The sequence below is a fragment of the Phlebotomus papatasi genome, chromosome 1 (genome assembly GCF_024763615.1).
Source record: "Phlebotomus papatasi isolate M1 chromosome 1, Ppap_2.1, whole genome shotgun sequence".
Classification (NCBI taxonomy): domain Eukaryota; kingdom Metazoa; phylum Arthropoda; class Insecta; order Diptera; family Psychodidae; genus Phlebotomus; species Phlebotomus papatasi.
This window is the reverse complement of record NC_077222.1, coordinates 9,404,198-9,476,286: the sequence shown is the minus strand read 5'-3', so window position 1 is coordinate 9,476,286 and position 72,089 is coordinate 9,404,198. Positions and strand designations below refer to the sequence as shown.

General features: G+C 32.9%; 3 protein-coding genes and 1 non-coding gene across 4 annotated transcripts; 2 read left to right on the top strand and 2 right to left on the bottom strand.

Moving 5' to 3' along the window:
• Nucleotides 1-26,816: 26,816 nt before the first annotated feature.
• Nucleotides 26,817-27,697, top strand: LOC129798715 (iron-sulfur protein NUBPL). The gene has a single exon (XM_055842009.1). The coding sequence runs from the start codon at nucleotides 26,817-26,819 to the stop codon at nucleotides 27,681-27,683; it is 867 nt and encodes a 288-aa protein (XP_055697984.1). The 3' UTR covers nucleotides 27,684-27,697.
• LOC129798720 (deoxynucleotidyltransferase terminal-interacting protein 2) lies at nucleotides 27,670-28,899 on the bottom strand. Its single transcript, XM_055842015.1, has 3 exons — nucleotides 28,758-28,899; nucleotides 28,466-28,701; nucleotides 27,670-28,074 (listed from the first exon to the last, which is right to left on the bottom strand). The coding sequence occupies exons 1-3, from the start codon at nucleotides 28,807-28,809 to the stop codon at nucleotides 27,688-27,690; spliced, it is 675 nt and encodes a 224-aa protein (XP_055697990.1). The 5' UTR covers nucleotides 28,810-28,899; the 3' UTR covers nucleotides 27,670-27,687.
• LOC129800134 (small nucleolar RNA U85) lies at nucleotides 28,143-28,415 on the bottom strand. The gene has a single exon (XR_008751606.1). It is a non-coding gene; the product is annotated as a small nucleolar RNA U85 (small nucleolar RNA).
• A 4,559-nt stretch (nucleotides 28,900-33,458) lies between the features above and the next one.
• On the top strand, nucleotides 33,459-63,855 carry LOC129798710 (serine/threonine-protein kinase GL21140). The gene is made up of 8 exons (XM_055842003.1): nucleotides 33,459-33,664; nucleotides 42,626-43,147; nucleotides 47,833-47,962; nucleotides 51,658-52,167; nucleotides 53,602-53,722; nucleotides 53,816-53,961; nucleotides 58,436-58,585; nucleotides 58,660-63,855. Exons 2-8 carry the CDS (start codon nucleotides 42,627-42,629, stop codon nucleotides 58,918-58,920), a joined length of 1,839 nt encoding a protein of 612 aa, XP_055697978.1. The 5' UTR covers nucleotides 33,459-33,664; nucleotide 42,626; the 3' UTR covers nucleotides 58,921-63,855.
• Nucleotides 63,856-72,089: the final 8,234 nt, after the last annotated feature.

Below are 72,089 nucleotides of genomic sequence, written 5' to 3'. Positions count from 1 at the left end.
GAGAGTGTGCATATAGAGAGACAGAACTGTACGTCTTTTTAATTTATAAATCATCTAAGGCTTTGTTTAAATATTTTGGATCAATTTTTAAGTGAACTTCTTGTCAATTTGCAATATGTACTTTACTGTCTCTGACTGAAAGCCTTCCCCTAAAATTAAAATCGTTGGATGTAGTTTTAACCGGTGGCAGCCAAAATCCCGAAAGCCAAAATCCCGAAAAGGACAAAATCCCGAAAGCCAAAATCCCGAATGTTCAAAATCGTGAAAAGGATGAAATTATATGGAAGAAAATTTATAGAAAAATTTCCCAAGACACAGAAGATTTCCCTTTGCCTCCAGCTAGCACGGGTGCAATCGTGAGAGTAGCTATGACACTTTTAAGAATTCGGGATTTTGGTTTTCAGGATTTTGGCCCATTCGGAATTTTGGCTTTCGGGATTTTGACCGGGACCCGCTTTAACTTCGAATTCCTTTTATCCCAGATGATTTCTTACAGCTCGAAGGGGATTTGAACAGATTGAAATGCTAATTTCTAACCAAAAATCTGTATGCCTTAGTACTCTATTAAATCCAATGGAATTAATATAAAAATTTCCAAAATTTCTCATTCTTTGAAACTTTTCCTGATAGTCTATACCCTTAGCGATATCCAAAGTGTCGGATCGCAACCAGAGGTGTTATACGAGTGTCGAGAAGGAGAACATAATGCGTGTATTAATATTCATTATGTTAATAAAATAAACTAAAGCGCATAATATCGAAGAGCATCAGCCAACAATATCGAACAACGATCGCAGCCGAAAAGGCTGAAGTGAAGAAAAAAAAAAGATGAAAAGCAACAAGAAATAAATATTCCAATAGAAGAAAAGGTGTGATGACTTTGAGGTACAAATTTTCACTGCAGGGTGCCTAAAGTTGCGGTGTCTTTGATACCCGTCCTCTGGTTCTCTCTGGGCAAAGGCAAGAGGAAACACAAAATCGAAAAATCTCCTTCCAACATATTAGAACATTTATGTCCAACAAGCCATTCTGTATACGCATGCTAATGTATTTATGTTATTATGTAATGGAGATGATTAATATGCTATGGAGTGGTGTGGGGGTTGATTCAAGGAGTGCGAAACATTTCCCGACACTTATTGAATTTATTTGATTGTAAATTCTTTCTCTCACCTTTTTGCCATTTATTTCATCTTCCCTTTTTTTTTGCTTTATCAATATTATGTATTTACTTTGATGTTTGCTTTGCGGAAATTCGGTGTTGAGCAAGAGATCTTGGGAGTGTACATTGCTGAAAAAAAAATCGGAGCTTTTGTTGTGGTCAGAACCACAACGAATGCTGTCCATTCCACTTTCCACGGAGAATTATGGTGAATAAAAGTTAAAAGGTGCAGCTGAGATACAAAAAGAATCCCCCCAAAAAAATATAACCCTGCATTTTGAGAAGAATTAAGAAAAATCCTTCTTCCACATGCAATCCCATAAGATCGGAGAGAAACACACAATCGCCGCATTAAAATCAACCAGTATTTATTTATTTTATTAAATATGTTAGTTTACTCTTTATTGCTGTTAAATTCACGTTTCAGGGGTATAATCAAAAAATTCTCTCCAATAAATTACCCCCCTCAAAAGAACGAAGAAAAAAAACAACGACACCAAATGGACAAAAAAGTACCCACTAAAGCCTCCCAAAAACAATCAGATTTGTTTGTGCTCGGAGAGATTTCTTGGGAAGCTGCGCACGTCGCGGTCAGAGAGAGGTAGATAATCGTCATCAATTTATTTTATTAGCCTCATATGAAACTCATATAATTAGAAATAATTGTTGGATCGTCTTCGGCAGAAGGAGGAGAGATTGGGGCACAAAAAGCCCAAAAGAGTTTCATGAAAAGAGTGTTTGGAAAAGGAGGGCGCATAATAACAAAGTATAGACATACCGGCATAGAAATCAAATATTAATGGCTCACGGTTGTTTTCAAACGCGAAAATATGCTCCAAATGGGTCCCAGGGTTGGGAGAAACAATGACCGGGACTATTGAGCCTGGAACATATTAGGAGAGAATCTTGAGAATCCCACAAATTGTACCCTTCAAATTATTTCATATTTCCCGATTGAGATTAAACTTTAGCAAAGTGTATCAAAAATGCTTAAAATGACCAAAAACTAGGGGGCTATTGGGGGTAATTGTCAGAAATGAATGTTCGAAAGGCAAAATAAAAGACCTTATTTTTAGAACATATTAGGGTCGAAGGAACACTTCTTCGACAGGGAACCCCCTATTGGCACTCTTGTCAAAATCTTGAAATTTATTTAAAGTATAGTAGACTCTCGCTAATTCGGCTCTTTTAAGATCGGGCTACTTTTTAATTCTGGCAGCGGTTACATTTGAAAAAAGTTTGTTGTCATTTTTCAAGTTTGATTATGATTATCAAATGAATCAAATATGCTCAAATTTGGCATGGTTTGTCTTAGTTTTGATGTGATTTTGCATTATTGAGGGATTTTCATGCAATTTACGATATATATCAGTGTGCAAACTTAATATGTATATGCACATGAATAAAAACTCGTTGCATTTCAAAAAGTTTGACGTCCGAATTTCTGTCTAATTCGGCTGACATTTCGGTCCCATATGCCCGAATTTGAGAGAGTCTACTGTATCTAATAAAATGTAAATAATATGGCAGTTTTCCTTAATCTGCGTTTTCTGATAAGGATAGGCGTTCAAATTTCGTATTCTAAATGGTACAGAGTAGGGTATCAATAAGTTCTGACACGACTTCTTAAAGTGTCAATAGGCGTTACTTTCACCCTAATTTAGAAAAACCAACCATAGAGGCGCTAGTATCAGTTCAATGCTAAGCTCCCCCTATGAACAATTTGAAGTCACACCTCTTTAGAAGTTATAGCAAGTCCTAAGTCCAGATGTATGGTACACATTGTACAGAATTTTACTAAATGTCAGTAAAAATTCTAATTTAGCACCATTTAGGATGGTCTTTACCGATCGGATAGGGTAAATCGAATCGGTGAAGATCATACTTAAGAGCTAGAACTGAAGAAAATCTTACGAACGGAAGGAAGGCAAACTCACCCCGGAAACCAAAGTCACGCACATCTACAGTAGGGCAAGATAGGGTAATTTGGAATCATGACTAATTTGGAACTTTGAGATTTCCTAACAGTTTTAGATGGCAAAAGACAAAAACAACAAAAAGTACTCTTCTATGTAAAGCGGTGTACTTCTTTGTGGCTGTCTTTTTCTCTTTGACGATATCAAACCGTGAGAAAACCTCAAAATTCCAAAATAGACATGATTCCGAATTATCCAATCCTACCCTGAGTTAAATAATTTTAATAAAATCATAACTTTTTTTCGTTTCCCCCCTTTAGTCTCGGTAAGGTTTTAGGCGACAAGCCTATTTTGACCGCCTGCCCAATAAAAATAAGTAAATAATTAAATAAATAAATAAAAAAATAAATAAAGAAATAAATAAATAAAACATTCTTCGTACACATAAACACTTCTTTGAGTAAATAAAGCTGATTACCTATGAATTTAAACATTAATTCCGTTTCTCTTTACGAATTTGGTCATTATTTTCAGTGGTCCAACTAGCTTGCGGTCTATACTCAATGCTAATATGTCCCTAACCTGAAAGTTAGGGAATAAAGTATTGCGCGAGCTAACAAGATCCTCTCTACCATCCCTGAAACGAGGAAATCTGAAGAGGACATGATCAATGTACTCATATTCGCCACAAACCTCACAGAGTAGGTTTAGATAATATCTATTCTACATAAATGGGCTTTAAGTTTGTTATGGTTTGAGATCAATCTACTTATAGTGACAATGGTCTCCCTATTTAAATCTCCAATCATTTTAAACCAAGATTGTCTATTACAATCGGGTAAAATTGAATGGCAGTATCTTCCTAGGACTTTCTACAATAGGACTGTAAGGCCGCGGTAGAAGGAAGCGATGAACGTCTCCACCCATGTACAAATCTACAATCTACAATCTTCCTAGGACGTTCACGTTCCAAGCCATCCTAAACTGACACGGACACTCCGAACTGGCCACAGCGAACCAATCTTCCATTCTTGTTACTACTTCTTGGACAACTAACGAACGCGCTCCCTACCTCGCTGCTACTTCCGCCATATCATTGCCGACGACTCCTAATTATAACCTTTTAAATCAAGAAAATATGAACCATTTTGGAAATTCAGGTATTTTAAAGCGATGTATAATCAGAAACGTTCAAGAGTTCAAACAAATGGACAATTGAATTAAATTGAATTGTAATATTGCTTAAATTATTTGCTTTTTCAAGATTTTACTTAATGAAAACTTTGTTCTGTCCCTTCAATAGATTTTTTTTTTCAAGAAAAACATTTAACTTTAAATGGATAGCAACTGAATTTGAAATATTCACGGTTTTAACATTTAACAGCTGATACTGTGCTAAGCTTGAGATAAGTCCCTACCACCATTTCAACCTTGTGAAAAATAGGCCACGCCCCCTTCAACCCTTTAACACTAAACCCACCGTCCGTTTTTGCTCGTTTTTCCCAGCGCGCTCGGTCAAATCATAGACCACGGTAGACTCAACAAATTTTTCTTGGAAAAAGAAAAAATTAAAATTTAAACACTGAAAAATATATTACATGCATTTTTTAAAAAAAATATAATTTATGGTGAAATTGTACCGTTTAATGTGTTAATTTTAAAAAGTTTTTAAACCGGTCAACTTGACCGGTCTTGGTAGGTTTAGTGTTAATGACGTGTGGGACATTGATGTTCCTAAACCAAAAAGAAGTGTTCTGTCAATTTTGATTTTCTGTATGTTAGATAGATTCATATTGGGGGCAGCAAGTGGCGTCCTTATATACTTCATCAGCTTCTCTTCCGGCCCTAGCTTTAGTTTCAGCCGCTACAATCACCTCCGTTAGAGTATTTAATTTTGTCTATTAAGCCAGCTGGTCTTTCAGATAAATACCATTAGACAGGCCGACTTAAATTTTTAGAGGTCATTCAAGTCTAGAATCACTTCACCGAGTAGCGTTCATCTGGAGTTGTCATCTCCACTCTGAGCCTTCCCATGACACACTGACTCCACGACACATGGTGCCAGGCCGCCAGGGTGTCATACCACTCACTCTGAAGCAGGTCAGGGAGGCAACCTTGAGATTACAATAAGGGAGGGTTGCCAACAGCGAGGAGAGTAACGACAATCTTCTACACTACGTTAAGACTATATTATAATTACTTTTTATCTTTTAATTAAATAGTGGTCACGAGAATCCAAGTAAGAATATTTTGGTCTTAATCCTTTATTTTTTAAAAAAAGTACATTATTATGTTTTATTGCTAATAGCTGTTAAATGGGCGTGGCCTAAAATATTTCTAATTGGAGCCTATATGTGGTCTCCACATTACCGTCTGAATAAAGAAAAGAAATGTCTATGATGCATTATTAATGATTAAATTTTGAAATTTTGTCTATTTAATTCAGGATCTTGTGTGGGAGCGCCTCGGGATCGAACCCGAACATCTTCCTGAAGTGGCGGAGGATCGACAAGCCCAATAGGGATAAGTGGTTGAAAATAATTGAATGAATGAATTTTGTCTATTTTGTAGTTTAAGTTTAAAATTAAATAAAAATCCCATGTTTAACTTTGAAAGATATTGACGTTGAAAATTCAGGAACGACTGTTTACAACAACTAACCTTTAGCATCAGCCCCAAAGTGAATTACCACGCATTTTGCTTTGGCCCGTATCAACAATCCCACGTACAATAAGCCACTCTTGGCTTATCATTGACTTTTTTTCCTTTCGAACAGGCCTCCAAATAGATCTCCGCGGGCTAAGTAAACATTTATTCTTGTCTTTTTTTCTCTGCACCAGTAATAACCCACCTTCGCATTCTCCCAGTGCTCAAGAAAAGGCATTCTTCTCCATGCCCAGACACACATTAGCGCAGGAAGGTCGTGCCATTGCTGCTTCAACCGCAAAGTCCACAAATAAACGCGCCAAAACCACTTCCTCGGCCCAAGAGGCCAACGAGGCGATCGCTGAAGATGCTGAGGTGTTGCTGGGCACTACTCAAGCCAGAAACTAAATGAGCCCCGTCTAATTGTGGGTTTCACTCTTTTTCGCATTCAACTGCTCAGGTATTTGAATTTCGGACCATCTCTGGCGTGATTCATCAACTTTTGCCAATTCTCTTGATCCCATCCCCTGCGATTCATCTTCAAGCCATTTCTCCAGCTCAGGGATCTTTTAATTGATTAGACAGATAAAATCGCAAAACATCCGAAGATGCACCTGTTGCGAAATCATCAAGCTAATCTATCGATTCTTAATTATGATCTGCAAAAGTGCTAAACGTTTTGAAATTTACCGTTTGCGGCTGGAAGAAAGTTAGATTATCAGTTGGAGATTTGCATGAATTAAAAACGGGATACGTAAGTAAATTTTATGTAAATAATTGAAGACACTCCAAATTTGATATAATACAGGCTTCAGATTGAAGGTTTAATCCAATTCATATCATTTTCTTTTAAGAGCAAAATTTAGATTAAAATTATTTAAGTTAAAAAATCATTTGAAAAAATAAAACTCATTGAATATTTAACGACGGGCTAAAACCCAAGAAAATCATATAGCTTACAATTCCTAAAGAAAAATAAAAAGAGTTAAATGCTGCGATAGATATGCATTTTCTTAATATTCTTTCTCTCAAATAAAATCAAGCTTGACTTAAAGCTTAAACCGAACAAGTCTTATGGCTGTTGCCGGACCTGAGACTTGAATAGGGTTTAACTTCAAATATTTTATTACTAACAATGATATCGAAGAATGAAGACTCTGAAGATAGATTTAGGACAGTTGTACTTAACGTGAGGTTCAGGATTAGACATCTGAAGAGACTGAAAGTATTAATTAGATAAATTAGATTAGACTTTATTCATATTAAAGGGATCTTGTGTCCCTTATCAGGAACGATTTAAGGTTTGAAAGGTTTATAGTCGCTAATTATAATAGATTCCATTAAATAAAAAGTCTAATAAATAAAGATTAATAGATCTATAAAAATTAGAAGTAAAAAATTAATTTTGGTCATCAAAAAATTAAATTTGAGGAATATTATTTTTTAAAACTATTTTTTATTATTATTAAATCTTTAAACTTTCTTAACTAAAATCTCGATCGCCCAATTCCTAATAGCCAAAAATTGCTAAAATCTAAAATCCCCAAAAGCAAAAGTTCGGAAAGCCAAAATGCCGAAAGCCAAAATCCCGAATGGTTTAAAATCTCGAAAAGCCAAAATCACGAAAGTCAAAATACCGAAATTCAAAATTCCGTACGTGAAAAACCCAAAAAGACAAAATCTCGAATGGGTCGATATTCTGAACGATTTCAAATCCGAAAAGGTCGAAGTCCTGAATGATTCAAAATCCGGAAAAGCCAAAATCCCGATTGGTTTTAAATCTCGAAAAGTCAAAATCCCGAATGGTTCGAAGTCCTGAATGGTTCAAAATCCGAAAAAGCCAAAATCCCGAATGGTTTTAAATCTCAAAAGTCAAAAACCCGAAAGCTAAAATAGCGAACGCCAAAATGCCGATCGCAAGAACCCTGAAAAGCCAAAATCCGGAATAAGTAAAAGTTTTGAATGGTTCAAAATCCCGAAAAGGCAAAATTCCGAATGGTTTAAAATCTCGAAAAGTCAAAATTCCGGACAGGTCGAAGTCCTGAATGGTTCAAAATCTCGAAAAGCCAATATCTCGAAAGTCAAAATCCCGAATGTGTCAAAATCCTGGAGTTTTCGATCTTTTGACCCGAACTGAAATTATCATAAGGATTTTAGTAAAGGCTATGCTAAAGAATTTTTTATTCTGTCTGCAACAGTATTAAATATTAATTTATTTAAATCAGGCCCTTTTTACGAAGTTTTAGTAAAACTTTTTTTTAGTAAACTTTTTTTTAGTAAAGCTTTTTTTTAATGCTCATTTGATTTTAGCCAAATTTTATAAAAATTCAATTAATACCAGTAGATGAATTCTGAGCATCTCATCGCCAAGTTAGAAAGATAAATTAATGCTGCAAAGAGGCTGAATTGTAGCTAATGAGCTTGATCACAAGTAGATTTTGATTCTCCAATAGTGTCTTGGATGAAAGGTAAATGAAACTCTATTTGCACAAAAAGTCGTTGAAGTTCGAAGAATTCAAATTCAATTTCGAATTTTCATACTAAATTTTCGAACAAGTTGGGGAAAATTTATCAAATATCACACTAAAAAGCTCGCAAACGAGTTACTCAGTGATTATGGAGTGATTAAATACTGGGGCGAAAAGAGTAAACGTCATTGTTCAGTTTTTTTCCTCACAACAATGTGAAGACCGTCACATTTTGACACTTGAGCACTTCGAAATTCGAACAGGATGTAACTTCCTCCACCTTGCGAAAGAATTAAGAAGTAAGAAAGTCTCTTTTTTGGAACTTCAAATAGATTTTCGAATTTTTCAAGATCTACTTCTGTACGGCAAGAATACGGGTTTCAGGCTAAAGGTTTAGCCAGGTTCTTGAAAACCCATAATTCTAACTAACAAAGAGTTTTATTACTTTTCCAGGATCTTGTAAATCATTTGCCTTTACCATCCAATCTTAATCCAGAAATTTCCCAAAGATTTTGTCTGGAAATGAATTAGAAAAGTTAATTCATATGCTTGAACCTTAAGTCGGAAGCCTTTATAAGTTACCAGAGCTTTTGTAAGTTTAATAAGACTGATAAATTGTTAAAAAGACTGCTTATGTGCATTTACGAAGGCAAATAAATTGTTTCAATACATCCTAATGAAAATTTTTTAATTAAAATTAATTAAATTTAGAACAAGTCTATATAGATCTACTCCACACTGTAGTTTTCCTGTCTTGTTTCTATATTACCGAATGAATTCTTTTTAAAGATCTTTTAAATAGTTTTTTTTTTTATTTTTCGTAGGTTATTCTTTTTTAATAGTTCTTTTTTTATAACTCTTTCATTTGGCTTAAGCTTTTGAAAAAATGTGCTGTATTAAATTACCCCATCTCCCACAATCTACGTAGAAAAAGGCTTTCAGTCTTCGAACATAATCGCCTTAACCGAATTTGCTGACTGGGTATTTTACCTTGTATCCGCCACGGGAGAAATCGTATTTCTTTTTAAATGAGACGTATTCTACGATTGTTGTTTTAATTGAAAATTTCCAATCTTCTTTGGAAAATAAGAAAAAATCCATAGAAATCTGTAATGTACTATGGCTTATCTATCGCGGAATTAAGAATGATTCTGTGATTTGATTCCAGTGATTCTTGAAGGAATTGTACTTCAGATACTATTAGAATCTTACGAGTGATTCAGTGGATTCCATAGATTCGAACGATAAAATGTGTCGGTATTCCAAGTTTGAGTAACCCCTTGACATAATCTGGCTTTAAACTTAATTACTCAAACTTCTTTCAGATTCATTAAAGGAATATAGGAAAAATATGAAGTGTCCAAAGCCAGAGTGTGTACGATGCCTGAAAGTCTTCCTCTACCTTTTCAAAAAAAAAACTGGACCCCATTTCTGACACCAGTGTTACATAAAGTTTGTATTTCAAGTTCAAAATAATTATCAGTTGATATTAAACGTTACTTTGAACAACTGTTCTCCAGTGAAACAAGTTAACGGATAAAGGTGACGCTCTACAGACAACAAATTTGCATAACACCTTCATGTGCAGATTAAACATGATTATTGGGGCACAATTTCCCGGATTAACGTCTGTGCGTGCCTCTTGAGAAACAAAGTATCAAATTTTAATTGAACATAATAGCACTGAGGTATGTTTTTACCCTCAACTTGGTAGATTATTTTATTCTGTGAAGTGTTAGAGGAGCTTCTTGAAAGCAAAAACGATCCATTGTAACAAAAAGGTATCATGTAGATAAATATGGGTTTGTTTGCATTTTGCGTATCATTACAAGATGTTATTTACGCACTCTGCGTTACCTCAAAGTGTTGGGGTTCTTGCGGTGAGGAGATTGTTCCTTCCGATATAGTGCTGAGAGAAGAATATCGCGAAAAAGCATCTATTTTCTTGGGTTTATTGTCGTAAGGAATTGTAGTGCAGAAAAAAAAGAGGTGCAGATGAGAAAAGAGGTATCAACGGATGAGATTGCTCATTTTCACACATCCACTCTCTTGGGTATCATAAAGGAGCGTCTATAAAATTATTTACCAATCACCTCAATATTGAAGTGCATGAGATGTTGAGGACTTGGACGAAAGGAAGAAGGTGAAATAATTCCTCCCCGACCCAAGAGAACATTCTTAAGCATCATTCTCTTTTGGTCTGCATAAATTGTACAATAAAATGAATTAGACTTGGCGAAGCCGGCTGATGGAGGCATTACACTGCCCTGAGATGATGGAGGAGAAGAAATATGACCACGGAGATCGCTGTATTTGTACATAAACATCCCAGGCGCAATTTCTTGGTGCTTCAGCGCTTGAAAACGACCGATCAACCCAGACAGGCAGGAACCATATTATACGAACGCGAAGAGGTGGAGATCGACCCAGGGAAAAAAAAGTTAAATACCTAACAACAAGAATCGTGAATAATTTTCGAGGTTGATGAAAAATAAATGTCTAAGTTTCTCGTGGCTTCCACCTTTCATCTCCGGCCCGGTAGAAAGTCCAATCATGCGATCGTGCATTGATGCTGTGGCCAGGATGTCTGGGATCCTTCTACATGAAATCTCTCATTTTCATCGATGTTGAATTTACCTAATTAATTTTTCAATTTTCTCCCCCCAATTATTGCCCTGATTGATTTATTGATGAGTCGCGATTGAGCTGCATTCTGATAAAATCGCAATATGGACATGGACTTGATCACAAACCACCAGACTCTCAGCATGATCACTCAACCTTGTCACAATACCTCAGACATGCTTCAAAAGTAAATGCTTTATAAAGCTTCTTTGATAGAACGATACATAAGGTAACAATGTGAGCTCAAGTGACTAAATAGATAAAGTTATACACTCGAAAGAAAGCCTAGATTATTCAATTTGCAATAGAAATTACTAATTTGCGAAAATTTAGAAGAATTTGAGGAAAAGCATCGGGGAAGTTTTATGTCCAACGCACAATAAGTTTTGTTTAGTAAACATGTTTTTGACATTTCAATGAGAGTGAATGAGATCTAGATCTAGTCGTCTCGCTCACTCTCACAGGAAATTTTAAAAACATATTTACAAACAAAAGTTATTGTGCGCTGGGCATTATGCTTCCCACACACTCTGCCTTTGAATACTTCAAATGTGTGCTATCATATTCCTTTTCTTAAGAATAGCAATTAAAATATGTCATAGATAGATCATATTTATTAAAGATTTATGGGAAAATTTAAAGTGTTCAGTTCGAAGCCAGAGTGTGTGTGAAGCCTGAAAGCCTTCCACTAATATTAAAAATCTAAAAATAATCTAGAAGAAGAATTTCCTTATTACTTTTTTATTTTTTGTTTTCTATAACCTTTCCTAAGTGAGATTTTTCGCTATTATAGAGAAAAGAGCGCTGTCTTCGGACGACTCATTTTTTTCTATTTTCTTTCTAATTTCTAATTAATAATTAATTAATAATTTTTCTTTCAAATTTTTTTATAAAATAATATTATAATGGGTGAAATTCTTTTATATAACATTGAAAAAGCTAATTGTGCGAAGCTTCAGTCGTCCGAATGTAGTATACGTTTTCTCATCTTTACTTATTGATACGATTGTGGGAGAAGGATCAAACCTTCTTATATAGATAGATAGATAAATTTATTCATCAACAATGCTTTCAAAGTACAGTATCGTTTTACTGAGATCCCGTGCAGTTTTCAGCGTCCACCGCCGTCTTAGCGTTGGTGACCAACCTCCACAGTAAAATGGTGGAAAAGCTCTTTCTCAGGTTGTATATGCCAGTCATGTAAAAACATCTTTGAACTCTTTTTAAATACACAAAATCCCAATAAAAAAAGAGAAAAGAAAAACAAAACAGAAGATTTTGCTCTGTTGAAACTGCACTGCTTGCAGCACTCTGAGAGGTAAAAATGGCGAGCTCTTACTGAGGTGTAAGCCATATTCCCTCGTAACCGCCCTCAATTGACTTACGACCAAAGCGTATGCGTGATGGACTCCTAGGTCCAGAAAAAACATCATAATACCTCTTGTAGACTTTTATTTATTTTGCTAGACATTTTACTGTCTAAGGGCCGGATGGGTCACATCATGAACAAGATTTTAATTCCTAATGGCCGGATGCGCCCTTGGGATAAGGGGTTTTTCTCCTACGAAATCACCCTTAGATGAAGCGGAGTATCTCCAAACGAAACGCACAAAACTAACGAGTGATATAATCTGCAATTTTATACGCGTTGCTCGCAAGAATTATAGCCTAAAGGGAAAAATTGTTTTGTTGTGGAAAATGACCTATAAACTCGCCACGATATTTTAAATGTAAATAAATATATAATGATTTGTAGCAAGTTTCCTGTCCTGATAATATCCTAGGGACCAAAATAATAAAATTCTTTCGAAACCGAAATCTACGGTACTAAAGTCATAGAAAAAAGTATTAGAAATAAAACAAAAATTCAAAATTCCGTAAAAATAGTTTAAAGGCAATTGGTAAAACTTTGAAAAAGTTATAAACTGGTTTTTAAACAAATTTTTATTGGTTTAAAAGATTTTTAAATCCAAATAGACTCTTGAATATAAAACAAACAGTAATCAAAACATGTTTCAAAATAATTTAAAAATAATACTGTTTAATTTGCTTAGTAGATTTTACAAAACTCTAAAAAAATTTAAAAATTTTTCAAAAATTATTATTTATAAGAATTAGATTGACATAGCCCACACAAAGAATAAAATAAAATTTAAATTCTAAATAATTGTAAAATTTCATATATTTACAATATACAAATGAATACATTTGTTAAAATTTAGTTTGTCTCAAACATACTTTGACCAAACTAAAGTAAAGAATGTTGAGAAATCAAAAATTATGTATTTTATTAATTTTAAAATATTGTTAAACTTATCAGAAATTTAAAAAAAAAAAACAAAACATTCATAATCTATCCCGAATCAAGATTTTGATTATTTAAACTTTCAATTTTGGATAAATGCTTTTACAAAGAATTAAACTTGGAATTAAAGCATGAAAAACATGATATTTTTAAATTAAAAAAAAAAACAAGCATATACAATGCACAATATTTAAAATCAAAACAGGAGAATATTATTAATATTTTTTAAACAAATCCAATTTATTCTCCAAAACAATTCTAAAATAATATACATATTAACTTTTACCATTCTAAAAAGGTTACGGAAGCATAATATTTATAAAAAACTTTAAAAAGCTTTTTTTGATCACTATCACTTTTTTCAGACACTCAAAAGAAGCTAAAAATGGCTAAAAATTAGTTGTAATCTATTTTTAAAAGTCTCATAAATAATTTCAAAAATATCAGATTTATTATAGTATAGTCAGCACAGTATAAATCAGTTGTAAAACCTTAACACTAAACCTACCAAGACTATCGCTACAAGCTTAATGAATTTTTTAACATATGCATGTAATATATTTTTCAGTGTTTGGATTTTAATTTTTCCTCCTTTTCAAGAAAAATTTGTTAAGTTTCATTTGACCGAGTGTCATAAAAAAAGCCGCCAAAAACGATCAGTAGGTTTAGTGTTAAATTTGGTCAGCAAAAATCTAATTTGATCATTATTCAATTTAAAACTTCAAAAATATTTAAATTTTCACAAAGTTTAATGTAATAAAGAAATGTTCATTTTAGGGGGAGGTAGAGCTATTTTGAGCTCTAGAACTAGATTGTTATACGACTTTTTCTCCTATTTTTAAATTAATGTGGTCCTTACAATTATTTTGTCTATCCAAATTACATCAAGTTAAAATCCAGTTTCTAATAGAAATATGCGAAAAAAAATCGTATAACAGTAGCCTCAAAGCTCAAAGTAGCCCTACCTCCCCCTACCTAGAAAACATTTTATTGGTTAAATAAAAATTAACTTATTTTCGTAAAGATTTTATTCTTATCCTAAAAACAATATAGCTGTCTTATATAACCTAACCTTGATAAGTCTTTTAATACACCTTTAAAAGGATCATACTGGGTTTCTTTTGTTTAAATTAGGGTAAAGTGATACAAGTTGGACATAGTGTTACAAGTTGGACAATTCGCTGGTACAAGGTGGACAAGGCTTTTTTCTTGATAAATACAGTACAAAATTTGTTTTTAAGCACAAGGAACCAAATTATAAAACTAAAGTATTAAAAATATACAAATAAAAATGAAGTACTAAATTTATCAAGAAAAAAAATGGAAAAAAAGACCTGTCCAATTTGTACCATTCATTGTCCAACTTGTACCACTTTACCCTATACTGCATAAAAAAATATTTGTAAAATTTTGTTCGTAAAAGCTTGTGAACCCCCACTGGGGATTTCAGAAATGCTCGTAAACCGTATAACCCACTAAAAGACTCGTAAAAGTTTGTACATCTTTCATAAACATTGTTCATAACACAATCGCTTGACGAGCATTTTTTTTGTACTTTGTTTGTAACTGTTCGTAAAATATAAATAAATTTTGCCATTTATTTGTAAACTTTTGTCAGAAAAGCGAAAATTAACGAAAAAATATTTGTATAGAACAAAAAATACCTATAAAGTGATCATGTTACGAACAGTGTTTGTGAAAAAGTACAAACTTTTAAGATTTTTTTTGTGGGTTAGGGGAGACCGGGGTAGAATTAGCCAGCAAATGAAATTTTTCATTGTGTATAATTTCGTAGAAAAAATGTGTGAATCAGGCTGATAAATATTTCATTTAATAGAAAGGAATGTATTTTCTTCAAATAAATAATGGTTTCCTCAATATTTCTTCTGAGGCAAACTATAACATGCCATACTGTCTAATTTTATCCATGCCTAATTCTGCCCCGGTTTCCCCTATACGATTTACAAGCATTTCATAAGTCCCCAGTAGGAATTAACAAATAATTTTATAAAATATTTTTCACTGTGTGTAGAAGCACTTAAGCCCCTTAAGAGTGCGTCACTTTTAGTAGTCTTAGCAAGGGAACAAAAAGCCCTATAAGCAGATTATAAGAATTTTGGTTCTATAATGCCTTACTTAGAGAATTGTACAAGACAATAAAGAGAATAAAATGCTTTTCAAGGTGTTTACACATTGTGAGCAATTTTAGTCAAAAATTGCTTTTTTAAAGAAATTGTCTACAATACTGTACGTTAAAACGTCATAATTCTGTCAAAAATGCAAATATCTGCCAATGTGTAGGAGCCCTTAAGTATTGACCAAATTTTATTTTTTTGCTCATTTATTTTTCGTTATTATCTTTATTTAAAGTGACAAGAGAATTATAGTAAGTAAGGGGTAAATGGGGTAGTATCACACAGTTTCTGTTTTCAAGAGCTTTTGGGTTAATAAATATAACCTGTATTCTGAATTCTCATATTTTGATTATTTTCCTAAGAAGCTTCATAAAAAAAACGATTTTAAAGTCGTGCGCATATTTGAAATTGCCTCATCCTCCCTTACATCATTAAAATATGTAGATTTCTGAGAATATCATCTAAAACAAATTTAGCAAACACTTTTAATACTGGTTTTTTTAACAACCCATTGAAATAATTTATTATAACCCTAAACATACCAAAACCATTTTACAAGGGTTATTATTACTAAAATTAAAGTAAAATAGAGATTTTGAAAACAATGTAGATGTTCTGTTTAAACCTAAGGCCATAAGATCATTAGCAACATCATTCTACCATAATCTAAATTCACACTTTAATTCCTTTAATTAGTATTATAAAAATCGACATATTACTTGATGCTCAATGGCCTGGGCGAGACAAGAGGCAAATTATAGGACAGGTTGGTGTATTTTTATGTTCCCAGATCGACTATTTGGTTTCTGTGGCAGAGGTATTTTGGGCAAGAAGAGTGGTCAGAATGCATGAAAACCGCATAGGAAGATGAATGCAATTGTTGGTGCTCCTTTGCAAAATACCGCCTAATTTCCTACGTGCCAAATTTCATTATAAGATTGGGCTCTGGGCAATTTACCGGGTGTCCCAGACAATATCCTCAACTCTGATGGCCCTGATCTAGGCTTCCAAAAAACGCAAAAGAGGGACTGATGTACCCTGTGAGCGGTGTTTGGTGCAGAATCTTGGAATCTCGGTTTCAGGACCTGTCTTCAAAAGACCCAAGAGCCACGCCTCTTTCACACCTGGACCATTTTCGAGATTGATATCTCGGGCGAAGAGTGCAAGAAGAAGGGCCCGTGAATTGGTCTCTGTGTGCATCCCAGGAGAATCGATAGCGTGTTCAATACGACCGAAGAGATTCTGCAGTTGGAAGGTGAGGATGGTTCGTGTGTTTGAGACTCAATTCGCCCCTGGCTGGATGGTCATCAGCCGAACAGAGAAGTCCATCATGGGCGACCCGGAGAGGTGGAGGATGCCAGGGTGAAGGCACGAAGGAGAGAGAAAACCGTGGCGTTGATGAGATGACGAGGAATGCGAGTCTCTGGATCATTTTTCTCCTCGTTTCATCGATTCTCTGTTTACAGAGTGCCCCCTGATCCCCACTAAACCTATCCACAAATTCACAAGAGACCGCGCGAAAAAAGAGATGGAACTGAAAAGGGGTTCTTCATGATGAAAATATATAGTTATTATTATTATTGAGAATTTAATAACCTGACAAATTATTCTCAAAACATCTACATACGGTTTTATAGTCTAATTTACATTTATAAAGAAGTTGTAAAAGAATGAATCCAATCCTATTTAAGATCTTTTGAACATAAAAAGTTCATAAAATTACCGCTAGTTGCGCTATTGTATTTATTTGGTTAAAATTTTTGCATATTCGCAAATAGAATAATCACAAGTTTATGAAGTTATGATTCATTTGAATTGAAGATTTATACTTCAATTTATAAATTTTCTCTTGATTGAAAGAATTCCCATTCCCATTGCGTCCATCCTGGTATATAGACGTTAATATTCAACTTCCGGAGGATAACGACAGCCACTAAATTGCTACTATGATATTTTTCGTGTTTCAGATTAAAATAACTTTGGTTTAATATGTCTTAACCAGAAATATGTTGATGATTAATTTAAATTCATAAAATACAGATCGGAAATAGACTTGTAAAGTAAATAAAAAATTAAGGAGAATATATCTTTTATTACTGTAACATTCATAAAATGCTAGGCTACCGTATATGCGAGTAACTTTCTATCCCAGCTTTTTGTAAGCTTTTCTTCATTCTATAATAATTTATTAAGGATAGTCTAAAGACCATAAAAGTACTTACGGCTGGTCTAACTATCCTTAAATGCTAGGATATAAAAAGGCCTACGAAAGCAGGGGCGCAAAATCCCCCACATCAACGGGATCTACGATATCCAAATAACCAAAACATTATGACAATTCAACAAAACCTTTAAGACCGAACCAGTAGATCAAATTAATAAGACCGAAAAACAGTTTTATGAAATTAATAATTTAAAAATAGAAACATTAACGCATTTTAAATAAAAATTCTCAAAATCTGAAGAAGATAGTTAGAGAAACCTTATGCAACAACAATAAATACAACCCCTAAATTTAATATCTTTTCAAAGTTTTAGAATTTCGGCATTGCATTGCAAAATCGAACTGTTATCGAACTATTGAAAAATATAGTATACCTTATTCTAGGTGGCATCAAATTTAGTTCCGGGAGTCAAAATCCCGTAAGATAAAAATCCTAAAGTTCGGGATTTTGGCTTTTGCGGGATTTTGGTGTTTGGGATTTCGACCGGAACCCGGATCATCTACACAGTAAAAAAAATTACCACTATTATAGTGTGTAATCTTTCACACCACTATTATAGTGTTAAATTTGGAAAAAATGTTTAATTTAAAATTGTTTAATTTAAAGTTGTTGAATTTTAAGTTGTTGAATTTAGAGTTGGTGAATTTAAAAATTGTTGAATTTTTGTGTGTAAACTCAAAAATTGTTGAATTCTACATATATGTTGAATTTTTGCTTTTTTAGACATATGGAATGTTTTTTGCTGTCTCAGGATCCCCCCTAATGTGAGATGCTTACATCTGATGCTCGAATCTTTACGATATATTTATTATACTTATAAATATTTGATGTTCTATATGACCTTTGCCCATCGAAATGCATCTCGACTGAAGTATAAGTCTTAAATGGAAATTCAACAATTTTTACATAACTTTTGTTTAAAAATTCAACAACTTTTGTTTAAATATTCAACAACTTTGGTTGTAATACACACGGCTTCACACTATAATAGTGTGAAAAATTATACTATAATAGTGTTAATTTTTGATCATGTGACAAAAAATACCATAAAGTTGTGTATTTTTTCACACTATAATAGTGGTAATTTTTAGAATTTTTCAACACTTTTACTGCACAAAAAACATTGTTGAAAATTTTTTTTACCACTATTATAGTAGTAAAATGTCAAAAATTACCACTATAATGGTGTCAAATTTTCAACATTTTCGAATTAAACAATATTGTTGAAAATTTGGAACTATAATAGTGGTAATTTTCAATCACGTGACAAAAAATTACCAAAATGTTGTGTATTTTTTAAACATTTTTAATTTAAACAACTAAAATCGTCGATTTTGCACTATTATAGTAGTAAAATTTTACACATTTTTTTACTGTGTACCCTATTACTCGCTGAAAACTTTTTAGTTCATTCGAATTGAATTCAACCTTATTTAGTTACCTGTTTGGTTCAAGAATTTAAATTAAAACTAATTTTAATATTAAGGGGTTATGTGGATAACGAAAACCAAAAAATAGCAAATTTTCTCTTTTTTTTTAATAATAATAGAAAAGTATATTCAACTCAAGCTCTTAAGTATATAGAATTACATAATTTTCAAAATTGTCTTTCAGGAATTTCAAATACTCAACCATTGTGATTTGATTTTTAGAGACCTTTTTGAAGAAAAAAATCCGGTAGAGGATTGCTCATCAGAGTTGGTTCATCTTAAATTAACTAAAGCGAAACATGGTGTACAATACGTTTAAAATGTTTTTTTAATATATTTTCAAGAATAATTATTTAATCTTTATATAATTTTCATTTAAGTTTATTAAGGGATTACGTGGGTTGCGCAATCTAGAAAAAAACAGTAAGTATATTTCCTTGACATCTTTTTTTCAATGTAGTAAAAAAAATTAATTCGAGCTCTTAAGCATATAAAAGTATAACATTTTAACTATATTTTCGGAAACTTCATTTTAAAATTTTAAAAATTCAGCCTTTGGGACCTCATTTTTGGAGACGTTTTTATTTCATTTATTTATTTATTTTTTTTGAAAAACATACTTTTCGGTGAACAATTTTTCTCAGATTATATTCGTCTGACGTCAAAAAACTAATTTCTGTTAGCTGATGAGTTAAACTTGTACTGGAACGGTAGATTTTTTTTTATCTTGATCACAACTTATTCTACAAGACAAAACGTGGTGTAAAATACGCGGAAAATTGTATTTTTTGTTTTGTATAAAATTCGGCCAAAAATCCAAATTTAATTTAAAAAAAAAAATAAAAAAATCTACCGTTCAAGTACAAGTTTCACTCATCAGCTATAAAAGGCAATAATATTTGGTTTTTTGATTTCTGATGAAAACACTCTAGAAAATCTTGTCCGAAAATCAGGTCCCAACGGCTGAATTTTAAAGATTTTTAAATAAAAATTTCGTAAAATATAGTTTAAATGTTGTTTTTATTTGCGTTAGAACTTAAATGAAAATAAAAATTTTTTATGTTCAAAAAAAAAAATAGAGAAAATGTGGTGTTTTCCAGTCTTTTTTACCCACGTAACCCCTTAATATAGGATGAAGTCATCACGTATGGACGTTTTACGCTCATGAACAGCTTGCAGAAATCTTAAATATTTTATCTAAAAAAGATTTCGAAAAAACATTACATCAGAGTTTTAGGATTTGATTAACAATTTTATGATTTTTCGAAATCGGTTTTAGGTAAAATTTTAAGATTACTGCAAACTATCCATAAATGTATAACGCCATAAATTATGACTCCACCCTAACCGCTATTGAAATAGTGCTCTTGAAAGCATATTTCAGAGATTTCATATTTGTAATATAATAACGGCCACCGCCGTCTTAGCATTGGTGATCAATCTTCAGAGTGTAACAGATGAAAAACTCTTTCTCTGGTAGAGTTTCCCTTTCACTTGCATCAACAGTTTACATAAAAAAGAAAAAAAAGAAATAAGAGAATATAAAGCAGCGTATGATGCTAGAAAGCTTAGGGTAAACTTTAGTTTCCGCTCTATAAGGACTCAAGTAAGATAAAGAGGGAGCAGTGCAGAACACGGTTCTGCGATCCCAATAGAACTGGACCCGGACTTAATCTTATTAAATGGACATATAGCTGAAGAAATTCCGTCAGATTACACTCTGAAAGAAAAGGTTTGCTAAGCGGACAAAGATTTCAAAATGTTATCCAAAGGATGTTCTGTTCCAATATGACAAAACTTTGAGAAAACTTTTCCATATTCAGTGTAGAAGAAGATCTTTTTGACAACCTTTTAGCAAAATTCAATTAACTGCCGATTTGACAAAACTTTTCCGTATACTGCACGGAAATACATACTACTGACAAACTTTTGACAAAACGCAATTGGCCGCAGATTTCACAAAACTTTTTCATATTTTGTAAGGAAAAACATCCTTTTGATAAACTTTTACCAAAATTTAGTTGGCAAACCATGGCAAACGATGTGGCAAAACTTTTCATTATTCTGTATGGAAGAACATTTTTTTGACAAACTTTTCTTGTTAATTTGACAAAACTTTTTTCTGAATAGGTTGGCGGGTCAAAATGATGTATTTTTATTATGCTTAACTACTTAACAGCTTGAATTAAATAAATTTTATCATGTTGCAAAAAATTAGGTAAAATCGACCACTCAGAATATAAGTCGAACAATTCGATTTTTTACCAAATTCGTTTTATTCGTTCTTTGAATACTTCTTTATTCCATTTACCTTCCCTGTGAATATGACACGTAACAGATAATTATTTTTATTGTAGTCCGTTTCTGTTATTTATTGATTTTGTTTTAAGTTATTGACAGTTTGATCCTTTTTAGGTTTTTTAGTGGACAGGATATCGGTCAAAATAGGCCTAAGGCCTAAGACATGAGCAAAGGGATTTAAGGGGTGGAACAAAAAAAAGATAATTATTTTCAAAGTTATTGAGATTTTAAATCTTAACAATCCTATTTATTCTCTGAATGTAAAATCTAAGCTTCAAATCGTTCTCCTGTAAAATTTGCCTACTGCGAGTTATTCGTTTTTTATTATGAGTGGTCGAAATATTCTGTTTTTCTAGACTTCATGACCCCGTAACCCATTAAAATATCATTCAATTAAAGTAGAAATTATTGAAATATTCACACAGAATAATATTCCGTTCACTGAACTTGTATTTCTCGGATGAATACCCTCTGATCCTATTGAAAAAAAATCTCCATCAGGAGGGATAAGTAATGAGAGCCTCGTTGCACATCTTCAGTTCAATGCGTGAAAGAATAAGAATTTGTGGAGACACGAGTATCCCCAGAGCATCAGAAATCTCTTTCAGAGTGTAAGTTCTTCATTTTAGAACAAATGTAAACCGTTCAACTTGTTGACGAAAATGTTGGAGAAAAATTCTGTCACCTGCAGAAAATCCTTCAAAGTTATTCGAAAATAACCCGTCAGCGGAATCCAATTACCAATTAAGTAATTCATGTGGCAATTGATTTATTTCTCTGAGTTGATGGAAGGGAATGGAAGAGGCATCGAAACGGCAGGAAAATTGGTAATTTAATGGAGTAATTTCATTGATTTGTAGCAACTACAAAACCATTATGGGTTTTTACGAGTGTGTCCAATTGGACAACAATTGCACATCTATGAACAGGAGTGAGTTTCACTTTAGAATCAATAAAATGTACTGCATAAGAATTCTAAATAGATTGGAAGTATTTGTGCTGACTCAGAGATTTTCTTCAACTTTTGATTGTAATGCAATCTTTCTTGTCCTCAATTTATTTTTTTTTCTTGCAAAATCAAGTGAAATATTAATCGCCAAAAAGAAGACAAAGAGGAAATGACTCCATTTTGTATTGATTCCTCTTCCATTTTTCCGCATTTCCCTGGTAAAATAAATATCCGGGAAAATGGTTTTCTCGGGATTGTAGCATTGTAGGGGTTGTACCTTTTGTAATTAGTAACTAGCGAGAAATACTGCGTTTGATGGCCTTTTTCATGTTGATGTCTAATAAATTCTTCACTGGAAATTGCACGTTTGTGTCGTCGCGACAACAGAATTATTAATTCAGGAATGACATGATATTCCGCTGTATTACTCTATTTGCATGTCCTAAGAATATAATTGAGAGGAACATACTGTTCCTGTATAAAACGGATAAGGTTCAAAACATGGAGAAAAAAATAAAAATAAATTGATTAAAGACTCAAGAACTTACACAGCAATGATTGTAATTTTTTTTTCTTCAAAACCAGGCCAACCAGGCTGTCTTTTATCTCAATTTCAAATTGTTTAAATTAACATGTTCGTAAGAAAATACATTAAAGAAAGACAATCAAAGTCGTTATAAATTTTATCTTTTCCCATTCTGAAATAAGATTGCGAATAAACCTTATTCAAAGATCTTAATCACACTTTAAGTCACTTGATAATCTCACGATAAGGTGATTTAGGTTCATTATAACTCTTTACAATCTTAAATGATATAAAAATGATTAATTTTCTTGTGAAAATCTGTGGAAAAACAGTAAGATTCTTTAAGTAGGGAAAATCACACTACCTTCGGATGACTCAAACTTCGGACAACTCAAGTTTTGCTATGTTCCTAATGAATTTTACGGGGAGGTATTAGGGTCGGAAGTGGTGTACAGCTGAAAATGAAGTGCATGGAAATCTTTGGAACTGGGAGTGTCCGAAAATAAAGTATTCTCTGTTAAATTCCAAATTTTGCAGACTGTATACTACGTTTAGCTTAGATTTCGAATTCGAGTGGCAGTATAATTCGAAAAAGTTTGTTGACATTTTACAAGTTCGGTTATATTAATAAAACGGAATAAATAACGCCTAACACAGAATAAATTTTGTTTTGTAAATATGTTTTTGACTTTTAAATGAGAGTGAATGAAATCTAGAGCATAGTGGTGCATGTGATTTTGACATTAATGCTCAACGCACAATAACTTTTGTTTGTAAACATGTTTTCAAAATTTCCTATGAGAGTGAGCGAGATGACTAGATCAAGATCTCACTCACTCTCAATGAAATGTCAAAAACATGTTTACAAAACAAAAGTTATTGTGCGTTGGGCATAACCTTAAAAACATCTCACTGAGCTATCCTGTCGCTTTATCTATTTTTCAAAGTAACTTAAGTAACTTTTCAAATGTGACAAGGAACTTTTGACCGATAAAAAATTATCAACTTGGAAAAAATTATTTTTGATATGATATTTTTTTTTGAAATACATAAATAATACTTATGGATTAAAGGCAGCTTATTTGCAAAAAGAACAATTTTAAAAAGTATTTTTTTTATCATTGAACCCACCTAATTTCTCGAATATATTTTTGTCAAAAAATTTTTGGCCTATACTGTACTTCTCAAGAGAGAGTCTATTCTATACTAATATCAGGTATAAAAACTACAGTAGGTGTCAAAAGTTTGTTTCCTCATGTATTTTGGGAAACCAGAGTAACCGAATTTTACAATATCAAATATGAGAATGAGATTTTCAAATGTGAGAATCCTATTCTGAAACTCACACTTCACATTGATTTGAGAACGTTTTGTTCGAAAAATCACATGCAACTTGCACAATAAGATGCTCAATCATATTGCATTGCAATACTCATAAAAAATAGTATCATTTTAGATGTTTTTGAACATGATTGTTTTTAGTAAATGTGAAAGATGAAAATGTTGAGTTTATGAATTATCAATTATCGGCCCCCTAAGTCCAAACCCTAGGTCTGCCAGTAGCGTTTTTCAGATGTGGTTGTGCCTTATAACCATATATTTTGAAGATTTTATATATATTCTGTAGAGATTTTCCATAAAATTAAACAATAATTGACGACGAAGATTCATTCCGGCAGTATATCTGGACCTGGTTTTTTTGCACCTGGTTTCCCGAACACACATGAGGCAACAAACTTTTGACACCTACTGTAATTCAGACTTTAAATTATGCTTACCATACATCATATTACTTTTCAATTATTTTCTAATAAAGAATAAATTTTGATTTGGATTTTGGAAACTAAAATCGCTGAGTAAAAGACAATTCATTTTGAAGACTCTTAAAATTTAGGATCCTGCTTATTATATAAAATTAAAGACCTTTGAGAATGATGATAAATCTTTTGATTAATTAATATTTTATAATTTTAAATTTTAACAATGTTATAATTTTAAAATACATTTTAAAAAATTAAAAAGAGCACAGCAGAACAGGTATAATAAACGAAAACATAATTCGACTAATTTCGAATTTTAGCTTCCTTTCGGGTAAGTTCGGTAAGGTAGTCAGCCAATATTTCTTTTTTTTTTTTTCAAAGAAAAATCTATGGTTCACGAGTAATTTTTTTTTGTTATCCATGACATGTACTTAACTTAATTAACTTAACTTAATAAGGCTTAACTAGATAATTTAACATAGGACTGGATTATTAAAGATAAATAACCTTAGGCTCTCAAAGAGCAGTGAAATTGCTCTCTCTTTAGGATCTTGAGATTGGGACTTTCGGGAACTGGGTTAAACCTCTAGTCTGAAAACCGCATAATATAAATTTACAGTAGACGTAGACTCTCGCTAATTCGGCTCCTTTAACGTCGGGCTATTCTTTAATTTCGGGCAGTAGTTAAATTTGAAAAAAGTTTGTTGGCATTTTTCGAGTTCGATGATTATCGAATGAAGCAAATAGGCTCAAATTTGCCATGCTTTATCCCACTTGTAATGTTATTTTGCATTATTAAGGGGCTTTCATGAAATTTACAATTAACTCATTCAGTCAATGTACCAGAAATACTAAATTGGAGGATTTGTTCATTAATAATTAATTAATTATGAATTCATTAATCTTGAAGACATGTGGCTTTAGCAGGATAGTGTGACATGTCATATAGCCTATGAAATGATGCAATTTCTTCGTAAGACATTTCCTGATTATGATTTTCTCTTTTGGTGATCAGAATTGGTCCGTTAGACCATGTAATTTATTAAGACCATTACTTTTTTTATTCGGTTATTCGAAGTCACAAACCTAAAGAAAACATGCCTACATCCACCTCTGTACATTAAAAGTTGAGTTTTAACACTAATTTATCGAAATTTAGCCACATTTGTCCAAAAACTTAATGAAAACCTTCGACGAAAGGATTCATGTGCCAGCAAAGCTATGGACGTTAATTACTAAATTCGATATTTAATACATAAACCCTATTTTAGTTACTTTATTTTTCAATTTATAAAAAAATATAATTGAGAAAAAAATGTGTTTTTTTATTTAATTTAAATCTTGCGTAATTTATGGGACACCCTATATAATATGAGGCAGAAAAAATAAAATTAAGAAAATTAAAAATGAGAAAAATAGTTACCAAGAAAATAATTCAAAACGATTTCTTATACGAAGCATGCAGTTTGTCCAGATTGAATTAATGTGTTATTTTCATTCTATCAAAGTTTTTGACACACAATCGTGCTACAAAATGAAACATAAACACACCACAAAGAAAATTCTGTTGTTTTTCGACAGAAAACAAATTCCCACAGCAGAAAATATAAAAAAACGTTGACCAGATTCAAAAAACCAAAATGTCATTTTGTCCCCACGTCAGCCGGATAACCCTCTAAAGTTATTTTTTTCTTATGTCTGTTCATAATTGTAAAGTAGAAGGTTGAAGGAATCTAGAATATTTTTTGCAAGTCTCTAGCTAGTTGCTATGTAGTAAATATTTAAACTCAAAAATGGCGAATTTTTAAATTCTCAAATTCAAATTTGATTTTATTTATTTTTTATACTTCCAATTTTTTTTAAGCAAACCCCTTTTGGTAATAACAAGTACAATACTCATACGTAATATTTTTCATTAAAGCGAAAAATATTATTCATTGGTATTGTCAGAAAAATTACTTGAATTTTTGGGCTATTTTTGTCCCTATCGTTCATAGAAGCACAAAATACACCAAATCAGACTCTGTTGGACTTTCCAAGGTTAGATGTAAGACTTATCATTGATTATGTTTCTCAGTTTAATTTTTATTGTTGATTATTGTTGATTTGACGTCCGTAAAAAGTGTCTCGTCGTTAAAGGGATAACGAAGAGTCCAGTGTATTTTATTGTTTTGAAATTTTCACCTTTTTAAAAGATTTAATTTATTTCTTTTCACCGCTAATATTAAAAAAATTAATAAATGGATCGGATGAGATTATTTTTTGGATTTTCAATAATCTCAATCTCAAGGAAAGTTGTTGACCCCTCGGCAACAGCCGCATCAGCTGTTAAATTGAGGTTATGTTACTGTAAAGTGTAAACATAAACATGGGATCAGTTCGAGCGTTAAAAGGGATAAACGTGTTCCAGAGATTCTTCTCCGGCAAAATCACTGGCCGTCAGGCTGATTTGATGGCCAGGAGTCTGCCGAAGAAGAAACCTCTGCCGGGAGTGAAAGACATCATTTTGGTAGCGTCCGGAAAGGGAGGAGTTGGCAAATCCACGACTTCCGTGAACTTGGCAGTGAGTCTGGCGCAGAATGGTCAGAGAGTTGGTCTCCTGGATGCTGATCTCTTTGGTCCCTCAATTCCGCTCATGATGAACTTGCAGGAGACGCCTCTTGTGGATGATGACAATCGGATAATCCCTCCTGTGAACTACAATGTCAAGTGTTTGTCCCTGGGGCTTCTGACAGAGATGAAACCGGCAATCTGGAGGGGTCCTCTGGTGATGTCAGCCACTGAGCGTCTGCTAAAGGGGACGGTATGGGAGCCTCTGGATGTTTTGGTTGTGGACACTCCTCCAGGCACTGGAGACATTCATTTGTCTCTCATGCAGAATGTTCCCATTAGCGGAGTTTTGCTGGTCTCTACCCCTCAGCTAGCTGCCCTGAGAGTTACCCAGAGAGGTGCTGAAATGTTCCGGATCCTCAATGTCCCGATTTTGGGCATTGTGGAGAACATGTCTTCAGTCAAGTGCAAAAATTGCGGGGAAGAAATCTCGATTTTCGGGCAGGAAACTGACAAAGTAGCTGAAGAAATGGGAGTGGAAATCCTGGAGAGGATTCAAATAGACCCAAATGTCATGACAGGAAGCGATACTGGGATCCCCGTGACGATAGAGGACCCGGAATCTGACTATGCAAAATGTTTTGGGAGACTGGCAAAGAGATTATTGAAAAAACTGGAAAAATAAATCTTTATTTCTTCTTTTTCTTCTCCTTCCTGAACTTTTTGCTCTCCCCGGACTTCTTGTTCCTGTAGAAGGGCTTCTCTTTGGCTGCAATCTCTTTGTATTTCCGCTTGATCCTCTTCTGGAATTCTGCATCTTTGAGCAGATCATCGACGATGCTCCTCTTCTTGCTCTTCTTCACGTGCTTCTCCTGATGATAGTCCAGCGGAGAGTCCAGATACTGGCCAACTTGGAAGTACTTGGGCAGGACTTTGAGGTCATTCTTCTTGTAGAAATGTTTGGGATCGAGAACTGATCGCATTTGCAGGACTTTCAGATCATTCTTGATCTCATCAGTTACTTCCGTTGCTGGCAAATTAAACCATTCCTTGCCCTTCTGCTTCTCCCTCATTTCCTGCAAAAATATCCCCCTTCAATTCTCCCAAATAAATCCCCCTCAAAAAAAAAATTCCCAATTCCCGGATTCATCAGATTACTAAAGGAGTCCTCATTTCTCGAGTCAGATCCTCTATCCCCAAGTACCATCATTAAATTTTGCATGTCCCTCCCTGTCCGGAAAATCGCTTCTGTCCTTCAGTTCAAGACAGGGAGGAGCTTCCTGTCCGGCCGACTTTACAACGCGACTCTTGGAATCTAAAAAGTCGCGCTAAGATTTCGACTGGCGATGGTTTTTCCTCGGGGAATGAGTCAAGAGAGGATCCAAGCGATAGGCTGTCAAATATCTCATCATTTGATTCCCCATTCCCTTTCTCCCCAATCCCAAAAATCCCTGAAAAATCACAAACCTTGTTCAGCTTCTTCTTTTGGCTCCGGGAGTGTCTCTGCAGAATTTCCTGATTTCCCGTCTTCAGCAGCTCCTTTTCTACATCAATCTTCAGCAGATCTCGACTCTGAGTGTCCACGGGACTCTTGGTGGAACACAGGGCACTCTCGATGCCCATAAAGGCGCAGAAGTCATCGAGTTCATCCTTCTTCGGGGTTTGTTTTGATTTCTTGGGAAGGTCATCAGAGAAGAGTTTGCCTGGAAAACAGAATAAATTACCACTTTGTCTACGAAATTCCTTAAAGGAGGCTTACCTGTGAGTCCTAGAGACTCAATTGAGATACCAGGAGTCAAACCAAGGGACATTTTCACCTAGAAATTGCAGATTTCCTCAAAAATTGAAAAAAAAATCACAAGCGCGTGGCAAACATTTTTGACAATTGAGTCCAACGCCATCTAGTGCAGAAAATTCTGGAACCCAGTGGGCAACCCAGTTGCATTTTGAATTGCATAGTCACCACGAACATATATTACATGTGAAATGTATATCAAAAATTTATGTTTAAAAAATTTCAATTAATTTAGACATTTAGAGATTCGGCTGATTTGTTTAGCTGATTAAAAAATAAATGTGCGTAGCTATTCACAAATTCAGAGTTAACTTTAAAAAAAAGCTCCTAACCGTGCAAACAGACGAAATTCCCACGAAATAGGGTAAGTGTGCCAAATTCCGGCCAGCTTGCAATTTCGGCCACCTATTTTGTTCCTCGAATTTCCATGAACTTTTAGATTTTACGTACTCTAGAGATTATACAATGCAAAAGAATAACAAAAAATGTAGCTTTGACAAACGAGATGAAGTGAAAAAGACATTGGAAGAATTCCCGAAGGGCAAGGAACTATGAGAGTGAAGGTGGCCGAAATAGGGCACCAAAGCTATGTCTAAATTTTTATTCATTTTAAAATGTATTAAAAGTGATTTTAAAGTAAATAAAGACGATAAACTGTCTACAATGTTCTAAGCAACACTCCTAAAGTAGAAGGAATGAAAAAAAATCAATTTCTATTAAATATATTTTATTTCAAACTTGAGACTTTGGCGCTTGCATGCAAATATGCCGAAATTTGGCACACTTACCCTATTTAATTCCGGATGGAAATTCCCATATTGAACTGTAAAATTTTTACCATCTGCTCTATCGCTCTATGCGCCTTTGGTGGACTTCAAGCGCAACACAAAAATGCTCCGAAGTTTTGAAATTCAAATTGTGTTTTTTTTCCGAATATAAATAACGGAATGCGTATTTAGAAGATATTTCACATACTTTATTTTATTAAAGTGGCTTTCTTATACCACAAGGATATTATTAATCTTATTAATATTATCTATTAATACATTTCATGGAAAATGATTTTAAAAAAATCTAGGGAAATGATTACAAACGTTGTTATACTGAAAATATCTCGTCAAAGACCTGCTAAAGTGGATAAATCAACGACTGGTCATGGATATCTTTGCTGATAGGACCTATTGATTAATTGCAGTTTATATTTTTGCATCAAATAATAAGAGTCACTTAGAATATGGAGATTAAATAACTTAATATGAAACTCATGCGTATTTAAAATTTTCTGCTTCAAATATTTTATCTCACGACTTAGGTGTTGTCTTTTATACTCAGTTATTATCGTGACAAAGTCTTTAAAATAATATATTTAATAAATAGATTATACGGTTCTGGTTATACCTCTAATCACTAAACTTCGACAGGTCTTACTATTTTTTTGTATTTCTTAATTTAAATTATTTTGTCCTTTACAGTTTTTTTTTTAAATTATGGGACTTATTGAAAAAAATGGTTTGAATCTGGTTTTCCAATAATTTAAACCTCCTCTGAAATGTTATGATGAATATTTTATTCAATCCAGAAACTCTTAAAAAAATTCCACACTTTACAAAATTTATTGTAATATCATTATTCGTTTTCAAATTTGCTCTTAAAATCAATTTTTCAATCACTATAGTAGATCTTACAACTTTTTTTCATATATTATTTGCTCAAAAACACTCCAAACAAAATTTTCAGAATTTTCCAGAAGCAAAAATCTATCTCGAGGAAGATAGCTTTTTGCCTCGATGGCCATTATTGCAGTTGAATTTCAATGAAGTTCAATCAAATTACGTATTACGATACAAAATGTTTATTTTTTAAATTATTTTTGTTAAGTTTTCAATATTTTACCTCAACATTAATTAAATTTTAGAAGAATACGTCAAAATAAGTCCCTCCAGCGCATAGAATCAATTTTTTTTAAAAGAATTTCGCAATATTAAGCAGTAATCTTATGTATATCGACGGCTCCATTCCATACTATTCTAAGGCGACTTGGAATTATATTACTCCGACAGATATGTTATTCCTGGGCCCGAGATCTACAAATGGTGAAAATTTGGTGGTCAGCCGGTGTTCGGGTAACGAGATATTCAATTTTTTCGAAAAAAAAATTACACGGGCGGCATAGGAAATCGCCAACTTCAAATGACTCTCCTGAAATGTTGGCATTCTGAGATAGAATAGTATGAAATGGAACCGTTGCGTTGATATAAAAGGTAGAGATTGATACATAAAGCAGAAAAATATAAATTGGCGTATTTGGTGATTCCTTATATAAAATAATTGTGATATTAGTCTCAATTACTGTTTCTGAATTGCAATTTTGGATGTTACTTGTTTTTGACGAGATATTTTCAATATTATTCACATTTTCTGACAATCTTGCTGAATATTTTGTCTCAAAGTAAAGTAGCTAGGATATAAATCCTACAAAAAATATTCTTGATGGAGAATTCTGTGATTCTCGATGATTTAGAAATGCAAAACCATTTCATAAAATTGAACACTTCACCCTCCAACGGAAAATCATCATTTGAAATTCAAAATATTTGAACGCGTTCGGGCAGTTTCTTGCACTTTTCCGTCTCTGTGCACGGTAACCGTAGTTGTAAGTGGTAAGGATTTTATTTCCTGGGAGATATGTTATTCTAGTTTGTATATTTCAATTGGTAAATGTGAAAAAACTAAAAGTATGAGTTTAAGAAGAAAAAAAAAGGAAGATCGCCTGTGGGCGGTCTTATCGGTTCAGACTTTAGACGTAAAATTTTCAAAAATTACCGAACCTTTTATTTAATTGTTTTGCTTGTTCTGGTAAAAGATATTATTGTTTTGCAATATATCGTCAGTTTAATCAGCATTTGTCGTAACTTCTTTTGCTCGTTTGCGTGGCTTGTAATTTGCAGCAAAAATGTAATATTTCTCACTAAAATGTTCACAAACTCTTCCAAATATCCAAAGACAGTGCGAATAATGCAACATTGAATCATTTTAATTCAATATTTGTGAGAAAAAAAAGTAAGAAAAAATCCTGCCCATCTGTCATTAATTCAAAACAAAAGAAGCGACACAGCGCGCAAAATTTATCCAATAAAACTTATGAAATAAAAGCTTTTTGGGGTAGGGATAACAATATAATTTCCTAATTTAGTCAAATGAAGGCGCTCTTTATCACAAGAATAATTTAAATTGATATAAATGCATTTTTAAAAATTGTCGTAACTTTTAAGATCTCCATACATTGGAAGTTATGGCTTTATAAACGATGTAAGTTACGATAAAATCTTATTATGTTTCTTCTAACATATATCTCAATATCTCAGCTTTTAAATCATTTTATTAAGATTTTCTCGAGTTAACTTACAGTTTATTAGTGCCACTTTTATTATTTTGACTCAAAAGTATCGCATTCGGGGCTCATTTTTAAGAAAAATAATGCTGAACTGAAAATTTCGTCTCCTGAAAAGTTGTTAAAAGGAAGTTACGACAAATGTTGATTTAACTGACGAATTTTAATCATGGAAAACAATTGAGATTACACGAAGACTGTCCAGAATGAGTAAAATGTTCGATTTTTGCGAATTGAGCGAAATTGATAAAGAAACAGACTTCAACAGTGAAGCTGAATTCTCTAATTCGTCCTTTAATGCCCCAGTTCGTGAAATAAAACCAGAAGATGAGCAATGTATTTCAAAGGACCTTCAAATTATACAAGAAGGTGACGTTTTTATAGCTGACCTGTTACCTATTCGGTAAAAATCAGTCTTATTGCCATACCTTGAGCTTCATTAACGTCTAATTCTAAACATTCTAAATATTTTTTTCCTAAAAATTATCATTTTTTAGATAATCATACATAATTCATCCACAAAAAACGTTTAAAATTAATTTATTTTACTATTTGTTCCCTATTTTTCAATAAAAATATTTCAGTCTTTTAATGCCATAAACAGAAATGACCGCCTCCATGCGGTCTTTACCTTTTCTCACCTGGTGCTATAGATGGCAAATTTCATGAAATTTCACTGTAGTCTCCATCTACAATAGGCGGAAAAACGTGAAATTTCGCCCAAAAAACATGATAATGAAAACGGATGGTTTTTTTGAGTTTTGGACCATTAATTACTCTAGATAAAATTATTTTACTACTTTTTTGCATATTAAAGAAAACACTGTTACAGGGTTAAAATTGGAGTAAAATGTCATTTTGAGTTTTAAAATGTTAATTTGCTATTCTACTTCATTTTTTGTTTCGGATTTCGTAGTGTTAAAATTGGTAAAATTAAACTGATATGTAATGCCTCTATGTAAAATATGTAAGGTATCTGTGATCAGTCAGACATGTATGCATTTCCCACCGGGAGATGAGCGGGAGATTTAAATCAAACGGTAAAACGTGTACTCTATTTTTCAGTCTTCCATAAATTGAAGAAAATAATATAAAAACCACATGTTATCTTTCTTTGAATAATTATCAAAAAAAAATCTATAAATTTTAATAATCATTCGCTGGCTAAATAGAAAAATTTGCACGATGAGGAATTCTAAACGACTGCTCCATGGACATTTCGTTTAGAATTCCTAGCAGTGTTTGCCATCCCCGCCACCCTGTGGCGCTGGGTGCGGCAGCCGTGTCAATTTGTTGTCAGAGTTGTGTCCGGATCGTGAGAAACTGCTTCGCGTGTATTTTCCTCCCTTGATTTTTGGTTGTTCCACTGTATTCCTGTGAAAACTCTGCAATGTCTCGTGTACTCTAACTCTATCTCTAGCTCTTTGATTAGTTGTTTAAATTGTGCGAGTACCGCCGAGGCTGAATCCGTCAAAAAGAGGTGAGTGCAGACGTGGAAAAATGTCTGGAATCCCAAGTCGCGTTTTCTCCAGACCAAACTCTCCTCTTGCTCTCTCTTTCGCTTGGAAACTCAAGTGGATGATTAATCGTGTGTCTCGTGAATGTTTTGTTGTGAGTCTGGTGGCAGTTTCTGGCTGGAAAAGGCCTGGGAAGGGTCCAGCTGATTGCGCGGAACCTTTCTCATTTTTGTGGAAAGAGAGAGAGCGAGAGAGAGGAAAACACACCCTCGCTTTGGTCGCCGGAAAAAGGGGATGGGTATTCCGGCCGGGAAATTTTGACCCCCCACGCGTCCCAATCAGGAAAGATGATCACAGTTGGCGCAGCTGAGAATCATTGCAATTTTTGTTTCTGGGTTGGTTATCGAAGGAAGTGCCTGGGGCGATTCTTATCGCGAACGAGAACGGCAAAATGGGCAAAATGGGTGGGTGGATAAGAGAGCAAATAAACGAAATTGAATTATTGAGGGGAAGAAAGGCCAGATACCAAAAGAGAGACGTTATGTAACTCCTGCAATTTCTTTGGAAGCCCCAGTGAATAGTTCTCATCTCAATCTGGATGCAAGTACCGCGCCTGGAGGCCCTCATTGTGGCCAGGGAAAAGGCAAGTGCCAATGCATTTAACGATTGAGAGTTCAAGACGAAAAAAAATCGGGTCGTGGAGAATTATTGGAACAAAACCGCAAATGATTAAACTTTCTTTCAAACGCCGCGTTTTGCTACAATCAGCGATTTGTAACTGTAAAGTGGAGAGATCTCAATGACTGCCTCACCCAGAGAATTCTTGTTGAAATCTCACGGTGATGGCTTATGGTTCTTTAGGGATGCGAGATAGAAAAAAAGATTGTTTACTTTACTTATTGCAAAATTCAGGGCTGGAGTCAACCTTCAAGATCGGTTGAATTTGATTAGATTAAATGATTTGCTCCACCTGTCGGTAATTCTTCGAAACCTTACTGTTCGGAAGAATTTACGATAAAGTTTAATTTAAAAAATACAGCGTTATAATCGTTATAATAATTTACTAAACCGGCAAAGCTATTTTTTTAAAAGTATTGAAAATAGCATAGGGAAAATAAAGAGATCAATTTGTTCCACCTGTCGACAATTCCTTAAAACATTAATGTTCGTAAAAGACTTGGCATTAAAACTTATACTAGGACGAAAAAAGAAACTTTAAAATTTAGCGGAACGCTTTGCGAAATGCTCGAACTCGTGACTTAGATGCAATACTGCAAAAGTACTTTCGCATCATTTACCGTTTACCGGTTCTCAACCGATTTGAACTGATTCATAAATCACTCAATAGATTCCCCGAAACAGTTTTAAAAGCAATAGAATTAATTTTCGCATAACAATTAGTTATCGGTTATGAACCGGTTCATTACCGGTACAAAACCGATTGGAACCGATTCAGTTTTGGTGGAAATTCCAAGACCTTTCCAACGAGCCCAAACATGACCCCATTCGCTTGATAAATGCGCTCTATAGGGACTTTTTAAACTTTGACCTTAAAAAACCGTTATTAGGAATGATTCAACGGTATTTTCGTACAGTAGACTCTCACTCAATCGTCTCTTTTTCATTCGGGCGACAAATTTTGTTGACAATTTTCACGTTTAATTATGAAGCTAATTCACTCAAATTCGCTGTAGTTCTTCCTATTTTATCGTGATTCTTTATAATTGAGCACTTTTTGTGGAATTTACAAAAGCTTTGACGCTCAATTCTATCGCTAAACCGGATGACATTTTGCCCCATATTCCCGATTGAGAGAGAGTCTATTGTATGAGGACGAAATATTCGCCTGGATAATCTCTAAAACATATCCAAAAATGAAAAAAAATCGCACGACGCGTTTTCGAGCAATACCAAAAAACACAGTTTTGGAGGGGAAGGGGAGCGATGGGGGGAAAATGAGGGGCATGTTAACGATCCTTGGGTCGACTTATGGGGGGTCCACCGAAGGTCTCAAGTCGCTATCTCTTACCGTTTGACCTCTAGAGCTGATGACAGCCGAACGGAAAAATGTTCAAACAGCGTGACGACATTTCCAAGAAATCGTCTGAAACGTGAAGATTTGTTAAGAAAAGTGGTCTCCGGGGGGTGGAAGGTGGAAATTTAGGGGGGGGGAGGTGAAAAAAATCGAGGGATTATATATAGGGGAAAATACTCTAGATTGGACCACAAATATGAAGTTCAAACTTGATGAATTTTTTTCTGCGAAAATCGAAAATGAATCCCAATTTTTATTACACCAAAAAAATCTCCAGTTAATTAAGATCCCATGCTTATTTCATTTACCATTCAAAATCCCTTAGTTTCCTTTTATGTGGTAAATAAAAATACTACGTCGATTTGGTCCAAGGCATGATACAATTTTTGCCTTCGAATGTGACGATACATGCCTTTGAATCTAGAATTTTCTCGGAAAATATTTCTATCGAAACACTAAACAATCTATAATTGATTAGTCTGAGGTCTAATACACTCACTGAAACTATTACTACAGAGAATAACAAAAAGAATCTTTTCCAATTTTTCAGAAATACTGCTATTCCAATAGGAATAAATTGTTTGAAAAGCCATAATATCGATATGACAACCCTAAAATACGATTGTAAAAAGAAAAGGGTGATACTTCATGCCCTTGTGAAGTCAATAAACTGAGGTTATTTTGTTTCCGGAAACAAATAAAAATAAAATTTTGGAAATTGTTTCTTAAATGATATCAATCAAATGTCTTGCCTTTTTGTGATCCTGCAAGATCACCATGGTGAGCAATGAAATAACTCTAGTCACGTACCGATTTGAAGACTTTTAAACATCTTCATCGGACCATAATTTTCAGACTCTCAAAAAAAAAACAACACATTACACTATCACCATTCCGATTGGGGTGAAATGAAAATAAAGCTGTAAAATTAGCTATTTTCCTCACAATACAAAAATAATCCTACTTTTAACTAAGTAGGGTAAGTGTGCCAAATTTCGGCATAGTTGCATGCAAGCGCCAAAGTCTCAAGTTTTAAATGTAATATCTTTAATAAAAATTGATTTTTTCATTCCCTCTACTTAAAGAGTGTTGCTTAGAACCTTGTAGAAAGTTTATCGTCTTTATTTACTTTAAAATTATTCTTAATACATTTTAAAATGAATAAAAATGTAGACATAGCTTTGGTGCCCTATTTCGGCCACCTTCATTCTCATAGATCCTTGCCCTTCGGGAATTCTTCCAATGTCTTTTTCACGTCATCTCGTTTGTCGAAGCTACATTTTTTGTTATTCTTTTGCATTGTATAATTTCTGGAGTATGTAAAAACTAAAAATTCATGGAAATTCGAGGAACAAAAAAGGTGGCCGGAATTGCAAGCTGGCCGGAATTTGGCACACTTACTCTACATACGATGCATTTAGTCAGCAGCGACGGTGAATTTATTTGCTTTACTCAAGGGGGTGACATTAGCTCTGACAAATGCGACCGATTTTAGTGTAATTTTTTCCCTGTTTTCGTATACATTTCACGAGATATCTCCAAAACTACGTAGGTTACCAATTTAGGGTTTTCGGTTGCGTCTTCGTTATTACATTGGCTTTTATCTTGTATTAGTATTTTTTGCTAATTCATTCTACAAAGACAGAAAACAGCTAATCAACTCAAAAGTTTTTTCGGCTTGCTAGAAACATATGGGAAACATAGGAAATGTCATGCCCCTGGCTTTACTACTAGAATCCTTGAAGATTTTTCGAGCGCAATGTGAAGCAAAACATACAAAAATGTGAGATTGTAGAATAATATATGACATATTAAATGGCGGTAGTGTTGCTTCGAATTCGAAGGCATGAAATTCTTAAATTCGAAGGCAAGGTATGGGTGGTTTTGCAAGTTATTCACCACCCACAAAAATGGTATCCTTCTCGAGAAAAACTATGTTGACGATAATCAACCTTAATTAACCCTTTATCATTCACACTAGTCACGTTTTTCCAAAAATCATTTTAAATAGGAAAAAACACATGTATAAAATTCAATATTAAAATGAAGCTTTGAGTCCATTTTCAATTTTTTCTTATAAAATCATAAAAACGAATCACTAGGCCCTCTATTTTTGGAGGAGACTCGTAATTGATAATAAGCTAACTAATATTTGATAGAAATGTGTAAGTTTTTTAGAAAAACCAAAAGAAATTCACAATATTCGAAGGCATGAACGTTCGAAGGGAGAGTACTTTCCCCTACTACTGCTCTATCCGTAGAGTTCGAGCAGTAAAAATAATTAAATTCGTATGTGGTGAAAAGGGCTTATTTTTTCGGTTGTGTAAGTACTTTTCGCCACTCATTTTTCCAAGCATTTTACAAGTGGCGCACCTCGCGGATTAAGGTCGAAACAGGCATGATTTTCAATTGATTTTTGTTCTAAATAAAAACGTGCTAAAAAGCACTTGAAATACTCTATAATAATAATTGTCTGAAAAAGCACTGTTCTGTGCAGGGGCATGACATGTTTCTAGCGAGCCGAAAATTTTTTTGAGTTTATTAGCTGTTTTCTGTCATTGTAGAATGAATTAGCAAAAAATGCAAATACAAAATGAAAGCCAATTTAATAACGAAGAGGCAACCGAAAACCCTAAATTGGTAACCTACGTAGTTTTGGAGATATCTCGTGAAATGTGTACGAAAACAGGGAAAAAATTACACTAAAACCGGTCGCAGTTTTCAGAGCTAATGTCACCCCCTTGGTTCTGTGTATTTTAGAGGTTTTCGAAAGCTGTTGATTCTTAATATTCAATTAAAAACAGGTGGCGAAAAAGTGTTAAGAAAGTGGCGAAAAGTACAGAAACGTGCATTGTTGCAGGAAATGTATTTTTTCAACTCAAGACAACGGAAAGTCTCCTAGCTCAATAGATTGATAATGCTTCAAAGCATCTCTGCACACAAAACTTCTTTTATTTCGATAAAAAATATAAAAATTACAAGGGTATCAAACCTTAAGGTGGCAAAAAGTACTTACTCCACCCTAGATTGAACAGTATAAAATTAGGCGTAGCTTCCTCCACCACCTAGCGGAAATTTAGCAAAGCTTCGATGTTCAGAAGTTTTTTAGAACTCAATTTTTCTGTCAATTAACTCAAAAAGCGAACGAAACTAGTTAATTAGAAATGTAAACAATGATGGATTAACCATGATAAAAATATTATGCTAAAATATTTTCTTTCTCAATCCTCCTACAGAAAATAATCCGCGGGTGTAGATAAAAAAAAAAGTTCTTTATTTTTCTTTCTGAATGTTGTATAACGTGTAATTGGAAAAACCACGGGGAAATTTGTGTGTGAAGAAATTTATTTCCGGTTGGTGGAGTTAAGAATTAGACGTGCATGAGCGAGAGTAATTAAGTGAGTGAGTGAGAGAGGTGAAAAAATGAAGCCGCGGAAAGGCTTTCTTTTCATTTTACGATTATACCCATTGAGTTGAGAACGCGATAGTGCAAAAAAATACTTCTGTAAGCATCATAGGTCAAGTTCCACCGAGTTTCATTTTTCACAATATTACAACTCTCCAAGAAGTTATTATGTAAAGTAAAGAGCGAGAAATTTTATTGTATATTCAGCATTACTGATAATCTTAATTTAGTAGCTTGTGCGCTAATTTGCATTGTAATTAGTACAACTCTTGCTATAATCTCATTTGGGAGTCAAAATAATTTTCGGTGAATTTCTGTTGAAAATAACAAGACGTTGAAAGGGACAGTTAATGGACTTGAAGTTTATCTGTCGCGTCGTTTAAATTAAGTCTTTATATTTTGATTGGGGTTTTCCTAAACTTTCTCAATCTATTCATTCGTGCTGATAATTATGTACAAATTTATTGTCTAATATACCCTTTTGTTAATCATTATATTTTGCATAAATTATTTTTTATAGTACTGAATGAATTTATTGCATTTCGTGTTAATGTAGTCGGAAGAAATAAAACATTTTGCAGACAGGTTATTGAACTGCCAATATGACTAATTCACATATATTTGCACTCTGTGCTACTTAAGTTTTCAATATTTATTCTCAGTGTATGCCGTTTTTTTCAACTCGATTATATTAGATCATAACAAGGTGATAAACAACGATAACTTACTACGGATTAATCTTTTCAGGACCAAAGTGATTCATTACTATTCCGTAAGGGGAAGAGGGGCACCTTTGAATTGGGATACTTTTGAAAATGTACTTTGTTCCCTATTTACAATGGTTTTGTAAAGCTAAATAATATTAAAAAGAGGTTAAAAAGCCCATTTTTAAAGCTGCCCCAATTTAAAATTGTCCCACTTCCCCCTAACACATTTTTTACTGATTCCAGTATAACAGGCTTTTTCCTGACAAAACTTCTGAAATTGTTTTTCTTAACTGAGATTCTTCAATATTTTTATTTTAAAATACGTTTCTTTACTTTGGAAATTAATTAGTACAAGTGCAAAAAATTGGAATACAGTCAATAAAATCTACATTGTAGGATTAAAAAAGGGATTTTGGAGCTATTCCAATGTAAAAAAAAAACATGTTTTTTTTAGGATTTTACTGTTCTGAAGTGCTTCTGCATTATCGACTTTTTCTTTGTGGTGGTTCCTGTCTCGACTGTTTTTTTTTCTAGCCGTCGCCATGTTCAACAATTACCAAACAGTCGGGACAAAAACCAATGAAAAGAAAAGTCGATAATGTAGTATCACATGAGAACAATGAAGTGAATTGATTTTTCATTGAAATGGCATAATTATTCAGGAAACCTAGGGTAAAGTGGTACAAGTTGGACAATGGTACAATTTGGACAGGGCTTTTCGTCTTGATAAATTTAGTACTTCATTTTTATTTGTATATTTTTAATGCTTTAGTTTTATAATTTGGTTCCTTGTGCTTAAAAACAAACTTTGTACTGTATTTATCAAGAAAAAAGCCATGTCCAACTTGTACCGGCGAATTGTCCAACTTGTAACACTAATTCCAAATTATACACTTTACCCCACTAAAAATAGTAAATGGAATTAAATTATTTCTTCAAGCTTATAGCTAATTTCATTCGCATTTTGAGGTTATTGGAAGAAAAATTAAGTTCTAAAAAAAGCTTCTGAACATCGAAGCTTTGCTAAATTTCCGCTAGGTGGTAGAGGAAGCCATCTTGGAAGCTACGCCTAATTTTGCACTATGCAATCGATGCAATCTGTTATTATTTCGACTACTCACCCCTTAAGGGGTAATATTTTTGTAGCATTTTGGAAATCTAAAGTTTCCGAGTTTTTGAACGTCACGCTGTTTGTCTGTCTGTGCGTCCAGCTGTCGGCCAGCTCTTGGAGCCAAACGATTACAGATAGAAACTTGGGACTTTCGGGGACTCCCTCTCACAATAAGTTTGAATAAAAACCCATGTTTTTTTATTCGTCCATTTCGTTCATACACAGAAATACCAAATCATTCCTAATAACGATTTTTCAAGGTCAATGGTTAAAAGGGCTCTAAAGAACGTATCTCTCGAGCTAATGGTGTTATTTTTGGATCTTTAGAAAGGTATCGAAATTTTTGATAAGCCTAAACCGGTTCCAATCGGTTATGAATCGTTAATAAACCAGTTATGAACCGATAAGTAATTTTTATCAGAAAATCAATTATATTACTCTTAAATCATATTGTGAGATCTCCTTGGAATTCTTGGCAAGTCTGAACCAATACCAAGTCGCTTATGAACCCGTTCATAACCGATATCTAATTTTTATCGGAAATTCGATGATATTACTCCTGAGGTATTTTGGGCAGTGTTTTGAGTGATTCAAATATATAAATCGGTTCAAATTGGTTGAGTACTGATAACGAACCGGTTATGAACCGGTAATTTTTATCCAAAAAATAGTTCTTTTGCTCTTAAAACTATTTTGGCGAATCTTTTGAGTGATTCATGGATCGCTACAAATTGGTAAATGGTGAATAATACGAAAGTACTCGCAATAGTAGCTAACAAAGCCTGGGATGCTTTGCTACCTCTTTTAGATATGTTGTTGAGATTACGGAGGCGGATTTTTCGTCCTTATACGAAAATTCTGTTGAATAATTCCTAATAATTGTTTTTTAAATTCAAAAGCGAAAAGCCTCTAGATAACGTATCTCTTAAGCGTATTATATCATTTTTATCTCGTTAGTAAGGTCTTGGAATTATTGCTAAGTTTGAGCCGGTTCCAATCAGTTATGAATCGGTTATGAACTGGTTATGAACCGTTAAACAATTTTTATCCGGAAAGTAGTTCTATTACTTTTAAAACTATTTAGCAAATGATTCGAAAGTACTATTTTTTAGAGATTACCTAAGCTGACATATCGTCCTTATACGAGAATACCGTTGAATCATTCCTAATAACGGATTTTCAAGGTCAAAGATAAAAAAGGCTCTAGAGAACGTATCTCTCAAGCGAATGGCGTCATTTTTGGTTTGTTAGAAAGGTCTTGGAATTTTCCATAAGTTTGAACCGGTTCCAAACGGTTATGAATCGGTAATGAACCGGTTATAAACCGATAAGTAATTTTTGTACGAAAACCAATTCTATAAATGTTAAAACTACTTTGGAGGATCTTTTGAATGATTTATGAATCGGTTCAAATCGGTTGGGAACCGGTAAACGATGCGAAAGTATTTTGATGTATAGTGTCTAAGTGAGGAGTTCGAGCATTTAGTTTATTCGTAGTTTCTTATAGGAGTGTAGTTAAAAAAAATTATAAATAGGTACTTAATAGTAAATGCGCTCAATAAAATAAACCTAAATTATTGTCAATAGAAATTGGACTTGATCCATGGAGAGCAATTGAGGGTTAGAGACATCTTCTTTTTGCATTCCAATTAAATATTTTCCATTTGGAATATTGAGAGGAGTGAACATGCATTGACGCATTTTATTGCGTTTTCGTGTTTTCAGAATGGAAAAGGTGATGAATAATTCCTCAGTCACATCAAGCAATAACACAAATGCGAGTCTGAGTCGCAGCAATAGTCGAACGAGTTCCAATTCAGAGCTCGAGAAGGAGCTCATTGAGTTGGAGATAGGTGATGAGGGGGCGGGAAATGCAAAGGTAGCAGCAAAGGAAATTCTTACGACAAAAAAGCGTATCTCTAGTAGTCGAACGCCCACGAGAAAGGCTAAAAGAGTACGTTTCTATCGCAATGGGGATCGTTTCTATCAGGGAATTGTTATTCCTGTGTCAAATGATCGGTATCGGTCATTTGAGAGTTTAGCGGAGGATCTTACGAGGCTACTAGAGGATATTGTGAAGGTACCTGGAGCTGTAAGGAATATATTTACGTTAGATGGAAAGAAGGTGGTGAGCCTCGATGATCTCGAGGATGGAAAGAGTTACGTGTGTTCGTGCAATACGGAAAATTTCAAAAAAATTGACTACAATTCGCAGCCAAATAATAAAAATAACAATCGTCTATCGAGGTAAGTTCAATTCCATTCACAATTTTTTTTTTTGCTGAATTTTGCCTCTGTTAAAAATAATTTCCTCCACAAATTGCAAGTGCTGATTTCTCGGGGAAGCCCCATGAAAAATAGTTCAAGGTGTTGGAAAGTCAATTTTCACGTCAATCGCGAATGAAATTTCCTGTTAACCCCTAAAAGTTGTTTTTTTTTTACTTCTTTGAGTTGTCTTAAGCACGAATTTCAGTAGTTTATGACTATTATTATTTCCCATACATATTATGCAATCCCCAGAAATATGTTGAGAGAATAATTCCAAGCTCGTCAATTTTATTTTCTGCTTTACTTTGAGCCAAATACAATGAACACGCAGTATTTTTTGGCTGTGAAATTGAGAGGTGTGGGTGGTTAGAGAACACAAAAAAGAACCTCATCTGCATTTCAATGTCCATAAAAAAACCGCTATGTATTAAATTTTCTCCAATCATCCTCCTGTGAATGTATTAATCATTTGGGGACTTGTAAGTTTAACATTTTTGTTGTTTTTCTTTTTAATTGAAATTGAAATTTAGGAGAGGGAAGGGTAGAATTGTAAAGCATTCTTAAATAAGTCACATAATAGCTTTTTAAGATCAAGAAACAAAATAAAACAACGTTAGAAAAAATTGAGTAAAAAATATTAAGAAATCTTGTTAATATTAAAAACTGCATTCAGCGCCACTTGCGGTCATTAGAGAAAACTCATTTGTTCTGAAAAGTCAATTATTATTACAATTTTCTTTTGAATGTCGCTCAAAAAACATTTATCAATTCTAAATAGAAATTTTTTTTCAACAACGATTTATTTCAAATTATATTGATAACATTACAAAATTTTTAACAATAAAATTAGTGTTCAGCGTTACTACACTTTTCAACTTTATACAATATTCAAAAGTTTTAACATGAATTTTACAAAGTTTGGTTTATAAAAATAGTGAAGAAGAAAATTAGGAATAAAAACTTCATAAACTGTATTCTTATAAGAATTAAGACGAGGTGGAGTCCATAACCTCAAAAATTTGTTTTGTACAATTTGAAGTTTAGAAATGTGTGTTTTAGCACAATTTCCCCAAACTGGGCAACCATATAAAAGGAATGCTCTGACAATGGCTGTTAGAACAAGCATTTTATTTTTTTTTGAAAGTTTAGATTTTCTATGAATTAAAGGATAAAAAATTTTGATGCATTTTATCGCTTTTTCCTGAGAATGGTGGATATGCTCTTTCCAAGTTAAGGGTGGATCAAAAACAAGGCCAAGATATTTTGAACTACAGGACCAATGGATATTAAATAGAAATTAAATTTAGTAAAGATCTTAGAAGAACAAAAATTTGGCACCCGAATTGAATTTAACTAAATTGAAATTGTTGTGATGTTCAGAAGAAGAAGAAGGGTGCGAAAAAAAAAGAAAAGAACGAAAGGAATGTGAATGTTTATAGCTCCGCGGCATACCTTTTAGATCAGGAAAATTTCATAAAGTCGAAATTTACATCCTTTTCTCTCTTAAAAGTTTTGCATTATCTTACTCTTTCGCACTCTTCCTCTTCTTCTTCTGAGCATCATACCAAATTAAATTTAGTTCAGTTCAATTTTGAGTCTGAAAGAAAAAGATAGACTTATACAAATCTTTTAAGAATGATAAGGACCCGAATTTTAATTTCACGAAATTTTACCGATCTAAAAGCGGTACTTGCGGTGATTACTTAATTACTGATGATTACTGAAAGCTTAGGTGTCCTGAAAAGTTAAGAATAACACAAACACTTTTGAGTGTTAATACCTTTGAATATCTTTGGAAGTGCTTAAATTTTGTCAGTAAAAAATCAATATTTGTTACGGAACATCGTTCAGCACCCTTAGCAGCACCCCTAGCGATGACTTGACTAACTTAGACTGTTCTGAGAAGTTGGCAAAATTTATGCTACTGCTCGAACTCCACGAGAAACTGGTTTCCACAATCCATTTAGGAACTTTTCACTATTCTGGCCTTCAAACAGCAAGAGATATTTACTTCCGGTCTTTAATGACCCCCCTCCTATAAATCAACAATCTCTAGCGAATTGACATACTCAAATTTCTCCCTACCCCCTTCAAATGAACATTTCGTCTTTCGACATCTTTTACAGGAAAAAATCGCCATTTTGAATTATTCAAGAACAAACCCCATAGCAAAAGAAAGCGGAATAGGAATAATAAGCGAAAAATTCCTCGGAATTTTCCAGTATTTTTCCTTGAAAAAATCCATGGAAATATTCCATAATAGGTTCCAAGGAAAATTTGATGGATTTATACTGGATTTTTTTCTGTGGAATATATGTATCCATGGAATGTTCGTGGAATTTATGTGGATTTTTTCCACCTAAATAAAATGGAGAAAAAATGAAGCTGTCACATGCACCTCGTGATTTTACTTTCGAATATTAAAGAAATAGCAAAGATCACGGGGATTTTAATAAGTTTTACTGGCGATAACGAATTACCACTTTAGATAATAAAAAACTATTTTATAAAAATAAATATTTTTTCATAAAATATATATTAAATGGCATAAAAACGGTATTATTTTAGGTTGGCGACCTATTTAATGTAATCACTTCACTATTATGTACACGAAACGCAGTGTCGCATAATTAATTATATTATAATTCGTCGCAGGAGTCACTAAAAACGTTTGCGGAAGGTTTGGAAATAAATTAACCACGTTGGCACAACACCATTTTTTGTTTGACATTCGAGAAAAAAAGTGGAAAAAATCATATAAAACCCTATGGAAAGATAGTGGAAATTTCCATATGATTTTTCCAGCTAATCCCGCGGACGTTTCACGTTTGATTCTCCATATAAATGTTCCATGGAGTTCCGCGGAATTTAACGCTGGAATTCCAGTGGATCGTACTTGACATTCCATAGCTAACTATAATTCCTATGAAATTTCCGACTAAAAAATTTCATGGAAAACTTGCTGGAATTTTAGCGTCAAATTCCGCGGATTATTGCAATTTGGACGCTAGTTTTCCACTGAAATTTCCGCGGAATTTTGCTATGGGGAAGTTTAACCACCCTGCGAGCGGGACTAACTTTCAACCGATTTGATCAAATTTAGATTTGTTTGAAAGGTCTTAAAATTCCAAAACCCCCCCCCCCCCGATTGCATCGATCACAAAAGGCAAAGTATCAGTAATAGATTTATGCCGAAAAATACTGTTTTTCGCGTTTTTTTTAGTGTTCCGACCCATATAAAATTGAAACGGTAAGAGATATTGACTTCTGGTGTTTGTTGACCCCGAAAAATGAAATTATGTAGAAACTAATCTTTTTTCTGTCCCTTTCCCTTTGTTTGGTTCGTATCCCCTTCAAATACGTCAAAAATGATGTTGCTATAATTTTTCATGAAATTGATGAACTTTTATTAGAAAACTAATCAAATTGTAAAAAGGGAGGATAAGTGCCGTGACTTCAAAACACCACTCATTGTGATTAGATAAGATTTAAATGTTGCAAGAAGTACTTTATTTTAAGAAGAAAAAACTTTGAGAAGCACTTTATAAACCTGCTTAACTTAAAAAAAAATATATTGCAGTGAAAACTTTTTTCTGAAAATGATTGTCAAGACTGATAAACACAACTAAGAGATTTAGCATATTTTTCAAAGATTGAAATAAAAAAAAATTAACTTTCAAAATAAAAAATTATCTACTTATAAATTCTAACCTCTAATATATTCTTCGTTTGAATTTTGAAGGTTAGGTTAGGTTAATTAAAATCACCAGAAAATATGCCAAAAAGCTTTTCATTCATCAATTATTGGAATTGAATCTTGAAAATTTTTAATATCCAAAATGTCTCATGACTTTTTTAGGTTAGGTGCAACATATAACCTAATTTTTATAATAACCTCTTTCTTTTTCGTCAATTTCCAAAACATGGTTAACTTGACCAGTATTCCCCTATAAACTTTTTTGCAGTTACAAAATGTTATAAATGATCATCTTAAGGAAACTCAATTTAAATGTAAAATTTGTCTGAGTGACATTTCCCAAAAGAGAATAATTCAATTTATATCTTTTTGTTTAGCACATTTTTTGTTCGAAAAGAACGCTTATGGCCATAATAAGCTATTAATAAATTTCGCATTGAGTTTATCTCTGTGATTAATCAAATATTTATTTAATTTGTCCAAAAGCCTGAGTGGCTCTCTCAAAAATATCGAGTAAAATTGTTTTATTGGTCTTTAACACACTTTTTCCCCTCATTTGGTAATTGTTACTATAATTCTTATTTTATTGCAACTCTAATAGTCATGATAACTCTTAATGGTTGAAGTGATTTCTACCTCGAAGAAGATATCAATTATTATGAGTTTTAACATAGATTATTTGTTTTCAGTAATTAACCGTGCGGTTTTCATTATTAAGTAATTATAGAGAAATATATAGGCATGAGGTTTTTTTTTTGTTTCTCAATGTCAGAGTCAGCAATTTTGTTGCAATTTGCGGAGGAAAAAAAAACAATAATAAAAATAGCTCATCCAAAGTTAAAAGGGTTAAAGAGGATTATTTTCCAAACCATTGATTTTGACCTAAAAATAGGTGAAAGAGTCATTTTCGCTTTTAACTTCTAACTTTCTGTTTTCTTCGCCAACGCAATTTTTTTCTTGTTTTTAGAGTCTACCGACCAAATTCACCACTCAAGAATGGCTCAAATGGAGTTAGTGTCGTGAAATTTGATGAGCGTGACCGGGTCGTATTTCCTCGAATAGTGACGATAATACGAAATGGTGTTAAACCGCGAAAGGTATATAAAGAAAAAAAAGCGCCCTTTCTATTGGGTTATCGCAATTAAAATGTCGTAAAATCATCCTTTTGTAAGGGAATTATTAGCAAAAGCTCTAGGGGAATATTTAAGGTTCTAAGAATCAAGTAACGAGCTTCTAAAATCCATTGGTTTTTCGATATCCAAGGAATACACATGAATGACCTTGAAATGACCTCTGTGAAGGATTTTGGAGGTTATAGATTTATACGAATGAAACGTTTATCTTGATTGCTTCTAAAATATGTCTAAAGATCAACGTAATCAATTAAACTGTTCTAATATTAGTTATTCTGCTCCGCAAAAAAGTTTTGGTAAGCTGACAAATGGATCTTGTTAAAATTTTCTCAAAAGGATCAATTTACTAGAAGAAAAGTTTACCAATTTGACAAAACTTTTCTTTCAGAGTAGAGTAGCAAAGTATTTACTAGTGAAACATTGCTATAAACGCAAAAATGTATCCACAAAATATGTCTAGAAGCAACAGCGTGTTCAAAAAACCCATAAATGATACTAGAAATGTGGAAACATATCTAAGACATAAGTAATTGTTTCTATAAACATGAAATGTTTCTAAAAACTGCAGAAACGCATCTATAAAACACGAAAAAATTTATCAAACAGTCAAAATAAGTCTAACAAACACTTAAACGTTTCTAAACAGCCAAAGCGCCTCTAAGAAACGCTGCAATGTTCTTAAGAATGCGGTGACGCTTCCAAGAAACACAGAAACTTATCTAAAAGGCAAGACATTTCTAAGAAACACGAAAATGTTTTTTGAAAAGCGAAAACGCATCCTAGAAGTACGGAAAGGTATCCAAAAGACATCTAGACGTAATCTAGAAACACGAATACTTTTTTAGAAAAACAAACACGTTTCTAAAAATGCAAAAAATGCTACCAAGAAACATAGAAACGTTTTTATAAGCGTTCATGCTTTTCTTGAAATCTGGAAACGTGTCTAGAAATACATAACGTTTCTAGAAATGCAAAAACGCAATTAAGGAGCGAAGAAACGTTTTTAGAAGCGCTCGTGTTTCTCTGAAAAACACAGAAACGTATTTAAAAACACGTAAACGTTCCTATAAACAAAAACACATCCAAGAAACACCAGAAATCATTCTAGAAGAGTTCGTACTTATCCAAGAAATACGAGAACACGTCTAGAAACACATACACGTGTCTAGGAACACGTAAACGTTTTTAGAAATGCAAAAACGCAATTAAGGAACGAAGAAATGTTTTTAGAAGCGCCCTTGTTTCTCTGAAAAACACAGATACGTGTTTAGACACACGTAAACGTTCCTATAAACACAAAAACACAACCAAGAAACACAGATCACATTCCAGAAGTGCTCGTGCTTATCCAAGAATACGAGAACGCGCCTAGAAACACATACACATTCCTAGAAACACGTAAACGTTTCTAGAAATGCAAAAACGCAATTAAGGAACCAGGAAATGTTTTTAGAAGTGCTCGTGTTTCTCTGAAAAACACAGAAACGTGTCTAAAAACACGTAAACGTTCTTCTTATCACAAAAACACAACCAAGAAACACAGAAACCATTCTAGAAGTGTTCGTACTTATCCAAGAAATACGAGAACGTGCCTAGAAACACATACACATGTCTAGAAGCACGTAAACGTTCCCATAAAAGCGGAAACCAATCCAAGAAACACTTAAATTATTCCATAAACTCGGGGTCGTATTCGAAATTATGAAAACGTTTTTTTAAAGTGAGAATACGCCTTGAAAAAATATGAAAGTGCATTCATAAAACATGAAAAAGTTTCTAGAAATAAGGAAATGCAGCCGAGAAACACGAATAAAGAAATACGTTCAAAACAAACACGAAAATGTTTTAAGAAACTCTCATATGTGTCTAAAATGATGTGAACCGTACTACAAGTCCGGTAACAGATCCAATAAATACATAAACGTTTCTAAGAATGCAGGGACGTTTCCAAGAAATACGGAAACGTATCCAAGAAACAAGGAAATTCTTCTAAAATCACGCGAACGTATCTAAGAAGTATGAAAGTGTTTCTTGAACTAAGATGTCTCGAGAAAACCGCAAAAACGTGTCTAAATGCAAACGTATTTCAGAAACATGGAAGTACAAAAACGTTTTTAGAATCTGAGAAGCATTTTCAGAAGCCCTCAAACGTGTTTAATAAATACAGGAATGTATCTGAAATAAGGAATCTCAACTAAAGACACAAAAACGTTCTCAGAAATGCAATGATACATTCAATAAATACATAAACGTTTTTAGAAACGTGAAAACGTATTGGGAAAATATGATAACGTTTATAAAAGTGCGAAAACGTATTTGAGAAACCCAGTAATTTATTAAAACGTGTACAAGAACGTTTCTAGAATCTGAGAAGCATTTCCAGAAGCCCTCAAGCGCGTTCAATAAATACGGGAATGTGTCTGAAACGAGGAATCTCAGCTAAACACTAGAACGTTCTCAGAAATGAAATGATGCATTCAATAAATACATAAACGTTTTTAGAAACATAAAAATGTATTGGGAAAATACAATAACGTTTATAGATATGCGAAAACGTTTTTGAGAAACCCGGAAATGTATTAATAAATGTACGGGCATGTTTATAGAAATACTGAAACGTTTCCAAAAGTTCTCAATAGCATTGAATGAATACAGAAACATAAACGTTTTTAAAGGATTAAAAACGTATTAGTAAAACACGATAACGTTTACAGAAGTGCAGAAACACATCTAAGGAACACAAAAGCGGTCTATAAATGCACAAAAATGTCCAAAAAACACGAAATTGTTTCTGGAAACCCGGAAAATCAATCAAAAAGAAGTGACTCTTGTCATACTCGCAAAATCATGACATTATGCAATAATTTTGAACTTTTTATTGTCCGTCGGTTCTCATGGTATCTTTTCTTTTGCTTAGATCGAATGATTCACGGAAACACTTTTTATTTTGATTTTATATTATTGTGCTGGATCTTTTGGGAAGGTTTATGCCCAACGCACAATAACTTTTGTTTAGTAAACATGTTTTTGACATTTCAATGAGAGTGAATGAGATCTAAATCTAGTCATCTCGCTCATTCTCATAGGAAATTTTGAAAACATGTTTACAAACAAAAGTTATTGTGCGCTGGTCATTAGCCACATTTAAGTTGGAGTTTTCGATGGTACTTCTGATTTTTAAAGTTAGCTATATACTTCGGGAGGGCAACACATATATACACAATAGACTAGATCGGGATTATCTTCTATGTGCCTTTTGGATTATACTCGAATTCTACAACTTTTTTTCTTTTTGCACTTAGGCAAAAACGTTTGTGTCGTGTTTTTGGTAGTTTGGTTGCTATTTCTCCGATTTTGTTGAACCAATTTCGTTCTTTACACAGAGAAAGTTAAAGACGATATTGAAGTTCAAATGAAAATCAGAAAATTATGAATAAAAAAGCGCATTATTGGCTTTTTTGGTGAATTTCAAGCAGGATTTGGCAAGGAAAAGGTGTCTGACAAATTTGTAAATTAGAACGTCTCTCATTGCAGGATGAAAATTTTGCGACATTTTAAGCACAGTGACCCATTAGACTGGTCTAATTCTCCTTATTTTCACGGTGAAGTTATTTATAATGTCTGAGGGGCTTGGGTTGGACTCTTAAATGCACTTTCAGATATTCCGTTTACTTCTCAATAAACGCAACAGTCCGAGTTATGAGCACGTGCTGACTGCAATCACGCAATGTGTCAACCTTGACACGGGATGTGTTAGAAAAGTATTTACACTGGGCGGATCACCGGTTCTAACCCTAGCGGATTTCTTTTCGCACGAAGATGTCTTCTTTGCGTATGGTAATGAAAGGGTAGGCAATGATGATTTTGATTTGGAGCTAGAGGAGAGCAAAACAATTAGGCAAACGAGAAAAACTCTGAGGAATGGTGTTGCTAAGGGTGGACCAAAGCCTAAGATGCCTGTTAAGAGTCACAATGAGACCTATGTTTGTCTCGAGGACAATTATGCAAATACTGGGACAGATATTCTACCGGCAGACATTCAGAATAGATACACAGTGGGACCAATTATTGGTGATGGCAATTTTGCAGTTGTGCTAAAAATCAAAGAGAAGCAGAGTGGTCAGGAGTTTGCCCTGAAAATTATTGACAAGTCCAAGTGTCAAGGGAAGGTAAGTAAGCGTTTTTCTTTACTCGCCCTATTGGTATATATTTTTCCAAAACATACAATTTCAGTGACTTTTTGAGGAAAAATTTTAGAAATTTACAAAAATTTCGGGAAAATTTCCAAAATTTCATAAAAGTTTCTTGAAAGTTTCCAAAATTTCAACTTTTTATTCAGGAGAACTTCAAATAAAAATATTTAATTTCTATTTAGAGAATTATCTTAAAGAATCATTTAACATTATTATTGACATTTTCAAAATTTCAGCTTTATCATTCAGAAGAGCATTGAGAAAAAAGAATCATAATTTTGGTTTGAAAATTGTCTTAAAGAATCATTTAACAGAAATATGAAAATTTCCAAAATTTCATAAAATTTTCAAAATTTCCAAAGTTTCAGCTTTATTATTCACAAGAGCCTCTGAGATGAAAAATCACCATTTTGTTTGCAAAATTATCTTAAATCAAGAAATGTGAAAATTTCGAAGATTTTAATGAAAATTTCATAATATTCCATGAAAATTTCCAAAATTTCACTAAGGTTTCATATAAATTTCTAAAATTTGAGCTTTATTAGAAGAACTTCAAGTAAAAAATTACACTTATTTGGGGAATTATCTTAAAGAATAATTTAACAGAAATATGAACATATCCATAATTTCATAAAAGTTTCGAGAAAATTTCCAAAATTTCAGTTTTATCAATCGGAAGAACCTTAAGCAAAAAATAACAATTTTGTTTAAAAAATTGCCTTAAAGTATTATTTAACAGAAATTCGAGTTTCCAAAATTTTATTTAAGAAATCAAGAAAATTTCCAAAGTTTCAGCTTCATCATTCAGAAGAGTCTCAATTGAAAAATCACAACTCTGTTTGGGAATTTATCTTATATCCAGAATTGCAAAGATTTCCAAAATTTAATAAAAATTTCCAAAATTTCATAAAAGTTCTTCAAAATTTCCAAAATTTCATAAAAGTTTCTTGGAAATTTCCAAAATTTCAGCTTTATTCAGAAGAATTTCAATTAACAAAATCACATTTTTGTTCAGAGAATTATCCTAAAGAATCATTTAACAGAAATTTGAACATTTTCAAAATTTCATGAAAATTTCGAAAATTTCAACTTTATTATTCATAAGAGGCTTCCGTAAAAACATCACAATTTTGTTTAAAAAATGATCTTGAATCAGAAAATGCAAAAATTTCTACAATTTAACGAAAATTTCAAAATATTTCATGAAAATTTCAAAATATTTCATGAAAATTTCAAAATATTTCATGAAAATTTCCAAAATTTCATAAAAGTTTCAAACTTTTCAAAGTGAAAAGCTGTGGAAAGTGCATTAAAAATAAGTTGCAAATCACAAATGAAAGTCAAGCTGAATAAACAATAAATCAATTGTCGAGAAATGAAGCAACATTTCTTCCGATTTTCTCACTCTAGGAGCACTACATTGATGCTGAAATCAGAGTGATGAAGAAATTGAGCCATCCACACATAATGGCGCTCTATATGGACATCGATACGCCGAAGAATACGTATTTGGTGCTGGAATTGGTTGAAGGTCTCTCAATTGAACTAATCTATAAATGCACTTCTATTGTTATAGATGATGCCTTATTTAATGCCTGCCAATTGTCTTTTATTTTCCATTCAGGTGGTGATTTATTCGATGCAATTACTCAAGTTACCCGCTTCTCTGAAGATCAATCGAGAATTATGATAAAGCACTTGGCTTCAGCAATGGCGTATCTTCATTCCCTTGGCATTGTTCACCGTGACATCAAGCCGGAAAATTTACTTGTAAGTTAAAGTCATTTATTTAACTAACTACACATTTTATTCATAATCCAATTTATAGAGATTTTCCGATAAAGCTAAATCTTTGTGGGGCTTAAAGTCAAGAAAGGTCGTGCATCATCAGTAGAACAATGATATCGCGATTTTTGTTACAGTGGATTTGCGTTATTTGTTTCGGGATTAAGAGGTTCTTGAATGAATTTCACGAAATCCAGGTGATCTATTCTTTGAGAGATTTCCAGAAGAAGACTGTTCAAAATTACATAGAAGAAGAAAACAGTAAAAAAATGATATTTTTAATATTTTTTATTTAAGATGCAAAATGATTCAGAAAATTCTATCGAACACTACAAAAAGAGTAATGAAAATCGAAATAAAATATTTTTTGATAGGCACTGAGAGAAATCCGAAAAAGTTAAAATAACATTCCGAAAATGTTAATTTTATCTTGCATTATTGATCCAAAATCGGTGTAAATATTACCTTTTTTAGGTGTATAATGGGTTAAAGTTAGCCTTTTTCATGTTAATTTTACCCTTAATAAAGTGTAAAATTAACATTAAAAAATGTTGATATATTTTTACATCTAAAGTGTTAAAGTTTCGAGGAAAAAAGTTAATCGCACCCCCTTTTTTTCTCAGTGTTAGAATTGATTTTCGGAATTAAATTACTTATCGGTTCATAACCGATTGAAACCGGTTCAGTTTTATCGGAAATTCCAAGACCTTTCCAAGGAGCAAAAATAGGATACCATTCGCATAGGAAATACACAATCTATAGCCTTTTTAATATTTAACCTTGAAAAATCGTAATTACGAATGATTCAATGATATTTTCGTATAACGACGAAATGTCAGCCTGGACTTTAAAACACACCTGAGCTCATTAAAAGTCAGGTAATATCGGAAATTTTGTGTTGATAATTCTAATGGAAATTACAGAGTCATACTGGTAACACTAATCCCGCTCATTCACGGTGCCATGATAAATATTTTTGCGCCAAAAAAACATAGGGTAATACAGTTTGCGAAATTCAAATAGGTATATCGAAATTGAAATAGGTAAGGGTATGGTCGGTGGGTCGGATCAACTTAGTATTATTATGTCAAGTAGAGGTCTACCCAACATTCATTTTTATCGTAGTGACCCGCACTCACTGTCGTGCGTCCGTGCATACTGGCCGTTAATTCAATTTCGTGGTATGAAAAAGTGCGAAATTCAAATAGGTATTTTTATTTTTTAATGTTTCTAGAACCATTCTTTAATAAGAAATGGTTTATATTGACAATAAAATGATCAAATCTGTCTTTTTTTCCAAATTAAAACCTTTCAACAGTAGGAAAATTTTATTTCAAAACGAGAATTTGTGGCTGATAGAGGCCATAAGCTTTTATGTAATGAAAACGGCTTAATCAAAGTAACATTATTTATCAATTCTTCAAGAAATAGGACTCCTAAGGACGAAAATACTGCACTTTTAAAGGTAATACCATGTTATCTGATATGGAATTGGTACAAATTTATTGCGAAGCGGTGACTTTTACTTATAAAACTTCTCAAATACTGGAAGGATATTGAAGTACCAATCACTACACGTCGCATCCGACAAATCCTGATGATTAAATACTGCCTGCAGTGAATAAAACCGCTAAAGAAACCACTACTTAAGAAGCACCATTTTGCCGCTCGATTGAAATTTGGAAAAAAAATAATTTCAATGGCAAATTTTGACGGATTGTTATAAATTGAACTTTTTCTCATCCGAAAAAATAATATTCCGTCACTTATGTGGGTGATTTCGGGTTCATTGATCATAATTTTTTTTCCATTTTTGAAGTCATGTACAATAGTAAAAAGTTATGAATTTACAACATATACGCAGAAGTATCTTATAAATTATCAAAATATTACCTTCTTCAGTCAATATTGCACTGGGAAATCTCAGCTACTTGATATATCACACAATATTACACGAATAATTAATTATTTTGCGCACACAAACAGAAACATGAAACAGTCTAGCCTCAAATCTTCGAAAATCCACTAGAGACAAATTCGGTGTTTTTTACCTTTAAGGACGATTGGGTCATATATGACCCATGAAAATTATTAAGCTTTTCTGAAAATACCAATAAACTGTAATTTTTACTTTGTTGAGAAATATTATGTATAGTTATTATAGTTCCTAGCCCCAAGAGGTTTTTGCTTAAAAAAATAGAAATTTAAAAATATTAAAATTCAAGCACCAACGTGAAAACTTGAAAATTCGTTATATTTGAGCTCAAATATTTTTTATATAGCAAATAGCTGGAGATTTGCAAAAAATATTCTAGATTCCTACATCTTTCTACTTTGTGATTTTGTAAAAACATTAGAAAGAAATAACTTCAAGTAGTCAGGAAAAATTATTTTCTCTATGGGTCACGGGTGACCCAGTCGTCCTTAAAGGGTTAAAGCGTCTGGAGATGGTTTTGAATTAGGACATTTACCCTACATTTATTGGAAATTAAAAACAATTGTAAATAAACTTCTAATAGTAGGCAATTCATATCGAATACTTTCAATCCATTTTCACTTAAGCCAGAACTCCCCGTATATAATGACCAACTTCAGTGGGTTTTCAAAACCTAAGAGATCATTAGCCTCAATATTAAATAAAATGCATAAACGCTATAGGGTGAATGGTGGAAAGCGAGACATTTAAGAAAAAATTCAATTTCAAATGCATTTTTAAACTGAATAAATAATTATTTTTTACCATTTTTTTGTATCATGGGATTCTTTGACAAATACTTTAGCAGTATCTTATCAGTTGTTATTAAATATTGCAACGGGAAAATCGGAAAATTCACGGAAATTAAAAAATAACACATTTTGAAAAGATGGACAAAATTTTGGAAAGTTGGACAAAAAGTTTTGGAAAGTTGGACATAGAGATATTAATGACAAAATATCATACAAAATATGTAGAAAATCAAATGTTGGGGGTTTTTTTGTACATTGGATGGTTATGCTAATCCCTCCTTTATGTCCGGGTAACAGTTGCGGAACGCTAATTACCAAGAACTTCCTAGATGTCCAAGCAAAAAAAGGTTCTGTAAATTTCACAGACGCCTCGCGCTGTCCAGCAGTTATAGCTTTAAAGCGGATGCAACTTCTTAGCAGATTTGGATACCTCATCCGGCCAGGTCCTTTTCCACTTGCTTTGGGAGTTCTGTAGAGGCTCCTCTTTGTCTTTCTCCAGGTGTTTTTGCGGTATTTACTATCCATTCTGTCAGAAAAAGTGGTCTTCGGAATCTGGAAATCCTTGCAGCCTTTTCCATGAGATTTTCTCCTTATCAGCTGCTAACTGCTGTTGCAACTATTTCTCCGGGTACTTGAGGATCTTTGTCGTCCTTGTTAACATGATTTCACTGCACAAAACCACCAAATTCATTAACAAAATCAACTTGTCCAAGATTTAATAAAACTTGTTGTGAAAGCAACGCGTAATTAAATCACTTTTCTATCCTTTTTAAATCCAAATATTTATATTAAATTAAAATTAATTAAAATTAAATTAAAATTAAATTAAAATTAAATTAAAATTAAATTAAAATTAAATTAAATTAAATATTTACAAATATTTTTTATTCACCTTTTAAATGGATGTGTGTCCTTCGATTTTCACTGCGGACTTAACAATATTTCACAAATTATGCCGAAAAATCAAAGAAACCATGAGAAACAGAGAAAATGACAACTACCGTGTCAAGGTTATGAATATCACGCATGCAATGCATTTTTTAAATTCTTCTTGCAAGTCACCCTTTGATTGTTTTATAACGATTTTTGCATTTTTAACTTTTAAAATAATCACAAAATTAGGCTTAATAATCTTTTTATCGAAAATTGAAATATTTAAATGATTTATTATCAAGTTTAAAGGAGGTGTCTCACATTCCACACTGCTTTGTCCAACTTTCCAAACTGTCTCGCTTTAGGCAAATGACCCTACAGTAGACTCTCTCTCAATCGGGAATATGGGGCAAAATGTCATCCGGTTTAGCGATAGAATTGAGCGTGAAAGCCTTTGTAAATTCCACAAAAAGCACTCAATTATAAAGAATCACGATAAAATAGGAAGAACTACAGTGAATTTGAGCGAATTAGCTTCATAATTAAACGTGAAAATTGTCAACAAAATTTGTTGCCCGATTGAGTGAGAGTCTACTGTATATCCTTTTGAAAATCCGTTGTTTGGCCTCGTTTTTTTTCGGTTTTCAATGTTGAAAAGATTGTGTGAGGCATATTTCTCCGCCTTTTGAGATAAATTTGGATTAATTTGAAAGGTCTTTGAATTCTGGACAAGTTTGAATGGGTTTCAAGCGATTCTGGATCGGTAAATTCGAACAAGTTTTGAGGTTATTTAAGTATTAGTTCTGTTTGAAGTACTAAATTCTCGAATTTTACTGAAAATTGGATCGTTTTGTTCCAGGTAAAATTGGATGGTAATGGGATGGTGATGGAATTGAAATTAGGGGATTTTGGACTGGCCTGCGAAGTGACTGAACCTCTTTTGGCTGTTTGTGGCACTCCGACTTACGTAGCGCCTGAGATTCTCATGGAAACTGGATACGGACTGAAGGTAAGTGCAGTATTTTTTTTTCTCACAGCAGCTGTCGACGCGCAAGGATTCTAATTGTTTGTGGATTTGGGTAGATTGATGTTTGGGCTGCTGGCATTATTCTCTACATTCTTCTCTGTGGCTTCCCACCGTTTGTCTCTCCGGACAATCAACAAGAGCCCCTCTTCGATGCCATTCTCTCCGGCGTCTATGACTTTCCGGAACCCTATTGGAATGACATTGGGGAGGGGGTTCGCGATCTCATTGCAAATATGCTTCAGAGTGATCCAGATCTCAGGTTCTCGAGTGAAGACATTCTTGATCATTATTGGGTGCTCAATGAGGAAAGTAGATGAGATGAACTGATGAGGAAGTAGTTTTTTCTTTTTGATTTTTGCAAATTACTTTATCTTTCCTCTGCATTTGTGTGAGAAAAAAAATGTAGGAATTTATATATAATGTGCACTATAAAAAAGAAACTGACTGTAGATAGTGAAAAAGCATATAAATAGCAGTGAAATTGAACAGGACTGTATAACACACAAATGTAGCATTAGGAAGCGCATGTGAAATGGGAAAAGGAGAAGTTTTTTTTTTTAGACTGCGAGAAGGAAAAAAATATCAATTGGGTGGATGAAAAGTTGCAAGATGCTGAATGGTAGTATTCCTATTTAGAAAAAAAAAGAAGTCCGTAATATATTGAAGAAAAAAATACAAAAGAACCTGTAGCTCCGTAGAAACAGATAAAAAAAGAACATTGATTAGAAAACTATTGCTATGTGCATTTATATTATGAATAATTACATATTTATCCTACATGAAACCCAACACTACATAAGTATTACGAAATCTAATGAGTAATTATATATTTTTACGTATAATCAATATTTGAAGAAAAAGAAAACCAAACAATGAGATATCAAATGGAAAATTCCAATTTACCAATTTCTCATACAAAACAATCTAATATATATTTTGTAAAAATATTTTTGCCTATTATTTCTTTTACAGTGCAAAGGAAAAAGAAAATACTTTATGCGAACTTTGTTTTTTTCTTTTTAAGTTTTTTTTTTGTTTTTAAGAAAGATCCTTCCGTCTAAGTTTCGTTTTCAAAATCCTATTCAGTGGTTCTGTTATAAAATAAAAGTGAGCTTTTAATTTTTGGAATGTCAGTACTGAAAAGTGTGACAAATCCTGACAGGAAAAATAAGCCACGCCCCTTTTCGTTAAACTTAAAAAATACGGTAAATGTCTATAAACATTTATTCAAAATAGAATATTAAGTTCTAAATCATGCATGAACTTATCGTTAATAACGAAATGATTTTCGTGCTGCCGTAAGACTTCTATGTATTGGAAGCAATTTTCGTAAAAATTTGATTTTTTAAGGAAATCATCTGCAATTTTATGTGGAAACGTCAAAATTCTGTCAAAAATGTAATTTTATAACGAAAATTACTCTCAATGTATAGGGGCGTTCATGAACAAATACATTAAAAAAAAAAACTAAAAATGAAATAGGGTAAGTGTGCCAAATTCCGGCCAGCTTGCAATTCCGGCCACCTTTTTTGTTCTTCGAATTTCCATGAAGTTTTACATTTTACGTACTCTAGAGATTATACAATGCAAAAGAATAACAAAAAATGTAGCTTCGACAAACGAGATGACGTGAAAAAGGCATTGGAAGAACTCCCGAAGAGTAAGGAACAATGAAGGTGGCCGAAAGAGGGCACCAAAGCTATGTCTATATTTTTATTCATTTTAAAATGTATTAAGAATGATTTTAGAGTAAATAAAGACGGTAAACTCTTTACAAGGTTCCAAGCAACACTCTTGCAAAAGAAAGAATAAAAAATCAATTTGTATTTAAAATATTACATTTTAAATTTGAGACTTTGACGCTTGCATGCAACTATGCCGAAATTTGGTACACTTACCCTAAGTGAAAAACCAATTTTCCCTAAAATGATTGGTGAAAAATCCAAATATACAAAGTTTTAAAGCTCTTAATAGTTCGTATAATGTTAAAATTTATTTCAGTGAAATTTTCAAGATGAATTTCGGCTCTTCTAAATGTATTCAGAAGTTACTATTAGAAGTTACAGATACATTCGAAATTCATATAGAAGTACTATAGATTTGTAACTTCAAATAGTTATATTACACCAGAAGACTCCGATTTTTCACCAAATAAAATTTTCGTACATTCAACGACTTAAAAATCAGTATGTACTCTAATTACGGCTGTTATTACTTCAAAAGAACATGATATGGAGCATTCAAATTTTGGCGTTGTTATTCGAAATTGCTCTTTCGAAATAAAAATGTCCCACTGAACTTTATCCCGGCTTAGTTTTACCTATTTTTCCGGCACGTAATTTCTCCCCGTTTGAAGTTTGAAAACTCTGCACAGCTTATTTCGAATATTTCGAACATTGAAACTATACAGAATGCCTCTGTTTAGTAATAAACCTTTCGAAGAGAAAAAGCTATTCCAAAACCACGCTAAACCTTTTCGAAAATCGATCAGAAATCTATAATTCAAGTTCACATATTCGCCGTTTTACCGCTGGCTGTCCTTCCATTCCGCTTCGAATTTTCGGTATTCTTGACACTTCAATCGTGATCAACGTCAATAAAAAAAATGAAAACGTTTATTGTAAAAAGTGATGAACTTCTTTTCATGAACCTACTCACCTTTATGCAACTCGTCGGTTTAAATTTTTGAATTCATAACGAGTTCTTATGTAAAATATTTTTGCGCCAAAAAGACATAATAGAAAGAAAAACTCTCATAAAAATAAATTGTCTTCTTGATATCTTTGTCGGAAGACGGATAACTGTTCACTAAACACCCTTTTACTTGAATCTTGCGGAAATATGAAGAAATTTAAAGAAAATATCATATCAAATGACACAAATAACTCACTTGACAAACGTCTGGCGGCGCTGCGTTTGCAAAAAATCTCTAAAATGCGACAAAATATTTTCTTCTTTAATTTATGCTTATTAGCAGGTCGTCTCCCTTCTTGTAATATGTACTTTTGTATTCCTTATTAACGAAAATAGTGTTGTACAAAAGGGTTTTTCTCAAACTTATCCTAAATTTTGAGACAGCTCAAAAGAATATGAGTCTTCCAGCTCAAAATTTCATCCCAATGTTTTTGTTGTAATATCGACAATTATTCACTATTAACTGTAATCAACTAAATTATAAAAAGGATTTTTTTTGTGAAAATGACTTAACTTAAGGAATTAGGCAATTTTCACATTAAAAACCTCTCATTTTCTCTACGTGAATTTTCGCGGCATTTCGAAGAATCCCAACTGGTACAACCAAATTCACTTCGGCTTTCATTTTAGCTCAGGCCTGCCCTAGAGGGTATTTGCTTCATTCAAAACTGGAGTTTAAAACTTCGAAGGTCGGTTTCGAAAGCTAAAAACTATACTTTTTTACTTGTCATTTAATCGGCATGAAGATCAAAGTACTTCGTGTTCGAATTTCGAAAATTTCGAAAATTTCGAAAATTTTTACGAGTGTCAAATTGCCTCTGTTTTTGCTTTTGGCGTGGGAAAAATCAAAGCACAAGGGCTCATTTAATTATAATTCTACTCGTAATTAAAGATTATATTCTTTTAACAGCTTCTTTATGTGATCTTTAATAATTTTTTCAAACATTGTGCGGAAATTCAGTTTGGAAATTCGAAACTGAATTAGAATTCTTTGAACACCAAAAGACTTTTTGTGCAAATACACTTTTATACTTTTTATCCAAGATACTTCTGAAGAATTAAACTCCAGCTGTGAATCGGAAGAATGCGGTATTCTTATTTCGAAAGAGAAATTTCGAAAAAATATCCTTGTTTAAGTAGGTCATTAAAGATCGGTTTTAGAAGTTGAAGATAACATTTGAACTTCTTCTTATTAAATCCAAAATTTCCAGAAGAAAGCCCATAATGATTTCCTGTTTTGTTTAGAAGTGTAAGCTGTGGAGATTTTCACTTTGTGACGTTTGCAATGAACGTAATTTTCTATGTCCACTCTACTGATCATTTTCGAAAGAAAAATAATTATCAAATTATTCAAATTTATCATTTCTTTTATTTCTTCTTGAAATGTTTACTACTTTTTTAATATTTTTTTCTCATTTGAAGTTTACATATATTTTTTTAGGATTGTGTTTTCGAAAAGAGGCGTGGCTTATTTTTATCATATTGAATGTTTTAGATATCGCTTAAAAATTCAGTAGAACTATTTGGCATAACATATTACTACGGTTTTTTCCTAAAAAAAAATTCAAAATCAATAAAAATATTTAAAAAAAAACCTTTAACCCTTTAAGGACGAGAAAGTCAAAAATCGGGGGTCAGAAAAAATCATTTTTTCTGACTTTTTAGAGCAAAACACAACTTTGGATGACCGTAGGAAAAATTTCATTTTTGGGTCACAGGTGACCCAATCGTACTTAAAGGTTTAAATGATGTACTAAAAAAAAAACTGAAAAAAAAGAAAAAAAGGAAAGATCGCATAAAGTAAAAAATTATGCTAAGACCCTTAAACCAATGCCCAGAATATCTGAAAGACGACTTTTTTATATAATTTTCTTTCTGAAATGAAAATTAATTGCGGAACAATAATTTAAAGAAAAATAATAAAAGATATTTAGAAATAAAAAAAATGCCTGCGATTTTGGATGGGGATATTTTGTTTTTATAAATATATTTTACAATTAGGTCTAGTGCAGTAGGAATTGTACATTTTGTAATTGATTTTTTATTGTGAGAATAATTGGAAAAACAAATCAGGGAAGGGATATAACAAAAAATTTAATAAGGAAGGAATTATTCCAAATTTTGCATTATAACATTAATCCAATTTAGTGAGCTCTATCACTTAATAACTTCCTTATGCTGAATGATTGCAATCGTGCAAAATCTTTTTTTTTTGTTGCTAATTTTTGTTTTATTTCTAGATGATAAATATTAAAAAAAAGAAAGAAAAAAACATTCAAAGAAAAAATGACTTCCAATGTTTCTTTAGACGAGAGAAAGATGATTGTGGTGAAAATGGTATAAATAATGTGAAGTAGAGAAGATTTATCAACGAAAGAGCTGAAGGTGTATTCTTGTAAAATTTGCATATTTATTTACTGAAAAAAATACTATATATATTTGTTAATTTATTTTTCCTTTTTTTATTGCATTCTCAATGAAACTGATACGAAGAAAAGTAATTAGAATTTGTGTATAAATAAAATATAGCATTACAATAAAGACGCTTTTATTTGCAATTTCGTACAAAGACTGTTAATTTTCAAAAAAATAAATCTTCGTTGAGTTTTTTCCGATTTCCCCAATTCAGGAAGTGCCAGAAGGTAGGCAAAAGTTGGAGAAACCCGTTGGTCCGATGAGTCATTCGATAAATTTATGGAATGTTTCCCTCACAAAAGCGCGTCATTCAATTCAGAGAATTGTGTTCTACCTTCTGAGAACATATCACGCGTTTTCCAGCAACGTAAACACGCCTCAATTAGTGCTGGAATTCTCCTGGACAGACAATATTTCTCACTCATGGAGACTTTTTGTCCCAGAGATTTCCCTTGTCTCCGAACAATACGAGGTAAAATTGTAAAAAAAAAAATTGAAACTAAAAAAAAACTCAATAAAAACCGAAAAAAGCATAATTTGAAGATAATTGTTTCTGCTGAGAAAAGATTGACAAATAATTTGCATATCTTCCAAGAAGCTAAGTATTAAAATATTATTTCATGGTTATTTTGTGACTTTTTTTGCCAATTGTTAGTAAAATCGCTAAAAATCCAAGGTAATGTGCTTCAGTCAATACTGTTTATTGTGTCTTTTGTGGAATTTTAAACAAGAGGAAGCAATTTTTTATTGTCTCGTTGAAAAATGCGAATAATTCAGATAAATTGTCGAGAAGAAATCATAAAGTGGAAAGGATTTAAACGTTATAATTAAAAAAAAGAAGCATCAATTAAATAGAGCTTTGTTCTAACTTCTGAATATGTTTTTTCACAAAGTATAATGCTCATTTGTATGAAAAACACTCTTTTAATTTTTCTGATTAAAAATTCATAACTTCAGTAAATACAATGCAGTAACTGCGAAAAATAAAAAAGTTTTTTTTTTGTCATGTAAACGAAATTTTAAACCTAGTGTCCATAAGAAATCATTATTCGAAACTACAAGATATTCGAACTTATTTTCGAACAAATCAAAAGAGTCTAAGCTCTAAAGAAAAGTTCACGGATTTGCCAATAGGGCGCTGATTTCATAAACAATTTGAATGGTTGATATATTTAACACTTAGAAGTCCGAAGTGGCATTTAAGGCGAATTTCTTTTTTTTATACATTTTTACAGCTAAAAGACAAAAGCGATTTATTTCTTTTCTATTGGCGTCTGCACACTAGCAGAAATTTTCGTCAAAAATGGCCTTTTTTAAAAAATTCTAAGGAAAATAGGGGAAATTTTCTTTAAAAAGGCATTTTTTTAAAGAAATTTCTACTAATGTGTAGAGGCCATTATAGTCTGAGCATTGATAAAAACATCGAAACTTTCAAATTTTTTTCTAAGTTGACTCCCTATCATTCTAAATGATGGGTAAATCTTTTTGAAAGAAGAATAACAAGGGTTTAACTGGATTTAACTAGCTTTATTTAGTCCTCTCTTTCACAGAAAATATGAACAATAAATTAATTTTGTGCCCTACATTAAAAAAAATTGCACAAGAAATCAAAAAAGAGTCAAATTTTGAAATACGTCTAATAACGAGATTTAGTGATTTAGAAAATAATACAATATAATGTGTAAATTTATTAAATGCTTTTTCTAAGTGCAATAAGATGTCAAAATCACAAAAAGAAAAGAGTTAGCCCCTTGTAATTTGCAAGGATCGATATTATGAATTCCCTTCATAATCACTGAGTAAATCTTTTAACAGCTTCTTAAATGTGGTATTCCATAAATTTTCCTAACCTGTGCGACAGTTTAGTTACAAAATTCGAAATTTATTTTGAATTTTCGAACTTCAATGACATTTTGTGCAAATCAGAGACACTTGTGAAGAATTAAACTCAAGCTGTGAGTAAGGGAAGAGCACCCCGGATCGGAATGTTAAGACACATGCTCGATATTTAGTTGCAAAAATAAGCCTTGAAATACTAATTTCGTATTTTTGTTTTTGCTAATCGCTTTGTTAGCGATCCATTTAACTATATCTGTGGATTTGAATCTTAAATTTTTGCAACAAATTAATAAAAAAATAGGTGTAATTTCAACCATGTAGTCTATACCTCGGATCGTCACGAATTTAATCAGGTGTTTCATGGAAAATCGGTTTTATAAATTAAATCTGAGGTAATGCAGTGCATTCTTGTGGGAATTAAATGGTAAAAAGTGATTAATAATTTTTAAAAAATCATTTGATTTGGAACAACGATACCGTAATAACCTGACGATCCGAGGAACACTGCCGATCGCTGGTGCTCTTCCCTTATACTATTTGACAACAAATAAAATATTTTTAATTTTTTATCTTGAAGTATTTCATTTACTTATCTAATTACTAATTTTAATTATACAAGCGAAATATACAAAATTACTGAAAAAATAATATAGATTCCCATTAGAGATAGGGGAAAGCACGCTACCTTCGAACGACTCAATTTAATAGTTAGACCAATACGTCAAATTTTATGAAAACAGCAATGGGTGAAATTCATAAGGAACATAGAGAAAAAATGAATTGTCCGAAGATTGAGACGTCCGAAGGTAGCGCGCTTTCCCCTACAGCGGATGCAGAAGGTTATTCAATAAAATCGTAGAATATAACACATATATGACACCATTATCAAACAATCTCAAATGAATGCTGTCAAATCAGTCATCTTTCAAATGATATGTCAGAATTTCACAGCAAATAATAGGACCATTGGTGTTTAAGTTACAGCTGTTAGAAGTACCATTCTAAACGCAATCTAAATCCAAACCATGTCCAATCTAGATATGAACTATTCATAGATTCGGACTTTTCACCGTTAATTATAAAGATTCAAGTTTGGTTTTCGTACTTTCATTGTAGAGGCAAAAATGGCGCTTAATTATTTGAAAGTGTTTTCGGAGAAGAGAAGTCATTGGTCGTGAAAGCGTATGGGACCATATGGGAATAGGGCTCCGAATTCTGCCCTTGGGGGTAAATAATGGGTTATCCCAGGGCTCATGATAGCAGAAAACTGAACAGAAAATAATTAAATCTATATTTTTTGCAATTTTAATGTTTTTTGGTTAACATGTGCTTCTCTCGGTCTCATTTTCGGAACATTCATACATACATTTACATTTTTAACAAAAATTATCTTACGTCTTAACAAAAAGATATTCAGAATTGAATTACTGAATGCCCAAAAGATGTCAATATTCCAGAAAACGTTGAAAAATTATAGATAATGTGTTTAAATATTACAAAGTGAAATTAATGGAGCTAAATGGCTAAGTTCGCCAAGATGTAACATTATATTTTGGGTATGAAGAAGCTCTACGCGTGATGGCTGCTGCATTTGCCCATTTATCAGATTCGAAAAACCGAAAATGAAGCAAAATTGCACTTTAGCCGCCATATTCGGAAAACTAGGACACAAGAGAGATTTTTTCTTTTTGCTTAACGTATCTTACGGACCTATTGAATGATCTGTAAGATCTTAGAATGTAATCTTGAATTAACGATTTATTTTATAATTCTGAACAAGTAATAAATCATATTGTGATGATTTTTTATGAGGCTATGATAACAATCAATGAAACAAACAAAAGCAATAAAAAGATCATCATGAACCATACACATCATAAATCTATCTTTAGGAGAGCCTGGGGCTAAGTCACACGTTAGGATAGTATATTCATTCTTAGATTAAATATTGAAGATCCATCGTGATTAAAGTAATGACACACAAGAAAATAATACATTTGGTACCAAAGTTAGCTCAAGTCTCCCCTATATTGCAAACATAAAGGACTCTTAACGTTATCTCAATAATTTGTCAACAAATTTAATTTGTCTTGTGCGTAAATTAGTGCACAAGGGAGGTGGTCACATCAAAGCGTAGTATTCACTGCTAAGATAACAATTTAAACTTTGTGAAGAAATGGTAACGTAAACAATTAGACTTATCTAAGGTACGTTAACTGCAGGTAGTTTTCCTCATTCTTGCTTGATAGATTTGAAATAGAGATCCAAAATGTTCAGGGGTGCAATGATAACTTTTCGATATTATCGAATTAAGTGTATGATGACTTTTATTGCATTGTTAAGCCATGTATTGTGACATTCTTAATAGTATGTGACTTTAGATAATTATTTGTATTAGCTAAAAAAGGTACAGTTATCGTTTAAACTTTTCAGAATCGACAGTCGATACTATCGAAAATAAGTTATTATGTCGTCACGGGTTTTATTCTACAATTGCTTTTAGCTATTAACTCTTTCGCGTCTTTAGGGTCATATATGACCCGGGGAAAAAAGTTTCTTTTTGGCTATTTACATTAATTGAAATCTAACTGGAGTCTTGAGAAAATGAGCCAAGAATCTTACATCCTTCTATTATGATGTCGTGCACGAACAGATAGATTTCAATTAATGTAAATAGTCAAAAAAACTTTTTTCCCCGAGTCATGACATTACCCTAAAGACGCGAAAGAGTTAAAGCACCTCTGACGTGATTATAATGAACTTAGCAAGTCTCAATAAGTGCCATGTCTCAATATCGTCAATGTGCGAAGATTTAAACGCAATTTCGAATTTTTGAATTAAAGTTTTCGCACGTAGGGTAAAGGACAATGGGCAAAATGATCCAACCTTTCGCCACGAATGAGACCTATACGATCGAATAGGTATTAGCAAAGGTAACAACTTTTGTTCCGGGACCAACCCCAAAAGTATGTAGGAAAAGCACTTGAGCATAAAACATATAATTAAGAAAAGAGACGATTTTTTTTACAAAACTCCTTTTATAAAATAACAGTTTCTCTTATGTTGGTCATTTCAAAGAACAATTTGTAAAGAAGGGCTCAAAGAAGATCTTTCTAGAACAAACTATATCTTTATCTCTTCATTTTCTCTGCAATTTTCCTGATTTACCTAATAAATCCTTGAATATTCCTCAAATTCATAAAAAGGATTGTATGTAGGGAAATGTCTGCTCAGTAAATATTCTCCTTGAAAGAAAAAGATTTAGTCTCTGAAGATCACATGGTCCTAAAAGTTACCGTTATTCAAAAACTTTGAATAATAAGTTTAGTGTAAAACTATTTTAATTTAGCCATTATACTCTGAGCCTTTTGTTAAATTTTTTTCCAACCCTATGACCTTCAGCAAACCTAGTACCTTTTTTAGGGTGAATATTTCTTTTAAGGAGACAAAAGGACGCAATACTTCTAATGGAATTAAAAGACATTCGATGATATTTGAGGAAAATCTGGATAACTACAAGGAAAACGGAGAGATAGGGGTATGGTTTCTTCTAGGAAAATATTCCTTGAGTTCTCCTTTAGAAATAGTTCTTTGGCGCTGACAACTTACGATATACCGTGATCGAGAAAGAAAGCAAGTTTCATAAAAATATTCCTACCTATTTTTTAAGAACGTTTATTTTAAGATATCTCAGAAACTTAACGCGACGGACTATAAGTTTCTTTGGGAGATATGTTCAAGAAACACCAAGGACTCCCAAAATACCAACGGTTTCTCGTCATAAGATTTTTTTCTTCATTTTATTGTCCTGTAATGTTCGAAGGCTTTAAAGCGTGATTAGTTTGTATGAGAGCCACCAGAGCAGTCAAAGATAAAGGCTAAAAATATATATTTAAAGCTTAGGTCACACATTAGTTTTGACTCGAATTCCATTAAGATCGGTTAAGCTGTTTTCAAGAAATAAAATGTCAAACTTCTGAATTTTCAGAAGGATTTCGCTAATTTCTCAAGGACTGACAGTACATTTTGACTTGGGTCTCGGCAATTTTTAAGTAATACACCAACACCTACAAAATGGGCCTACACCTATCTTTGGCGAAGTGTTATACCAGATCCCATACATTTCTGCCCATGAAATATTATATTAAAAAGCTGGAAAAAGAGTCACTCAGAGTCGTTACTTTATTTTTCTTTACTACAAAGAGAAGACCGATACATTTTGACATTTGAGCATTTCGAAATTCGAACTGAAAGTACTTCAGCCACCTCGCGGAATTATTAAGAAGTAAAAATGGCTCTTTAAATTTAATCTTTGAGTTAATCAAATTCCGCATGGGTGTGGTGAGAATGTATAAACTGAGTTCGAATTCGAATTTCGAAAATTCGAATCTTATGAACTTTAGATGGTAATAGAAATTGTCGAAATTTTTAAAGTCTCATCATGAAAATGATATTAGCCTAATTTCAATGCATCTTAAGGGATATTTGTAACAAAATTTTATAGTTATAACAAATCTTCAGTAAATATTTTTTCCTTCTGAATGAAACTCCCAAAAATGTTGTATATTCATCTCCCATAAACTATGTCAAACTTTTATCTTTTCCTCATTAACGAATAATATATTCGCGTCCCAAGTGAATTGCCTTAGCGTAGAGGGACCCATAAAAGAGCCCCATGCCATGAGTCACCTTACATTTGTGTTGAATTAAACGACTTCTGCGAATTTTATTTTCTCTCTTCAAACTCAAATATATAATATTTTTTTGTCACAACAACATTCCAACACCATACTTCTGTCCACAACACTCACGTGGCTTTGTTGTATGTACACAAGATTGCTAATGTAAGTCTTCCCAATCAACTTCCGCTTTGGCAGATTGACGGATACAATAAAAATATCATACAAGTCGCGATTTTTTCTCTTACCAGAAAAAATTACTGAGTGACTCAGAGAAAAAAAAAGCAATGCCAGGAGATGGGGGAAAATCGAAGAGAGAGAAAAAATTAAGTGAAAAATTGCACTTTTAGTTTCCGTTTTCTTCAAGTGTTTTCCAAGTGCCGTTGATAAGATATTTCAAGGAGAAAACCGATAAAGTATATACGCCATACTGGAGTTTAGCCGCCAATTTTACTGATAAGATATGATGTCTCGGAGCCGGACTCCATCACACTCTTATCAGTGACAAAAGCTGCGGTGGAAAGAAAATAGAGCTTTGTGAGTAAATTTTTTTTTCTAGAAACATCTATCTATCTCATATCGCAAATGGTTTACGAAATAAACAGCCGGGAAAAGTATGGCCAGTTGATGCTATACAGAATTCATTGGGAGATACAGGAGAAAGATCAATGTGTGACAAAATGTAGAGAAGCAGAGAATTATAAGAGTTGGAGTGTATGACATGGCAATAAATAAAATGTTTATACACTTAAAATATTTTCTCAATATAAGACAATGGTGTCAAGGCTTCAACTTCGCTGGCACTTTGCGAGAGTCGAAGCATAAAATACATGACAGTGATAAAAGCAATGGAAATGATTTGCAGTGTTGATAGTTCATTTGCACAGATGGAAATTCTTACTAACATACTTGTCGTTCTTACTTGCGCTGGCAAGTACACAATGTTTCTATTTCTTCTCTAATGAATGTTTATCGGCAAAACAGAAATAAACCAGCGGATTAAATATTTATTAAAAGCTAAAAGCGAATAAGATAATTTCTAGCACGTATCAACAAATTATGTAGTAATTATCTAATGGTAAACAATTTTTCAAAATAAACATTAAAAAAATAATAAAGAAATAAATGATGGATAGAAACCGAAACAAGAGGAACGACATTCAAAAATCGGTTTCGAAAACCAAAAAAGACATTTTTACTTCTCGTTTCGTCCGCAAGGTGGCTGAAGTATTTTCCGTTCGAATTTCGAAATGTCTCGTAGTAACAACAATTGTCAATTTTCACTTGGAAGTGGAGAAAACCAAAGGAATGAGTCTAAAATTATTCCTCTCTTAATATTAAATCCTTTTATCATCACTGGACCTCAGTGAGTAACAGCTTTTACAGCTTTTTCTCTGGTGTTTCATCAATTTTCCCAACCTTGGGCGAAAATTTAATTTGAAAATTCGATTTTAAATCCAGAGTTTCGAACTTCAGCGGCATTTCGTGCAAATAGAGCAGAGGCGTGCAAGAACCGTTGAAACCGAATAAACGTCAAATAAAACATGTACGTAAGTGGTCAAAACGCTACCTGAACAAACTTATTTTGACGTTTATTCGGTTTCAACGGTTTTTACACACCTCTGAAATAGAGTTTCCTTTTAGCAGAGACACTCAAGCTGGGAGTACACCAATTTACACTAGATAATATAACCGAAATAGCTTTAAATATTTTTATCTTTAATTTAATACATTTTTGCGAAGTATTATGGACATAGTTCAGAGGTGTACAAGAACCATTTAGAACCAGAAATTTAAGGGGAAAATATACATATTCGCTAGTTTTTAGCACTGGCGCATTCTTCCACTTCGAATTATGC

Coding starts and splice junctions, on each gene's coding strand:
- LOC129798710 (XM_055842003.1), top strand. CDS start 42,627: ATGGAAAAGGTGATGAATAATTCCTCAGTCACATCAAGCAATAACACA. Junction 53,723..53,815: donor GGTGCTGGAATTGGTTGAAG/GTCTCTCAATTG, acceptor TTTTCCATTCAG/GTGGTGATTTATTCGATGCA. Junction 53,962..58,435: donor TCAAGCCGGAAAATTTACTT/GTAAGTTAAAGT, acceptor GTTTTGTTCCAG/GTAAAATTGGATGGTAATGG.
- LOC129798715 (XM_055842009.1), top strand. CDS start 26,817: ATGGGATCAGTTCGAGCGTTAAAAGGGATAAACGTGTTCCAGAGATTC.
- LOC129798720 (XM_055842015.1), bottom strand. CDS start 28,809: ATGTCCCTTGGTTTGACTCCTGGTATCTCAATTGAGTCTCTAGGACTC. Junction 28,702..28,757: donor TGAGTCTCTAGGACTCACAG/GTAAGCCTCCTT, acceptor TCTGTTTTCCAG/GCAAACTCTTCTCTGATGAC. Junction 28,075..28,465: donor AAAAGAAGAAGCTGAACAAG/GTTTGTGATTTT, acceptor ATATTTTTGCAG/GAAATGAGGGAGAAGCAGAA.